General features: G+C 40.2%; 1 protein-coding gene across 1 annotated transcript; it reads right to left on the bottom strand.

Annotated features, from left to right (window-relative positions):
* Nucleotides 1–48,754: 48,754 nt before the first annotated feature.
* On the bottom strand, nucleotides 48,755–55,745 carry Nkx6-1 (NK6 homeobox 1). Its single transcript, XM_047567086.1, has 3 exons — nucleotides 54,373–55,745; nucleotides 52,456–52,628; nucleotides 48,755–50,281 (listed from the first exon to the last, which is right to left on the bottom strand). The coding sequence occupies exons 1-3, from the start codon at nucleotides 55,040–55,042 to the stop codon at nucleotides 50,024–50,026; spliced, it is 1,101 nt and encodes a 366-aa protein (XP_047423042.1). The 5' UTR covers nucleotides 55,043–55,745; the 3' UTR covers nucleotides 48,755–50,023.
* Nucleotides 55,746–72,089: the final 16,344 nt, after the last annotated feature.

Below are 72,089 nucleotides of genomic sequence, written 5' to 3'. Positions count from 1 at the left end.
GTTTACTTTATTGTTACTCTCACCTGCCTAGTATTTCTTTCCTTTGATAAAAATACTTATGTAATACACTTATAAAAATACATATTTGCAAGATACATATGCAAGGTGCGATTAAAAAGTTTTTGCACATTAATTTGAAAATCATCACTATAACAAATCCAAATCCTCAAAGACATTACCAATTGATTATGAATGAAGCCATCACATGAGTTTTTGTTTCATCTTAGACTGGAAGGTAGTGGTTTTGTTTTTGTTTACCTGTGGCCTTTAACCCCAAACTAAAAACAAGATTAAAGGAGAAATATAGAAAAAGGTTTTGTGCAATGGAAGTGTGATTGAAATGAGTGACTTTTTTATACATTAGACAAATATTCATTACATTCCTACTGCAGGCCACACACTATGATAAGTCCTGTTACACAATGACACCAATCATGTTGCCAAAGTTCTTATGGGCTAAAATGAATGAAATGTTATTTTTTATGTTAGTATTCAGGCATTATTATGTATATCTAGCTATTAACACATACATAAGAAGTCATAAAGGTGAAAGTCAAAATAAATTTCAGCTTTTCTCTCAACAAATAACTAAATGAATGGGTGAGGCTTTGGGAGGGAGGGACAAAGGCAAAAAGTGTCTGTAGCATTGGTCAATACTCAGTCAAAATGCCACAGATTTTTTTTTAGCTCTCTGAATTCCTTAGGAAAAAAAATACACCTTGCAAGAATCCATTCAACTGCTTGACCACAACATAACTGATAAAAAAACAACATATATTTCTAGTTATAAAGCATTTTCTCATTACCTCACTGTCTTCACAATAACTCTGAAACATATAGGGTTGCGTATTTGTCCTTATTTTTTTCTTGATAAATAATCTGAAATTTGGAGAGGTTAAACATAGTTAGCAAGTGACTCTTTTGAGAGTAGTCAGGAATATAGAAACAATAAAAAAAAATAGAGCATTTAAAAAGCACATTTTCCTGAAATTTAGATTGTCACTAAATCTTTTTTTAAAATTCCAACAAAGGTATATTTTGTTTCTGCCATTCAGTGGCTAAGAACTGTTGTTTACCTGGGATGATCACATCAGCCAAACCATACTACAGTTCGTATTCTTATGATCTTAGATACAAGTAGAGTAGTAAGCAGGTTAACTTCGTGGTAAGACTAGCATTTCCACAACAGCAAAATAAAGATTAACTTTGCTTCCATCTGAGTTTTCCTGCCACCAAAGTAAATTAAGACCAAGATATTTGCTGTTGAGCAAAAAGGAATGTTTGAGTGCTTGCTTCATGCAGAGGGACTGAAAGTCACATAGGAATAAACATGCTGTTGGTGATATGTCAAACCTCCATTTACTCTGCCTGTGTACATCATCCCTAAATGTACAGTAGAATATAATTGATACAATGATTAAGTACAATGAATTAGAATAATGAAAATGATTCATTTACCTCTGACTTTTCTTGGTTTCTGTCATCTGTCAGAATAAAGGCAGCTCACTATCTCTCTAGGAAGACCTGACTGCATTATGCATTTAACATACAGAAATGGAATGAACATAGATATTCAAAGAGTGTGGTTTACAGTACAAAATGTAGGGCATTGAAAAGAGAATGAGACTTACAGCCACGTCCTGGACTCTAGTTCTCCTTCCACCGTTTGCCATATGACCTTGATCAAATCACCTCCCCAGCCTTAGTTTCCCCATGGGGGAAAATAAAATGTGAATAATGAGAACATCCTGCTATCTCCTGGTCATAACAAAAGTGAAAGCACTTTGTAAACTATGCAAAGAAATGTACACATGTAAGGTATCACTTTTAAGGTATTATTATTTTTTTAAGAACCAGAGGGGATTTTTCTTATTATTACTCTAGATGTAGGTTTGTTAAATGCCTGAGAAAATGGGGCAGTCATAGAACCATGACTTTAAACAAACTTTATTTGGGCGCATGACTGACTGGCAATTGTGTGCAATCATTTTAGCTGTCACAGGCCCAGAGAAATGTGGAGAGCTCTTCCATGAAATGTTTATATTTCATAAACAAAATGATGTGCTTAACAGTCAGAGCGTGGGAGGGTTCCGGCTAATGCATTTTTCCAATGTGTGAGGCAGATTATTAATGCGCTCCAGTAGCTGTTAATTTCAGTTTGCCGGAATGATTTATGGGGAGGTAAAGGAGAGAGACATAATCTAATTGAGATCAGAATCAGTGTTCGAGCAGCGAAGCACCAGCATAGACCCTAGGCACAGCAGAATGATTAATATCTAATAAGCAAATAAGCCGTTAAATTATTATAAACATTACTTTTGACAACTCTTTTGTTGGCAAATGAAAGGGGAAAAAGAAACAAAAGATATACAAATCTCCACTTTCTCTAATGATAGAATAAAGGTAGATTTTTGTCAGAGCAAAGGTGATGGATCTTATGATGGACTTGAGTGTTATGATCAATTTTAAGACACTAGGGAGGTACTTTTAGTAAAATATGAATGACAATTGCATGCCTACAGCAAGATCACTGTCAGACACAAAACTAAGCAACACCAGTTCTCAGAGTATGGCTCCACTGCCTGGCCCTTATCATCTCCCCTCTAGTAAGTTGACCACCCCTTGCCACTCTAAGGTCATTAGATTTAGAGTCTACTAGAGAATTGTAAATGGCTTCTCTCCCACTCATTCCTTTTAGCTTCTTTTTTTTTATATTTTAACATTTTATTATGGTAAAATGCCTGGAACATTAAATTGGTCATCTTATCCATTTTTTAGTGACATTAAGTACATTCACATTATTGGGTAACCATCAGCACCATCCATCTCCAGAACTTTTTCATCCTCCCCAACTAAAACTTTGTACAATTAAACAACTCCCCATTCCCTGGTCTCCAACCCCTAGCAACCACCATTCTAGTTTCTGTCCCTATGAGTTGAACTACTCTATGAGTATAAATGGAATTATACAGTGTTTATTCTTTTGCACTGACTTATTTTACTTAACACAATGCCTTCAAGGTTCATTCATTATTCCAGGTGTTAGAACCTCCTTTTTTGTAAGACTGAATAAATATTCTATCATATACCCTGCCTTCTTATCCATTTATCTGTCAATGGACAACCGAGCTGCTTCTGTCTTTTGGTTACTGTGAATAATGCTGCTATGAAGATAGGTATATACAAATATCTATCTAAATCCCACTTTTAATTATTTTGGATGTTCTCTAAAAGTGGAATGGTCATATAGCCACCTAAATGGATGTGAGGTAGTGTTTTCTTAATTAAATTAGGTTGTATAATCTGATATCTCTAAAGGACCCAATAAAAGTTCATTTAGCCTTGGGTCTGCTCAGGAACTTTTGTCTGTAAATTCAAAATGCATTACTGTCTACATTATGATGTCTCAGATGGGAATGCACCTACTAACTAAAACATACTGGAATGAGTAAAGAACAGGTAAAGAGGCCTCTAGATGGCTCAGAAGGTATATGTGCATTTGAGTGGTACATGAAAGTAGAGTCTCTTTTACTGCAACTCAGAAATTCCAAAGCTATTTATTACGTGAGAACTCATGCAACCCTGCAAGCCTGACTTCATATTCCTCTACTTCTTCTTTAAACAGTTCTCTATGGACCTCCTGTCTCCAAGATTAATCATAACTGTTGAAACCATAACATTGCCCTATCTCCTGCCCTTCACTCTTCCCTTTGCTGTGTGTCCTTCTTAAATCTGTTCTGTTACTATCATCATCATCATTATCATCATCATCATCATCATCACACATTCCCTTTGAGAATTTTTTCCCATGCTGGGTTATTTTTTCCCTCTTACTGAATACAGAACACAAATTGAAGTCAATATTCTACCATACTGAAACAATTGATTCTTCATGCATGAGGGTAAAACATCTGAATTCTAACCAAAGTGACTCTGCCACCCAAGGCTCTGGTAGCCCTAACTTTTGGTCCCCCAACCCTGTTATTGACATTCTCTAGCACATGAACAAAGTCATAGTTGTCCTCTTTGCCTTGGTTTCTACTTCTACAAAGTGAAAGACACAGAATTAAGTCATTAATTATGTGAAGATCTAATATGGAGACTGTAGCCTACTTTAAGACTTTAAGATACCTTTAATACTACAGTTAGTATTAAAACTGTTAGTTATCTAATAATTTATTAGCTCAGGAGAAGTATTAGTAGACATAGGATAATGGAAGATCTGAAATCTGCTTTTATATATTATACCAAGCCCTTCCCAATCATCATAAAATTACTACAGATGTCTAGTTAGGTAATACTACAACCAGGATATTTGGAATTATTTACCATCAGTTTGGTTTGCCTTTAAAGAGTTTACTAATTCTTGCAATACTGAAATCCCAAATATTGCTAAAATCTTTCTCTGATATACCCACAAGAAATAGTCTCAGGATACTATGATAGTAGATTTCAGCTTCTTGGAACTCATCATATAAGATATGACTCTTCTGAGAATGCCAGAAGAACGAGTATCTTCTTTGCACTCAAATTCCACATTGCACAAATAAAAACTGGTGCATAAATTCCTGAGACTCCAGAGGCTGAGGCAGGAGGATTGCAAGTTCAAAGCAAGTCAGCAACTTAGTGAGGCCCTAAGCAATTTATCAAGACTCCGTCTCAAAATAAAATTTTTTTAAAAGGATGGGGATGTAACTCCATGGTAAAGCACCCCTGGGTTCAATCCTAGTATCAGGCCCCCACTGCAAAGAAAGTTTAAATTCTTTCAAAGTGTTTTAAGAAAAGTGTTCAAAATCCTCTAGGTATGAAGCCAAGCAATCCCTCCATTCCCCACTTAGAATGTATAACTCCTAGGCAGGAAACACAGCAAAAATGCTTGCTTCATATGCCGGCGATCCCAGCTACTCCAGAAGCTGAGGCAGGAGAATCACAAATTAGAGGCCCTTGGGAAGACATACCTGGTGTCAGATGCTCCTAAACTTTTACAAAACAGATGCCCTTAGAATTTTATGGCAGCCAGGCCATAAACTTTGGTATGAGGTGCTCTTTTTCAAGAATAAACCAGTATAATATTAAGGATAGTACTGGGGATTTCTGGATTTACTTCCAACTTCAATCCTTTTGTGATTCTAAGAGATGTCTCCTGACTACTTAAGCAATGGGAGTCATACATTCTTTCTCTCTTTTCTATCTATCACCATCTATCTTCTCCTACCCCTACCAGGGTTTAAGCCCAGGATGCTTACTATTGAGCTATTTCCCCAGTCTTTTTATTTAATTTTTGAATGTTGAGATAAGCTCTTGTTAATTGACCAGATCGGTCTCTAATTTGTATCAGAGCTTGAAACACATCTCAGGAACTATTTAGCAGATGCAAGAAGTAGAGCCCTGAGAGGTCACAAAGCTTATTAGTGCACAAGAATTAAGATAAAACAATATCTCTTGAGTCTTTCCCCTCCTCCCACTGCTTCCTCAGCAATTCTAGCTATCTCTTGTCAGTGCTTTTACCTTCCCACAAATTTCACGGTGAAATAGAACATATTTTAACTCATTCATCCACTAAACACTTATTATGTGCCATGGACTTTGATAAACATTAGTTTCTGCTCTCATGAGTTTACACTCTGATGGGGGGGGAAGAAAGGAATTAATCAAGTAATTAAAACTTTTAAATACGTTTACAAATCACAATAAGTAAGTGCTATGAAGGAAAGAAGGTGATGAGATATTCACTAGAGTAAGCTAAGTACATTGGGTAGTCAGACAAAAACCTTTCTGAGTAGTTGTCATTTTTGCTGAAAGTGAAGTATGAGGACGAGCTAACACAAAAAGACCAGGGGATCAGCAGGCAGAAAGGTCTCATGACACAAGAGGACTTGGTGGGTCCGAGGATCAGAGAAGATGCCAGTGTGTCTGGGGTGCAATGAGAAAGCAGAAAGAGATACGTAATGAGGCTGCAGAGCAAGCCTGGAGCCAGATCATCTGGGACCTTGAGATCGTTTTGTAGGGTTTTGGTTTTATTCAGAGAGTATGAGAAACCATTGAAGGTTTTAAGCAGCAGGATGATGTGATCTACCCTATGTTTTTAAAAGATCATTGGCAACATCAGCTGGGTACAGATGGGGTGGACATGGACTCTGGATGATAAAACAGCAAGCTATAGCAATATCTGGGTGAGAAATGATGAAGTTTTGGACCAGGGTGATGGCAGTAGAATGGAAAAATGTAGATGGATTCAGATATATTTTGAAAGTAGAGGATGCTAAGTGACATAAGTCAATCTCAGAAAAATCAAAGATTGATGTTCTCTCTGATATTTGAATGCTTACACATAATAAGGGTGGGAGGAAAGAATATAAGTTTATTGGATTAGACAAAGGGCAATGAAGGGAATGGATGGGGGGATGGGAATAGGAAAGATGGTAGAATGAATTGGACCTAACTTTCCTGTGTTCACATATGAATATACCACTAGTGAAACTCTACATCATGTACAACCACAAGAATGAATACTAATTAGATTAAGTTATACTCCATATGTGTATAATATGTCAAAACACACTCTACTGTCATCTACATATTAAAAGAACAAATAAAAAATAAAGTTGTAACGCATAATATAAATGTGTAGGAAATGGAATCAGGAAGAGGGTGACTCTTGGTTACCGCCATGAAATAATTGCAGTGGTGGCCAGCTAGATGAAGAATTTTGCTATCACTTTGTTCTGTCAGCTCATAGTAAGGCATACAAGGAAATATTGCTTTGTAAAGCCAAGGACATAACTAAAAAATAGAAATATCTATGATATCTCCAAGAGAACCAACTAAAGAGGTTCATCCATCTCTCCATGTGCTAAGCATGATCCCCCATCAATACTAAAAAGAATGGGGAAACATGTCCCTGCATTAATTACGAAGTATTGATTACAATCAGCTTACCTTGGTGATTCCACATCCTTTCACTCCAGAGCTTTCTATACGCCCGCAAAATAGCTGGCGATTCATTTGCTAAGAACTTCAGGGATCCTACAATCTTATACAGAAGCTCTATAAAAAATAAGTGGGAGAGAGAATCATGGACAGACTGGGCACTTTTGAACATCACAATATAATAACTATCACTCTTTAACATTTTGAATAAAATGTTTATACTTTACTTTATGCATGTTTATTTCACATGCATAACGAAGTGACAATTTGCTTTTTCTTCCATATACTTCAAATACGCCTAGCCTCCAAAAGTATTCTATGGTACGTTTGAGAACAACATAGACTTGAAACACATGAAACATTGCAAAGTTCACATTTTGTGAAAAATTAGGAGAAATAAAAACTATGGAATCTATAACCAAAGAAGAGAGAGAAAGTGTTGGCAAAGTGGATTTTTATGACACTCCCCAAATACCAGCAAAGCCAGAGAAAACAGGAAGAAAAGTAAAATACTTGTCTTTGTTCAGGCAAGCTAGGGCTATAGTCTATGGTCAGGTCTCAGATTCTTCACAATCTCAATACAGATGGAATGAAAATCATAATTAATAACTACTCCTTAATAGAAGTTTTGCTGAGTAATATCATAAGTTCTAAAATCAGTTTGCTGGAAGAATATCAATAGCCAGCCCTTATGAGGAAACTGAGTAGACTGTTTTTTTCTCTTAGGACACACCAATATGCCTAAATTACTGAAAGTAATTTCCAAAGAGGGAAAAAGTCTATGATCCACCTTAGAAATTAGTTAATCACCCAGATAAAGGACAAACATTGATTAGTCAGACTTCAGTTTTTTGTTCATATTTATTTATATAATTGTTTTACATGAATGCATATCCAAAAAATAAGCAACGAACTTTGAAAGTAAAAATGACGTCCCTAGTTTCAAACTAGTAATGTATCATCACTATTTACACAACTGTTAAGGAACTGTTAGAAGGAGTCTTTGGCACTGTGATTAGGAAATCATAAGACCCCTGAAACTATGTATACAGTCTTTGATCTGTGAAGTGTGATGATAAGGTTCCTCCTCCCCAAATTACCAACAGTCTGTCCCATTTTCTGTTCTCCTAAAGTCTACATTTTACATTACATAAAATTTTTCTTGCAGAAATTTTGAGAAACAATTTTCCTAAAACTTTCATTTTTCCATGAAGTCCATTTTCCAAAAACTAATTTAATTTGTTTTTCTACTAAACTTGGTCATGCATTACTTGACAGCTAGACCTGGAGATATAGAGGAAAACAAAAGAAACAGAGTCTTTCCCTCCTGGCATCTGGATACAGATTGAGTCAGCTATTGAAATGTAAAAAGTAAAGTCATAAAAATACTAGAAGAAAATATGAACAAACTTTTTTGATAATCTCAGGAAGAGGAAAGCCTTTTTTATATATTTCATGAAAGCTAAAAATAAATTACTGATAAACTCATCATAAAAGTGATAAAAGACTGAGTTAATAATTTATTTTAATATTTAAATAATATGTGACTTGTGACATTAATATATTAATAATATGTGATATATTGACAATGATTATCTCTGTGAAAATTTCAAATTATGGAGGTTGGTTACTTTTCAAATCTTTCTAAGTTGTCCAAATTATTTATAGTATACATGTTTTTACCTTTGCACCTAGACAAATAATAAAGGTAAAAACCTCAGGACTTAATAATTATTTATCAGGAATCTATTTTGTATCTTTATTAAAGTCCTGATGATACGTTGCCAATATAAGTTAGTCTATACACACACACACAGACATACACACACACACACACAAATGCAGACAAATGTAGAGCAGATCTGTTATTTGTGTCTCCAAATGAAAGGGGAAATGGCTAGGATGGAATTTTCCAGAACAATAGTTGTCTCTCACTGCAGTAGACTGAAGAGGAATATAAAACACAAAGGACAATCTAAATACATTCATGAGATTTATTACTAGCTAGAGGTTTGGCCCAGAGCCTTTTGGCCTCCTTCTTTGATGAACTAGAAGAAACCATGCCAAAACCTAAAGGATTCATTCTACTAGTTTAGCTTAACACCTAGGCTAGAAGAACAAAGACCTTCTGTCCCTATTTCAACCATACCATGTAGCTGATCTTGGTCATACACAGGTAACGTTGCGAGAAAATAAGTAAGCAAAACAGAACACCAACACTTCTTCCCAATGCCAAGTGTAGAGAAGGCCTAAAGCTTCTTCTCAGTGTTCTCTCCTCTCTCTGAGCTGACCTGAGCTCCTCCTCTCTCAGCCTGACTGAGCTCAGCCTTCCAAAAATGGAGGCTTCCTCCAAGTGAAAGATACCCAGAAGCTCTACCTTAAGCCACAAGTTTCACTGATCTGGGTGAAAGAGAGTTCCAGGAAAACACACATCCTAAATCTACTTTATTTGTGATACATTTATCTTTCCAAATAAAAATTGCATCTAATGGTGAATTTCTTTTGACTTGAGTGTGTGTGTGTGTGTGTGTATGAGAGAGAGAGAGAGAGAGAGAGAGAGAGAGAGAGAGAGAGAGAGAGAGAGAGAACAAAGGGAAGGTGGAGCTCCTCCTAGTGGTTAGAGTTTATGGCCGTTATATTCAAAACAAGTCTCAATATTTTTACTTGTTTCACTGTTGATCTATAAATATTTGAAAGGCAATGAATTTAAGGGACTAAGAATGTGATATCAAAAAGGAAATGAGAGGACAAGAGATGCAGCTTGGTGGTGCAGCATTTGCCTAGCATGAGTAAAACCCTGGGTTCAATACCCAGCACTGCCAAAAAAGACGAAAAAAAAAAAAAAAATGAAAGAGAAAAAGGGAAAAGGAAAGAGAAGATAATGGTTGCTCTCTATTTTTTTCAGGAAGAACTGGCAATATCAGTCAGGCCAGTGGAAACAAAAAAACATTAAGTAGGTCAGTCCCTATAGTCATGAAATTTTATTTGAAGCCACAAAGCTAAGAACAATAGTCAGTACGTACCCTCAAAATCAAAAGACAGGAACTAATCACATCAAGACCAGCCTTACTAAAATCTCTTCCAGTCCTATCAACCCCTATCACTACAATGACCTGCTTCTACTCCAGGGAGATATTTAAAAGGTTACAAAATATTTGAGCCCTTTGCTACCAGAGGACCATGGGGAAACTCAGTGAGAAAGTTTTGAAGATAAATCAGCCTGTCTCCCAGAGTTTGGGAAATTATAAATTTAGAGATTGGTATCTACTTCTTGCCCAGTGAACTCAGAAGACAGAAAGCTGGCTATATTTGCCAACTATGTCAAGGAAAGAAAATAAAAACAGCAAATGGACTCCCAGGATTTATATGGCAAAGATGATAAGTGCCCCTTGAGCTAAGTAGATGCCATGAAAGGAAAGCCCAGAAGTAGACCCCAGAAAGCAGACCTCAGAAATCAGAGGCTGCAGAAGTTGAGCTGTTGAGCTGGGAGCAGTAGTTGAAGGGAAGATCATATGAAGCATGCCTGAAAGTGTTTCCCACCAGAGAGGCTCTGAAGATCCCATAAACGTACCCCTAGAAAGATCCAGCATGAGGGTACCTGCAACTCAAAAGGCACAGAGCAGAATTATACCACCAGATCTTTGTCCACACAGAATTCCTTTCATCTTCCCTTCCCCTACCCATGCCCAACACTAAAGCAGCAGCAGCAGCAACACAGAGATTAGAGATGGAGGAGGGAAAAGGCCAAGAGGATTACTGAATCACACACCAGCCTCTCTTCCCATGCTGGTTCATACTGCTACAAGTCATGGCTGAACTGGAAGAAATAGACAACACTCCAGTTAAAAGTGAGATGGGAGGCTGGGCGTGGTGGCCCATGCCAGTAATCCCAGCAGCTCAGGAGGCTGAGACAAGAGGATCACGAGTTCAAAGTCAGCCTCAGCAAAAGCAAGGTGCTAAGCAACTCAGTGAGACCCTGTCTCTAAATCAAATACGAAATAGGGCTGGGGATGTGGCTCAGTGGTCAAGTGCCCCTGAGTTCAATCCCCGCACCCACCCCCCCAGAAAAAAGTAAGATGAGAGTTGAGCACAGTCGCACACCTGTAGTCCTAGCAACTTGGGAGGCTAAGGCAGGAGGATCACATCCAGGCCAGTTTCAGTAACCTAACTAGACCCTCCAAAACTTAGTGAAACCCTGTCTCAAAAAATTTTTTTAAATAAAAATCAGAAGGACTTGGTATTTAGTTCAGTGGGAAAGCACCCCTCAGATCAATTCCCAGTGCCAAAAAGTGGAAATAAAAATGAAAAATGGAAATTTTAGTGTTTACCAGTTGTGAGATGTTAATAACTGAACAGTATCCTGATTACAAAAAAAGAATGTGTTCTTAAAATTGGAGCTCTTAAGAAAAAAAAAAATAGCTCTAGAATCTTCCCAGGGCAGAGAAGGAAAAGCACATTGAAGAGCAAGAGGTGGGAGGTAGAGAAAAAGAAAACTCACTCCATAAACGCATTACTGGTGCACAGCACTTTACTAGATAAAGCAGGAAAAACAAGATGAACATGAGGAATAGATCCAGCCTTCAAAACTCTTAGTCATTACGAAGAGGAGAGACATTCATGAACAACTCCGATACAGAAAAGATATATGCCAGCAGGAAGGTAAAAATAAAGTGTCATTGCACTGCTGACTCTCTCTCCAGATGAGTTTGATCACAACCCTCATGTCTTCTACCAAAACTCTAAAGAAAGAATCCTATCCTAGGTTGAGAAAAAGAACTTAGGTGAAATGCAAGCAAAATAATTGTATATTTATTTGCTATAAAAGATATTGGCAGAAAAACTTAAAATATTAAGATAAAATAAGATTCATAATTTTAACTTTGTTTCATTTAGCCATATAAATTCTATCCCTTGTCACCACAAATAATTGAGTTGTTTGTTAAAGAGAAATAAATGACATAACTATTTGCAAATGAGGACAGAATAAGCCAGATTAGTGCCATTCATAAGTAATGATAGTGTGAACATGTACAAAACCTAAGAAAATTAACCAAGAAAAGGTGCATCAGTATGAGAGTTCAGTCAAGTAGCTAGATATGAACACACACACACACACACACACAAATTAGTATTGCCTATATGCTAACAACAAATAGCTGGAAAACATAATGGAAAAGAGATACACAGTCAACCTGAAGCATAAAATATCTAGGAGTTAACATTAACAAAAAATGCTGAGCCTCTATTTTTTTAAACTATATATTTTATTGAGACAATATTTAGAAAGTATCAAGCTATTTTACTGGTGGCAATTTTGTGTGCCATTTAATCTGAAACCAACAGACCGTCAGAACAAGATGCGTGACATATGCTAAGTCATGATCCAATCAATGGGGATGCATAAAACATGCTACTTCAGACACAGAGGTACCTGCTGTTTGTAGTTCTGCTACAGCTGTGTCTGCATATCACAGGAATTCTGAGAAATACAATTTTGCACAGTTTCCATTTTCAAAAAAGATTATGGTGAGTTTATAGTTGTAAGACTGTATTGTTGAATATATTTCTGACAAGAAAGAACTTTCACTTTGATTAGGCATTATTGAAAAACCAATTCCCCACTTAGAATTTTTACATATCTGAAGATTGGAGGAATTTTCCATAGACCAGCTTATAGTTCTATACATTTCAATCATTCTTTCTCCTCCACATATATCCAGAGGCAGGAACTATAGGATGTGTTCATACTGAGGCAAGATGTCTGGCTTTGCCCCTTTAAATCACAAAGGATATTACTGCAATAGGCTGTAGGCCTATATATCCCTTGAAGACTTTCCTACAAACCAGCACAATGGCCCACACCTATAATCCCAGGAACTCAGGAGACTGAGGCAGGAAGATGGGAAATTCCAGGCTGACATAGGCAACTTAGTGAGACACCGTCTCAAAATAAAGAGTAAAAAAGGACTGGGATGTGACTAGGTCTTAGAGCCCAGCTGGTTCAATCCCCAGTACCAAAAAAGAAAGAAAGAAAAAAAAAAAGGAAAGACTTTTTTATATCAGTACCACTAGGAATAATGACAACTATACTATACATGGGGGTTATTCTGAATCTCAACATATATCTTACTGAAATGATTCCGCAAGTCAATGTCCCTTAGTCAAGTATCAAAAATGTCTAAGAGGAACTATAATCACACAGAAGTCAAAGTGAAATGAGAAAGGGAACCTGAAATTTAAAACTGATCAAAGTTAAAAATACCTTGCTGATTTCATAACCATATATGATGATGAGTCAGAATTATCCTTCTTACACATATCTGTTTTTTTTTTTTTCACCAATTCCTTTTGTCCTTGGAAGAGGAGTGAAGGGAATAGTGGCATTCGTCTTGGCCCCTTCTGTTCTTGCTGAGCCAGGTTGTGGCTGTGCTCTTGGTGTCAGCCATTTTTACACCCGAGTGTGGATGGCTCCATTTTCTTATGTGATTTTTCCACCCACTAAAAATAAGTGTGTCTCTTTAAAATGTCATAAAATAAAAAAAAAAAACTCTGAGTTTTTTACACCTTATCTTGATACCTTCCAATCTGAAAACAAGAAACAGAATTCCATCCCAGTTGTCCTCACAGTGACTACTGCTTTTCTGTACCCAAATTTTGAGTAGAGGCACAACTCCAGTTTGGGAAACTGGACCTTCAGCTCCTGACCAGTGTCTTGCAAAAATAATCCTCGAAGTCTAATACAGAGAAAAGGACAGATGGAACCACAAATGTGCCTAGCTAGAAGTTATGTAAGGCAATAAGATCCCCAATTTTATCTTTCTACAGACTCTCTTTTTATAGACTGGGAGCTGGGGGGTAGGGAATGGCAAATTATTTGGAAGAAGCCCCTCAATTTGCCTTTGTCTGTCATTTCCTCACAATTAGATTAAGGTCATGTGTTTTGGACAGTATTGACAGAAGTGGTGTTTTCGCCCCTCAGTGCATCATGTTAAGTGTATGTGCCAGTTCGGTGGCGCACGCCTCTAATCCCAGCCCCTCAGGAGGCTGAGGCAGGAGGAACACAAATTTGAGACCAGCCTTGGCAATATAATGATATCCTTTCTAGAAACAAAACATAAAAAGGACTGGGATGGAGCTCAATATAGAGCACCTCTGGGTCAGTCCCCAGTTCCACAAGAAAAAAGAAGGAGGAAAAGAAGAAAAGAAACATGATATTGGTCTGTACCAATCAATGTGAAACTAATCACTTTCTCCATCATAAAGTTTCTATTTTGCCCTTGTAATTAATAAGTATTTTGTAGAAAGATATTCTGAAACTATGAAAATACACTGTTCTTCATAAACTTTTACCGATAAATTTCAGCATTTATCAATGATTCTTAAGGTAATCAATTTTACCATGATGTGTGCCAAAAAAATGATTTCTAACATCATTATTCTTTTTATATGTATTAGTTGGCATTCTACCCTAAAGAAGAGTTTTTCCTTCTTCCCCATTTATCCATATCAGATCAGCCTCATGAATGCCTGTTTTCTTCAATGGGTGAAAAGCCATTACAATCACTTTGATGTTTAAATTGTCCCAATAGGAGTCATATTGTACTTTTTTTATACAATAATGGACCTAAAAATAGTATAATGAATGAGCCCTCATTAAATGTCCTATCTAATCCTAGCTTTGGAAAAATTTAATGTGGAACGGTACCTCTGATGTTCTTTCTTGTGTTTTCAATAATAAATCATGATCTAAATTCACTAAGAATTCACTATGTGCTAGGCATTTTATATGCATTACCTCATCTTAAATTTTAAAAAAACCTACAAGACAGACATTACTATTATAATACTCATTATATAATTGAGGAAACCAAGCCTTAAGGCTTAGAGATTAAATAATAAGAAGAAATTGGAATACTGGAGTTTGATTCCAGGTCATCTGACCCCAGAGATTTTATCGTCTGAGTTATACTTAGATTTTAAGATGTCTGAAAGGCAGAGAAAGACCTTATTTGGTAAACACTCCAATGCCTACTTCCTTAAACACAGGGTTCTGCTTTCAGGATCATGCTAGAGAAGCACTTCAAGGCTGCCTGGATTCCAACTCATGTTCTTCCATCCATGAACGATCTGACCTTGCCTTCCATGAGCTTCAGTTTATTCTTATCAAGAGCAAAGGTGGTAATAAGAAAACTTCACAGAATTGTCTTAAGAATTGAAAGGTTCATGCAGGTAGAGCATTTGGCATGGTGGTAGGGAACATAGTAGACATACAGTATATTTTTTAAGTGCCAACATGACCACAGAAAAACCTCTGCTTATGATTTTTAAGTTTAGCTCACCTTTGCTATGATCATCTCTTTGATGTAGCTTTAAATATTTCTTCCAAGAAGCAAAATATATATATATATATATATTTATTTATTGCTTTTAAAATATTTAATTTTTTTAAAAATATGACTGCCAAGTGAATGCTATCTTCTGACTTCTGACTCTCTTAGTGTCTGAAACTTCTCCAACAGTGTCTTAAGATATTTTGCATCCACTCCAAATTCAGCTTTCATTAGCCATTAAAATCAATTTCTTCTCTTTAAATCAGAGAAGAAAAGAGACTTTTTTCTAAGTTTAGCCTCATATTAGCATGTGAGAGATTCTGCATCAGCAAAAATCCTTTTTTAAGTGAAACTAAAACTCTGACTAAATTAATAAGAGTTGAGTTTGACCTTTAAAATGCTAAAAAATACAGTTCCCAGTATAATTCTTGTTCATCCCTGGACCAAACCATTCTCATAGTAAATTATGGTACTAACAGCTGGCTGCCAATGAAGTCAACTATTAATTGTATGTTCACTGCACTGCCTGATATAAATCAATATGAGTAATGAGCAATTGTCCTCAGTCTATAGATACAAAGATCTTACATTGCAAAATAATTTAAGGTTGGCTGTCAGCCTTCTCAGACTACATGTCATTTGGTCTCTGCTGAAGATGCAGCAAAAAAGAACACACATTGAAGACCACCTGATCTCCTGTCTCTGCAGTCAACTTCTAGTCATTTCTATGAACATGACAGCTATCATAAACCAGAAATGGCTTTTGATTGTATATTCAAACAAACAACATCTACATTTTTACAAATTCCAATGAAATCTGAAGATTCAGGAAGTCACCAATTTATGATCACAAACCCTTGGAATTCACTCCCTGTTCCCCTCCTTTTACCTTTCATATTCTCTCCTTTCTAACAAACTTGCTCTCCATCTTCATAAGGGTCATCAGCCTCCCTATTTTCCTACATTGCTATTCTAGCTGCTCTCATCTCTCCACTCAGTTTCAATTCTATGGACACTAAAGGCTAGGGTCTCTCTTATTTTACAGCTGACCATTCCCTGGAGACTGAACCCAGGGGTGCTTTACCACTGAGCTACATCCCCAGTCGTTTTTTTTTTTCCAGACAGGGTCTTACTAACTTTTCCAGGCTGGCCTCAAAATTGCAACCCTCTTGCCTCAGCCTCTCAAGTAGCTAGGATTACAGGTATGTGCCACCACACCCTGCCAGAAAACACCTTTTTCCAGAACATCTGTAACACTAGTATACTGTGAAGTATGTTGGAGTAATACTGCATTATTAATTTCTAACACAGCTGTTCTGAACCACATCTATCCTAAAAATCCTGGACCTGTTCTTGCTTTCTTCACTGTAGCAAATGATGTAACTCTATGTGGAAACAGTAAACCTTTCCACATGAACTCTTTTGCTTCCCTCCTCTTCTTGGTCCATTTCTTTCCTTCTTCCCCACTGAGCTTAGTAGTGGCAGAAGTACACTGACCACCTCCCTTACTTCATATCACATAAACTCCTCCTGGAACCCTCCAACAGAAACCTCCTCCTCAGACACTCACTTCCTTACATTTGAAATTCCTCTTCTCTTGGTTTCTTTCCCAAATCTATAAACATATTAGCACTTTTCTGGCATAAAAACTTCTCTCCCAGCTATCCAACTGCATGTGACCTCTCACTGACCCTCTTTGTATGTACTCTGGCCACTACAAACTGTTCCCTGAGTATACCAGGCCCTTGTTCATATTATTAAGCCCAGCTGTGATTATCACAACCCATCATGGTTTAGATATGAGGTGTCCCCCAAAAGCTCATGTGTGAGACAAGGAAAGGAAGTTCAGGGATGAACTGATTGGGCTGAGAGCCTTAACCTAATCAGTACATTAATTCACTTGAACAGATTAACTGGAAGGTAAGTGTAAGCAGGTAGGGTGTGGCTAGAGGAGGTAGGTCAATGGGGGCATGCCTTTGGATATATATTTTGTACCTGGTGAGATGAGCTTAGCCTGTCTCTGCTTTCTGATTGTCATGTCCTGGTGCTTTCCTCTGCCACCCACTTCTGCTATGAAAATCTGCCTGCACTCGGGCACAAAGCAATGGAGTCAGTCATCTATACACTGAGACCTCTGAAACCATGAATCCCAAATAAACTTTTCTTCCTCTAAATTTGTTCTTGTTGACTCTTTTGGTCACCGTGGAGAAAAAGCTGACTAAAACACCACCTTCCCTGTCTCATGTGCAAATTCACCACAAAGCAATTCCAACAGCCAGCCAAACAAATAAAAAGAAATTCTGCCTCTATTCCTTTAGTAACTGCTATGTTTTATTTTATTTTTTGGAAGTTCTAGATAGCATATAAATTGATCTTGGCTTGTTTTTCCAACTGGATAATCCCTGCCTATTTACATTTAAGTTATTTATCCATACAGTTGGATTTAAGGCAACCATCTTGCCATCCTTATTCTATTTATGCCATTTTTCTTTGCTCTGTCTTCACTTTTTCTTGTTGTGTTTCAGATTATTTCTTAGGATTTCATCTTATATCCACTATTAGTTTATTTGATTTATGTCGTTATCATTTTACTTGTTTCTCTATGACTTACAATATGCCTCTTTAACTTATCATGGTCTCCTTTCAAATAGTGTTATACTTCATATGATGAGTTAATTAGCTGAGTACAGTGGCACATACCTGTGAACCCAACAACTTTGGAGACTGAGGCAAGACCAGCCTTGGCAAGTTCAAGATCAACCTGGGCAACTTAGTGAGAGCTGCCTCAACAAAAAAGGAAAAAGTACTGGGGATATAGCTCAGTGGTAGAACCTCTAGGTTCCATCCCCAGTACCACAAGAAAAGCAAGCAAGGAAGAAAAGGAAAGAATTTTATTTTTCCACTATCCCATCCTTTCTTCTACCGCTGTGACTTTAACTTCATGTTATAAATTCCACAAAACATGATTATTATTTTTGCCTGAGGCAGACAATTATTGATTTCCACTTCTGGTAAAAATAGTGGTACTAACAGAACAACCCTTCATAAGTAATGCCTATAAATTATAGAAAAATATTTTTTAAAACAACTACCCAAAGGCACTGGAAAGTGAATAAAAACAGACAAACAGAAAGGAAACTGGTTAGAAAAGAGGAATGGCACTGGAAGTTCCCCTTTTTTATTGATGTTATTGTTGTTTTCATCTTGAAGTCAAGCCCAATATTAACTATGCAGAACTCCTAAAATTCTTACTGAAAGTTCCAGTCATGATGAATAGTGGCCCTGAAAAAACAAAACGAAAGAATCAGGATAAATACAGCTGCTGGAAATTGATGAAGGAAATCCCAGAGAGCTGAAAATCAATAATAGGGACCTCAAATCCTAAATTCTAGAATGAGCACTGCCAAATTCCTGGCTGATACCCGAACCATACTTATGTGAGGCAGATTCCAAGTAGCCTGGTTACAACTAAGACAATTGAATGGAAATTTAAGTAGCCACCCACCACAGGGAAAACAGAAATCAATGTCTGAGTTCAACAACGTAAACTGCCCTGAGAGAAATTAAATACTCTCCAGAAGAACATAACAGAACCCAAAGTTTCTGCAACCCATCATTCATAATGTTCATACCAAACCAAAAAAAACAAAAAAGAATCAAGAAAATATGATGTATTTTTAAGAGAAAAGACAAAAGAAAACAATCATAAGATGTTCCATATGGTAGAATTAGCAGATAAAGATTTTAAAGCAATTATATAACTATGCTTTAAGACATAAAAGAAAATATGCTTAAAAGATAGAATCTCCCCATCTTTTTTTTTTTTTTTTTTTGGGTACTGGGAAATTGAACCCAGGAGCATTCCACCACCATGCCAAATCCACAACCCTTCTTAATTTTTTACTTTGAAACAGGGTCTATGGCACCTGACAAAAGATAAAATATCAGAAAAACAGAAATTTTTAAAAAACAAATTCTTTAATTGAAAAAAATATAACAAATAAAAAGGAAATCCACTGGTGCTTGTGTATAAAAAGAAGATGGTTAAGGAAATAATCAGTACATTTGAAAATAGATTCATGGGACATATAGGCTGAATTAGAAAACAAAGACTGAAAAAGTGTTAACAGCATCTCAAGGGTCTATGGTACACAAGAAGTCTATTATATATTAGTTTGGAGTCCCCAAAAGTGAGAAGAAAAATAGTGGAATGGAAAAATATAAGAACAAATAATTCCTGAAATAGTTTATTGAAACCTAAGTAGTATTAATACCAAATAGTCCTACTTTTCCTCTTAATAACTTTATAATATATGATTGTTCAAAGCAAAAATTTCAACATTTTGTCATAGGTTTTATAATAGAATATGTGAATACAAAGATGAAAAACAGGCATGTGGACCTATTCTGTTTTAAAAAAAATATATTCTATATTGCCAGGTATGGTGGTATAGTCCTGTAATCCCAGAGGCTCAGGAGGTTGAGGCAGGAGGATTACAAGTTTGAGGTCCGCCTCAGTAACTTTGTAAAACCCTCAGCAACTTAGTGGGACCCTGTCTCAAAATTTAAAAAATTAAAAGGGCTGGGGATGTAGTTCAGTGGTAAAGCATCCCTGGGTTCAATCCCAGGTCAAAAAAAAAGCTTCCATATCTTATAATAACTAACACAATAATAATTTAAAATTGTTTGAAAGTTAAGAATATCCACTAAAAACAAATTAGAAGCCATGTAGTTAAACAGTCAATAGGTAATTCTCAATGAATTCTAAAAAATAGTGTTAGTTCAAAAGAAGACTGAAAAGATGAAACAAAAGACTACAAAAGAGTCAAAGAATAAAATGGTGGACATCTAATTATATCAATAATGCCATGCCATTAAAAGGAAATGTCCTGCCAGCTGCAGAGGCACATGCCTGTAATCTCAGCAACTCAGGAGGCTGAGGCAAGAGGATTACAAATTGAGACTGGCCTCAGCAATTTAGTGAGACCCTAAGCAACTTAGCAAGAACCTGTCTCAAAATAAAAGATAAAAAGGACAGGGGATATGCCTCAGTGGTTAAGTGCCCCTGGGTTCAATCACCAGTCTCCCTCCCCCGCCCCCACAAAAAAAGTGAATATACTAAATATTCTAATTAAAAAGCAAATCTTGGCTTTTTCTAAAAAAACAAAGTTAAACTTGGTGTGGTGGTACATCCCTCTATCCCCAGCTACTCAAAGTTTCTGAGGCAGGAGGATTACAAGTTCCAGACCATCCCGGACAACTTAATTAGATCCTATCTCAAAATAAAAAGGGCTGGGGATATAGCTCAGTGATAGAGCAGCACCCCTAGGTTCATTACCAGAAAGGAAAAAAATAAAAGTAAATTATTGATAACTAAGAAACAAGTTAAGTTAAATACAAAGATACAAATAGATTGAAAGCTGAGAGAAGGAAAAATACATACCAAGTAAAGAGGAAGCATATGAAGATGAGGCAACTGGAATGTTGAGGAGCTAAGAAATGTATTCTAAATGATTAAGCCTATAAATGCAGAACCAAATTTTTTTAAATGAAGACCAGAGGTGCAATATTAATGTTAATTAAAGTAGACTTCAAAACAAAAAGCATCAAAAGATATACAAAGGATCATTTAATAACTATATAATGGTTAGTGCATTCGAAAACAAATTGTCCGTGCTCAGAAAATGTATCTGTCATTGTGGACCTTTCCCAGGGTGCTGCTGCAGTCAAGAGTATAAAAATATTAAACATCAATTCAAAGGGCATAGTAAATAAAATTAAGAAGCAATATGTTACTTTAATACCAAATCATAAATTATAATCGCCACAGCACAAAAAAAATTTTAAAGCAAAGCCCTGGAGAAAGACAAATTCAGTAATAAGGAAGGGATGGTTGATGCTATAGTCTTTGTGTAGTCTTCGAGGTTAAACTTTTTTAAAGTGAGACTGCTTAGTTTCAGTGACAAAGGGTAAAGAGGACACAATCAAAGTTATTATCATTTTAAATGGAGTGGACAGCTTGATATGGACTCATTAATCAAACTCAAGAACACCAGAGTACCAATTGAAATTGGAAAGAGTTTTTACTGAGCAAAGGAAGGAAGATAGGTAACATGGAAATCCTTACTTTCAAACACTCGTTAAAATGCTCCCTATAACTAGTAACAGCTCCCTAGGGCTAAGAATTATAAAATAAAGAGGAAAGATTTTCAGGTTTCCCCTTAGTGCACAGGTGAGCTTTGTGGAATAACTTAATCTTTAGGATAGAAGCATTTGTTTGCATACCTGTAAAAAAAAGAGAATAATAATAATCTGTGTCTCATAATGAAAATTTCAGTGGAAAATAGAACAATAACATATACACAGACAAGTTTTTATCATTCATAAAATGCTAGTACTTACTTAGTTATTATTGATGCTAAGCACTTACTTAGTTATAACCACTTACTGATTATTATTATGTTTAACAAGTCCTTTGTCTCCCTTTAAAGAGATTTGACTGCCTAGTTTCTCTCTGCTATGTTTGAAGCACTTAGATGTATTCTAATCACTTAGAACAGTGATTGGTTATAGTAGTGCCCAATAAATATGGTGGAGTGAATGAATAAATATTAAATTTTTATAATTCTGAAGTTCATTTTATTTGGCCTTTTATATCTGTGAAGTATAAATGAGAAATCTGAAGGTATGAACATCATCATCACCTATACTGTATTAGTATTCTATGCCTGTTTAGCAAAATTACCACAAACTTAGTGGCTTATGACAATACCTATTATTCATTAATGCATAGTTTTGTAGGTGAGAAGTCTGGCATGGTGTAGTTGAGTCCTCCCCTTAGGATCTGGCAGAATGGTTTAGATATGAGGTGTCCCCCAAAAGCTCATGTGTGAGATAATGCAAAAATGTTCAGAGGTGAAATGATTAGGTTATGAAAGGTGTAATCAATGGATTAATACACTCATGTGGATTAATTGGGCAATAACTGTAGGCAAGTAGCGTGTGGTTAGAGGAAGTAGGTCACTGGACTCCTGACTTTGGGGGGATTTATATTTTGTCTCTGGTGAAGAGAGCTCTCTCTCTCTCTCTCTCTCTCTCTCTCTCTCTCTCTCTCTCTCTCTCCCTCTCTCTTTCTCTCTCTCTCTCTCTCTCCTTCATTGTTGCTATTTTCTGAGCTGCTTTCCTCTACCACGCCCTTCTGCCATAATGTTCTGCCTCAGCTTGGACACAGAACTGTGGAGTCAGCCAACCAGAGATTGAACCTCTGAAACTATGAGCCAAAATAAACTTTTCTAAGTTTTTCTTATCAAGTATTTTGGTCACAATGAGGATAAGCTGACTAAGACACAGGGTGAAATCAAGGTGCCCACTGGACAACATTCTTCTCTGGAGGATCTACTTCAAGTTCCTTCAGGTCATTGGTAGATTTCACTTCTCAAGGACTGTAGGACTAAGGTCCCCTGTCCTGCCTGTCTGTCCACTGTACTACTCTCAAGTCCCATGCAATGTCCATTTATCTTCTCATAAGACCCCTTCATAAGCAATTCATAGTGGGGAGGCAGCAGCTCTCCTTCTCAGTGATCCCCTTTGTGCTTTGAATCTGATACACTCTGTTCATCAGGTAGAGTTAAGCTCTCTTCTTTTAAAGGACAATCAAATAATCTCCTTTTCCTACATGTATCATCAAAGGAGTGATAACTCTTCAAACACAGAGGTTCTATGTACATTTAAAGGGGAAGGGATGTTATGAGAGCAAGGGTCACTGAAGGTGGTTCCTAGAATTCTATGCACACACCAAATTGTTTCAACAAAAAGATGTCATAATATACTGGTGTTTTGTTGATGTTTCATGGTGCTAGAGATGAACCTTGGGCCTGGTACAAGCTAAGCAAATACTCTACCACTGAGCTACACCCCCCCCAACCCAGTAATCTTTTTTTTCCCTGGTACTGGGGAATGAACCCAGGTCCTCATGCATGCAAGGCAAATGCTCTACCACTAACTTACATTCCAATTCCAACCCAGTAAATATTTTTTTTGGGGGGTGCTGGGGATCGAACCCAGGGCCTTGTGCTTACAAAGCAAGTACTCTACCAACTGAGCTATCTCCACAGCCCCCCAGTAAATATTTTTAAAGCTGGTAATAGAACATGTGCCCAAGATGATGTTTTTTAAATTTTTTTTAATTTGTTCTAATTTGTCATACATGGCTAATTTTTAAATTATGTGTTTAAATATACAAGAAAAGAACATGATAGGCTATAAGCTAACCAATTCACAGAGATTATACCTGGGGAGTAAAACTAAGTCTCTTGTGGTAAGTATACACAATACTTAAAAAGTTTAAATAATAAAAAGAAGAAAAAGACATTGACCCTTTCACTTTACATTTTTCATCATTTTAAAAATGCAAATTCTAAACACATATTTCTCCTCCAATTTAATTCAGCTCACATAAAATTTGATAAAGTCAAGTATAATATACTCTTCTAAGATATCTTTCTCCAAGAGTTTACAGATACCTTCTTATTAATTATCCTGAGTTCTCACACAACACTCCCATAGATTCTTTCCTTAGCATTGAGAAGGCACTGGTTGCTGATCCTAAAGGCAGCATGAATTTTTCAGCTCTGAAAACACCATTCTTCTGTGCTATGGACTCAAAACCATTATTTTTATCAAGTAAGAAAGGTCTTTTCTGTCCAAGGAAGGAAAATAAAATCTTAGCAAATTCTCCTGCTTGAAGAAAACCACTGTAGCCCAGCATAGCTGCACAAACCATATTTGTGACAGTAGATTTGATTAGCTGTATATTGTACAGTAAATGAGTCAGAAATCCAAGCAGTAGGTGTGCTGATATTTTGTTGTAAAATTCATGTGTCAAGGAATCTTTGACAAGCTGTATTTCCATACTTAAATTGAGCAATGGATTGAAACCTGAAAGAAAGCAAAGGGAATGTATTATGCAGTTGTCTCTTAAATCGTGTTACCTACTGATAGTTTTCATCCATGGAAAAAGCAATCCTTCCAATATAAAGAGATTGCAAGCCAAGAAAACAACTCTAATTAAATCAGTTATGTTCCATTATAACATGTGAACAATGCATTTCTATGGTGATCTTTTTATGGAAATATTAAATGAACCATATTAATAATTCAAATGTGTATGAACATGGGCTATTCCATACTGACCTGTCAGCTGACCAAGACAGTTCAGAATTCTAAATATAGTGGTGTTTTGACTGGAGTGGGTGGTGCCAAAGATACTTTATAATATATTTAAACTGCATCCTGATTTCTACTTAGTAAGTCTCTCAAATAAGGTAGAAAAAGTACACAGTTACCTCTCTCTGGTACTTTAGTGTCAACCCTTATACCAACTATCAACTATTGTGGTTTCAATAATTTTCACAGAGAGCAGTGGCTCATGCCTGTAATCCCAGTCACTTGAGAGGCTGAGGCAGGAAGATCACAAGTTCAAAGTCAGCCTCAGTAATTTAGCAAAGCCCTAAGCAACTCAGTGAGACCCTCTCTCAAAATTTTAAAAAGAGGAGATGGGTTTGCAGGAGATGTGGCTCAGTGTTTAAGCACCCCTGGGTTCAGTCCCTGGTACCAAATAATAATAATAATAATTTTCTCATTCTACCTCAGTTTTTCTTGTCTAGTCCCCCACACAAAGCCTGATGGTTTCACATATTTTGAAAGTAACATAACAATATAACATATAAATCAAAAGCAGTATTAGCAAAGATGTGGTCATCTTGAGTAACTTTCCTTAACTGACTACTAGGGTTAGGAATCTCTTGGATTTTTCAATGGGCTGACATTGTGAGTTTTTGTTTTGTTTTGTTTACATTTTTCAGTTTAAAATGCAAGTCTCATCTTCAGAAAAGTCTTATCTAAAATCTTTCAAAGCACTGAGCAAACATCCATTAGATTGCACATTATGATGTAGAAGTACTTGAGAAGACGAAAGTGCTATATAACCTGTAAAAATTATCCACCTTCCCAGTGTTGAACTTCTGATATATTTTGGTTGCTAAGTTAAGTTGACATTTTTAGTTTTCTAGCTAACTAAAAGGTGGGTTCCAGTGTTCCACCTAGTATTACTGGCTTGGACAAGTTCACAGATATTTCCTAAATGCTTAATTTACTGTAAGAAATTAAGGAACTGGGTGTATTTAATTATGTAATGTCCTTTTAATGGCATATGCTGTACTGCTAGTACAAGAACAAATCCTACTATTAGGTATGATTATAACATGTTAGTAAAAATAATTTTTTCAATTCACACTGAGCAGAAATAAGTTGAAAAAAATAGGGGCACTACAAAGTCAAAAGACAGAACCATAGCAAAAGAAATCATATGGGTTGTTTGATTGGTTTGCAGTACTAGGGATAGCACCCAGGGTGCTCTACTACTGAGCTACACCCCCAACCCTTTTTACTTTTATTTTTTTTAAATTTATTTTTATTGTAAACAAATGGGATACATCTTGTTTCTCTGTTTGTACATGAAGTAGAGGCATACCATTTGTGTAATCTTACATTTACCTAGGGTAATAGTTTTTGATTCTTTTTACTTTTATTTTGACACAGGGTCTCAAATGCCAGCAGCTGAAGCTGGCACTGAAATTGCATTCCTCCGGCCTCAGCCTCCCACATCTCGGTGATGACAGACCTGCACCACTGTGCTCAGTGGAACCATATGTATTAAACCTCAAAGTTCCACTTCTTATGTCAAATAAAATTTAAATAGTAGCTATCAAGTTTATTAACAGTATAAAACCTGAACAATAAACATACCAAAGAGTAATGAAGATAACACTAATTGCTTTGACAGATAAATTCTGAAATCTCTGTGGATTAGCACAAAGGATGCTTATTTCACATTTAATGTTGAGGGTGGGCCAGGCACGCTGGTGCATGCCTATAATCCCTGTGACTCAGGAAACTGAAGCAGAAGGATTGCAAGTTCGAGACTAGCCTCAGCAACTTAGCAAGGCCCTAAACAACTTAGCGAGATCTTATCTCAAAAAATAAAAGGAGCTGGTGATGTGGCTGAATGGTTAAGTACCCCTGGGTTCAATCTTCAGTACCAAAAGTAAATAAATAAAGTTGAGGGCAGAGTAGAGAGCAGGAACTCCACACAATGCTTGGGGACCCAGGCTAATAAAGACCATCATCTTCAATTGCTAATTACCAAAGATAGCAAAGGTCAATCTTCAGCCAGCAGTTGGAGTATGTGGGAGTGTTACATCAGAAAGCGTTCATGGGGCAGGTCTAGAAATGATGTCCATCACCCCATCCACCCTGCCTTGGTTTCAATGGAGTAATATAGTCACATCCAAATGCAAGGGAGGAAATGTGGTCTAGCTATGCACCAAAGCCAAAAGTAACCTGGCTTAGTGAAATGCAAGCCAGTTTCAGCCAAACACAAAAGCACTCTTAATCCCCATTCAAGAGAGAAAGAAAGAAAAAGAAACATCATCAACAACAAAATGTTCTCTTCTAGCAGGGCCAGTTTGTCTGATTTTTCCCAAAACTTCCACTTTTTCAAGTCATTCATGCTTTCATTCTTACTCTTAAATTGGATGGTATATTTGTTCACACAGCATTTAATAAAAGAGTCATAAAATATGTAAATAAAAGGCAGAGCAGAAAACTTGAGCAATTTAGTGCTCAGAAGTTTGTGGGCCAACTTGATTTGCTAATCCACAGTCTGTGCTTCTGGAGAGAAGAAGAAGGGGGAGTTCACAATCCACAAACCAATTTGTGTTGTTTCTGCAACACTGCAAAAGTGCGACTCATGAATATGCTAATGAAATTGCAATGAGAGTTTTGGCACTATTTCATCACCTCAACTAGATTAGAGAGTAATAACACTATGGGTTTACATGTCTTCAGAAACTGCTGCGGTAGTAGAAAAAAATTGGATCTGTGATATTTATAATGCAACAAAAATTACAACCATGCTACAATAAAATAATGATAATTATTTTATATGTAAGTAATAGTTTGCAGCACTCACACATACAACAGTTCACTATTAAGGTCTTTCAGTACTTTCCATGTTTCTGTTTTCCACTATTAATGTGAATTTGTGAATGGGCTTACATCTCTGAGCATACGTCCAAAGACAGAAAACAAATTAAAAATGGAAATGGAAATACTGGAGTGAAAAAAATTTTAGAGGCATACAGAAATCTCCTTTTGAAGCATCTAGCACAGTTTTCTTTAAACATTAAGACATACCTTAGGGTTCACAGAACAGAATGACAGAAAAATCTGTTCGCCCATTTACTAGTTTAGCAATCAAGTTATGTCCCAATATTCTGGGCTCATCCCATAGATTCAAGGCAACTTAAATGATCGTGAATGTATTGTTTTAAGGGAGTAACATCCTCAACAGGTAGAGAATCCTACCTAGGTTTTTTGAATACTGACTGAAAGGTCTTCTTCAATGGTTTCATTAACTACACCCAAGTCAAAGAGGAAACTGATCATTCTCTCCAAATAAGGTCCAGAGTGCATAATTCAATGCTTCATATGGGTTAATTCCTTGAACTACCCCCAATATCAGAAACTGCACTCTGCCTTCATTTTTCAAATGGAAGTTTTCATTAGAAGTTGTATGAGGTAGCTGGGCATAAGGGCACATGCTTGTAATCCCAGCAACTGGAGAGACTGAGGCAAAGGACCTCAAGTTTGAAGCCAGCTTCAGCAACTTAGCAACCTGTCTCAAAACAAAATAAACAAAAAAGCTGTGGGTATAGTTGAAGGGTACAGTACCCCTGGATTCAATCCCCAGTTCCCGCTCCCCCAAAAAAGCAAATGAAGAGAAGAACGAGGAGGAGGAAGGGAACAAAAAGAAGAAGTTACGAACAAAAAGAAGAAGTTACAAGAGGCAAAGAAACACGTGGGAAACTCTGGTTCCCAGGGGATGAGAATGATACTGGTTCCAAAAACTTAAAAGATGCTCCTGATTTCCTCATTGTGTCATAGATATATTATAAAATACCAGGGTTTCTTTTAAAGCTTCTTGATCAAAAGAGAATAAATAACTTCCAGATTAGTGGAAACATAACCTTATATTTGTTAGGAGATATTGACAGTAAGTACTTTCATATTATTTATCTCAAAAAATACCTTCCATTCATTACCATGAAGCTTATTTAAGATGTTAAATATCAAAAAATGATGAAATTATTAGATAGATATCCTCCAACTTTCTAATGTGTCCATGTGTCTAATGTGTTTATAATCTTCAACACAACAAAAAGTGGAAATTTCTGACCCAGAATGCCTTCATTTTGAGGGTGATTAAAATTATTAAATTAAGAAGATTTTGCATTGAATGTGGTGGCGTACACCTGTAATCCCAGCACTCATGAGGCTGAGGCAGGAGAATCACAAATTCGAGGTCAGCCTCAGCAACTTAGTGAGACCCTGACCCAAAATAAAAAATAAAAAAGAGCTAGGGATATAGCTCAGTGGTAGATTACTCCTGGATTGCATTACCAGTACAACAACATGAACAACAACAGATTTTGCTTATAAAAAGAAAACAATTGCTGGTACCTAAGAAAAGGAAATCATTCATTCTAGTCATATAGAAAGGTCTATATACTTACATTTGTGAATGCACATGTATATGTATGTGTGTGGATGGATAGATAAATATGAAGAAAAGAAAGAAGGAAGAACGGGAGAGAAAAGAAATACCCAAAGTAGAAGCTTTGAGCTGGAATGCATTGAGTTCTGTGCTTACTGTGATCGTAAACACACCCAATGGCCTCGGGGAACATGGTGTCATAAATAAGCTCTAGGTTGGGCTTAGGATATTTGAGTTCTAGGTCAGTCTCTCCACCCTCAAACTTCTTTTTTTCAATTTGGTAAATGGCAAAGGCCCCTTCCAGCTCTCCTAAGGTGAACAGCCTCCATGACCATGAACACAGTTCCACATTTCCTTGGCTTCATTTTGCATTGCTGTGACACTGTCTTGCCCATACTCTGTTTACCTCATAGGAGTAATCTGGAGATGTCAGCATTTCTGCTGCATCTGTCAATCTGAAATGTTTGAGTTGTTATAATAAGATTAACTCAGAGTCTATAATGTAGATTAAAATATTAGAAGGGGGTAATAACATCAAAAAGAGTTATTTTTACATAAATTCATTTCCCTTCATGCCTTCATAGTCTCTTTCCAGACTCATTTCATTTGACCAATTCTTTCAGTGACTTGTTATCAAAAATGACTTCCAGAAATAAAGACTGACAGTTAAAACTATAAAAACTGTTGATGGTAAAAGTCTGATCTGGGGAGAGAAAGAATACATAAAAAATCAGGTAAATAAAAGAATAAAACTTTAAAAATGGGTATACTTATGAATAAAATAATAAAAAAATATTTAAAAGTCAAGAACTTTTAGTTCTACCCAGATCATAAAATAAGTAGTAATCTTTTTTCCTAATGAATTAACACCTTCTAAAAAGCAAAAAGCTAAATGTTACTTAATACAGTATAACCATCTAGACTGTTTATAAGTACTATACTACGGTTCTTAGACTTTTCTTTAGGGAACCCCTTTGAGAATCTAATGAAAGCTATATACTCCAGCTCTAAAAAAATATACATGCATGCAGTTTTCCACATAAATTCAGGATCCTACTGGGCTGTGGACCACAGGTTAATAACTCCTGATTTATAATGTTACCACCCTGTTTATAAAGTACCAGGGCTCTTGGATCAGAAGAGTCTGAATTAGTAGGGTTATTTACATAAATTTGCATATTCTATTCAATCTGCTCTACCTCTATGTTTATAAGATAAATTATTTAGTTTAACAGTACAATAGTATTTAAATTCAATATCAGTGACATGATATACATAAAAACCTTTCACAGGTTTTTAAGCCAATCAGTTTAATCACATCTCCCAAGAAGGCATAGCTAGGAATACCCTGGCCAAAATGAAGATTGCTGTCCCCTGGGTTTTAATAGAGTGAAGCCAGGCATACTGGCTTGGCCTTACCACAAAAATGCCACAGCCCTTTCCTGACGTTCCCTGTACCCCATGCAGCCCCAGAATGTGATGAAACTGCCCTTGGTAGTTTATTTACTAACCATCAAAGCTATTCTTTCATTACCTTCAGAATGTAATGGTTATTTTATGAAGGTTCATTAAATTTAATGAGATACAGCCATGTTTATTGCCAACCTATAAAAGGAATGTAGGGGGAGACCCATCTTCAAACTGCCTCTTGCTTCTGTAGAGTACCAAAAATAAAATGTCAGCCATTCCACTGTACCCACAGCAAGGCACTTCAGAATTTGGAAGTCATTCCCAAGAGTTGAAATTGATTAAGCTCATCTTTACCACTGTTATTATTACACCATGACATTATTAACAATAAGGGCAATATTCATAGTAATCATATCAGCAACAACAATAACTAGCAGCAGCCAATTAGTGTGCAATTACTGCATGCCAGGAATATACTATAGACATATTATATATTAACTCATTTAATTTACTTATGCCATAAGAACCAGAAGATGTTCTATTTCATGTTACCAGGAGTCTTACTACAGCCTAAAGATTGTAAGGTGGGATATGATCGCTTGAAAGAGCCCCATAAGAAAGGCAAAGGAGAAAGCCTAGGCGCCAAAGCCCCCAAGCAGAACCGGGAGAAAACCTAAGAAGGGAATCCAGATCCCCTCTTGGCAAGTTCTATCTTAAAATTTTATTGTCATATCTCACTGCTGAAGCATCTAGTCTTAGAACTCATCTGTGCTGGGGCCAACCAGTCTGCTAAAAGTGACCAAGAACTGTAAAGTAACTGGCCCAGAACCACTTTAAATAGAATCCAAACACATGGGACTTAGGAAAAGGATGTTGCCTCTGGTCAGTCAGGTTGGAGTTGAAATCTACAACCTTCAGCAGCAATTGGAATGTTACCCATTTCCTCTGGTAGCCCACAGAGTAAATTTTAGGCTTTGCTATATTTAATAAATGAGAATTAAATTCTGTTGGAATCTACAATAATTCCAGAATATGAAAGATGGGTATATTCATTAAATTAATTTCACCATCAAAAAAGAAAATTCAAAAATGCTAGACCTTAACATTGTTATTCATTAAGTTACTTCATTTGTCTTCTCTTAAATGTTCTTTTTAACCATGCCCCAAGGGGTGTCCAGTTTCACAGGAGTGAAAGAAGGACAAAGCTGTTTGAAGGCAAAACATACAGCTTCCATTGCCCCCTGAGCCCAGATTCATTCCAGTGAAAAATCTTCCACAAAAATTAATGAATTTTAGTGTCTTGAAAGAAGAAATAGACTAAGAAGTTTGTTCTAGAAATATGAGGCCTGCAAGTATACCAGAAAGTTTTATTTTAGGGGACAACCAGAAAAATATACTAAATAAAGAAGGACTAGCACAGAATGTGTATTTTTCCCTTCAAAGATTTACTCTAGTCGGGCATAGTGGTGCATGCCTATAATGCCTGCAACTCAGGAGGCTGAGTCAGGAGGATTAAAAGTTCAAGGCAAGCCTCGGCAATTTAGCAAGACCCTCAGAAAATTATCAAGATGCTTTTTCAAACCAGGCTCAGTGGTGCACGCCTATAATCCTAATGTCTTGGGAGGCTGGGGCAGGAGGATCCTGAGTTCAATGCCAACCTCAGCAAAAGTGAGGCTCTAAGCAACTCAGTGAGATCCTGTCTCTAAAATAAAATACAAAATAGGGCTGGGGATGTGGCTCAGTGGTTGAGTGCCACTGAGTTCAATCCACAGTACCAAAGGAAAAAAAAAAAAAGATACTTTTTTAAAATAAAAATTTTAAATGGACTGGGAATGTAGCTCAAGGGTAGAGCACTCCTGAGTTCAATCCCCAGTAGTAAAAGAAAAAAAAAAATAGTCTAGCCAATAACTAAATGAAACAAATAGAAAAGAGTAAGGTGCTGAGGTGTGGAATCTGTGTAACAAATTCTCTCAGTCACCAGGAAAAAATAACTCTAAACCACAATGCTTATCTGAAATTTTCTAACAATTTCAAAATCACATGGGGAGTTACCTTATCAGGGTTTTGTCTTGCAGGCATGAGCTATGAGCTAATAGGATGTCATTAACAGTCTATCAGTCAACTTACTAGGAAAGAAGTTTCTCAGTGGGAATGAAAAGCCCATAAAAAACCCATTCCTTGGAGAGTTCAAATTGTTTTGTTCAGAAGCCATAAGAAATTGTTTAGTAAATTACTTTTCCCAAATACTAACAGACATCCTGTGATCTGTTCTTACATCCCATTTAGTTGCCAAAAAGAACTTTCTAATTTAGTTCCGGAGATCAGGCAGGCAACTTACATTCAGTTTTGTACACTGTCATACATAATTATGGGACAGCTTTAATTAAACACTGATTTATCACCATACCTAATGCCTGTTTATTATAGTCTCACAGGAGAGAAGTATAAAACTTCATTGTTCTTAAAACTAAAGGAGTTACATTCATTTCTTAGGCCATCTCTGCTTCTATCATATTAAGCTCTATGAAAGTTAACAGTTGCAAATTAAGATGAAAGAGAGTTTGTGTTTTTTTTAAATGATGATGAGTAATGTATTTCATGGAGGCAGCAGGGGGCAACAGTTTAGAGTCTGAGACTGCAACTAAATCAATGTATCTGTTAATCTTAGTCACCCTCTTGGAGACTCAGTAGCCTCATCAATAAAAAGGGACCATAACAATGCCTACTTCATGGGGTTATTGAAAAGTTGTACAAGATGATGTCAAGTATGTCACATAGTGCCTGGTGCATAGTGTGCTCCCAATAAATTACAAATATGAATAAAATTGACAAAGGAAAATGCAAAAATCATATTTACAAGAAGTTAATTTTACCATTCTAAGAAATTAGCTAGAATCTCTAAGGAAACTTTGAAAGGTAAGGTAAGCTTGTCTATGCTCATTTAGATGAAGTCGAGTAAAAGTCTATTCCTGTTTTAATGCAGTGGTCTAATTAACCTTTTGCCAGTATTAAAATGACCTTGAATTGCTCTTGTGACCTCAAATGCTTAATGTTGTTGACTTTAAACAGGCTTTTTGGGATGGTCAGAAATAGCATCTGGTGAAATGGGCAAAAGGTCAAATTCATTTACTTTGTAATAAATAGAAAATACATTTTGCATTAGCTTCTTAGAAATAGGAAGAAATACATAAAACTGATTTGTCAAAGCAAGAAGGTAAGATATTACATAAGGAATTTGAAATAAATCAAAAAAACTCCAAAAAGGATCTAGTATTGATTTTCGTTCTCACACCACTTATTTTATAAGGAAGAGATTAAATTATTCATTTTTATAAACTAAAGAAATACATTTCCAACTAACATTAAAATGAAGTAAAGATGAATCTAATTAAACAACACTGATTTATCATCATAAACATTCCTGTCTCAGGCAGAGAAATCACTGAGCTATAGTGAAATGGAAAAGATAAATGTAGATTAAGGAAATGTCAGAACTGAGGGACTGTATGATTTCTAAAACTCTTTCTCATTTTACATGTTTATGCTTCAAAAATTCAAATTCTAGTGACATCTTTCATGTTAGCCCCAAACTTTAGGGCAAATGATTCAGCCTATTCTATGTACCCACATTTCTATATACCTATATTTGAAGATTAGTTCCAGAACAAAATCCCAAATAATATTACATTGTCAACCATGTCAATAAATAGAACCCAGCTGATTTTTGTACCTCTCTGATATCTTAGTGCACTTTTTTTCAGGTTATTAGTATATCAGTTTTCTTTCTAGTCTCATAACTGTAAACTGAGTTTCATTGGTATTTAAGAATACTAATTATTTCTGATACAGAAGTAGACATATCTTTTTATTAACAAATTCCATTCATCAACTTACACGTCCATTTCTGTTTGAAAGGAACAACAAAATCAGGACATGAATGCACTCAAATACACTGTTAATATGTGTGCAGTCTGGAGTCTTTACTTAAAATGAAATCAAGTTCAAATGCCTGCCTGTCTAGCATTGTTAAGAAAGATTTATAAGTCACCTCCTTATTGAAAACATATCCAACATCTCCCTCTTCTCTGTAATAATTGTTAAGCTATTTAGTCAATATTTGGCTTCTGTGCATAGTTACCCACATTATGCAGAGCCACTTTATGCCGCCAGCAATCATGAGCCATCACTCCACCTTATAGTCCTCTAAGTTCAAATGTTTGCCTCTGCAATAAGTTCATTTGGTTATCATTTATATCAGTTATTGGTTACAAGCTGATCATTCCAATCATTCCATTATTAATTTTTTATTGGCCCAGATCATGCCCCATTCTTCAAGTGGTGTTTCAGAGCCTAAACCATTTCTTCCTGCAAAAAAACTCAAGCCATAGATGCCAATTATTTGTAGAGCATTATCATTTTGCAATGTCCTAATTGTTTTACATAATCAATAACATCAAGTCCTTTTTCTTGGGGACTTTCTGTTTATTTACATTTTATTCCACACACGTCAGTTTCCATCAAGAGCAAAACCGATTTTCTTGTCCTGCATCTGCTCTCAAGACAACCTTAATTCGCCATAAATCTATTTGTGTTCACTATGTAGTTAGACCCAGTTGGTTATGTTGATATAATCCTGGGGCCAAGCAAGTCTTGCTCTGCAAAACAAGACTTAAATATAACTTGGAACACTACCCAGATGGTGACTATGGAGGTAGTGTTTGATTTCATTGTTGTTATTTTTGCAGAGGTCTCTGTTTATGATGTGATGCATTTGGGCCTAAGCACATTAGTTGCATTATTCATTGGGTACATTTGTCAGAACATGCATGTGTATAAAGAACTAATGATCCATATTAAATTAATGGCGCTATAAAAAAGAAAAATACTCCATACAAGCAGCTATGTCAGAAACTACAGACTTTGATAAACCATAGAAAGGACCTAATCAGATGAAGCATTGGACTGTTCTGTCTCCAAAATTACATTTCCAGAAATGTACTTGTACACAATGTTGGTTTTATTAAAACAAATTAATTCAGTCATTAAGGAATCATAAGGCAAGTGTCTCATAAGTCAGGACCTCCAGTGTAACAAATTGATTAAATGACTGTGTAATAGTCTCTTTAAACAAATCTAGTGTAACAAGTTAATAGATCTGCTCAATTACCATGCTGGGGTGATGAGGATGTGGACGACTCTCTCATTAAATCTGGAAGATTGTTCTTAGGAGTTTTTTCCACTTTTCTCTCCATTTTTCCGTGTAGGCTCTGCTGTGTTTTGAATTTGAGGTTTATTTTTAGGTCTCTGAAAATTGATTTTTCTAGTGGCAATTAAAAATTTAAAAAACTGAATTTGATATTACTGACTTCTCTAATAAATTTGTCAGCTCTTTCTCTCTCTCTCTCTCTCTCTCTCCCCACACACACTCCTCGTCTGTTCCCACCCCCCCCCGTTCCTCCTCCCCTTTGCCTCCACCTATCCTAGATCAACTTGGATCAACTTGGGCGTTGGCCAAAAAGGACGCAGGGTATCACCCTTCTTCACTACGAGGTGCTCAGTATGTGAAATAGCCAGTACCTTTGAGACTGGGCTAGAGTTTTCTCTAGATTAGCAAAATTTGAGAGATGCGTTCTAACCAGGGATCCTTGGGCAGCTCGGAGGGCAAAGTGAAGGAGGTAGGTCAAAGGTACCAAGCTTCCTGAGTCGGGAACTAAAAGAGGTCCTTATTTTTCAGCCACGGATTTATTCCACTGGAAAGTATCCAGACCACCCGACCCTAGGCTTGTAAACGTGAAAGGAAATTTTGCCTGCAAGACGCGGGGCCTTCCTGGGCCTCATTCTCTAATTCCCAACCAACCCCTAGAGGCAGGGAATGGAGGGCAATTCCAAAAAATACCGCAGGTGGAGCGGGACTCTGGATGAGGTTAGTTGGGAGTAACATTTGCGGATGAAGACATCCCGGGACAGCCCCGGAGAAGAAAGGAGAGAGGGGACAAACTTCCGAGGATAAACCCTATTCTGAAATCTCTCAAGCTATTTTTTCTTTAAGAAAATCAGAACTCTCTTCTCTGGTGAATGTTGAAATCCTCCAGCGGGTGGAAACCGATTACCGCGGGACTGTGGACACTTCCCCTTACCTAGCTCCTAGGATGCAGATCCAGGGTTGTTCTGGACTGGGAACGGAAAAAAATAACTTCCAGACTGCCTTTTCGGAGGCGTTGATGCCCTCGCTTGCGGGTATTCCGTCTCGCCAAAGACCCTGAAGAAAAAAAAAATCTATTACCCCATTGCCATTTTGTTAAGTGTTTGCTCCTGCGATGTGACCCTGCCACTTTATCTGTTGGTTTTTATTTTCTGAGTGCATGTTGCCCATATGTTACTCTAATAGTTGCTATAATTCTTGAGCAATGGGGCTCGTATTTTACGGAGCTGAATTAAAAAGAATGCACTTTAATAAAAACCTGAGCAATACACTAATGGCCTGACATTGATGTATTTGCATAGAGATGAATTATACGAGCCTACTTGACACGACTTTTAATAAATGATTGAGGAGGTTATTATAGGGATGCACTTTGGTGTGTGTTAACAGGTTATTTTAGTACATACGTAGCCAAAACTGGGAGCAATACAGTCCCGAGAACAGTCGCAGGGTACTTTTTTGTCTTATATCTTGTGACATTTATTGGGACCGCTCCGTCCCGGTATTACGATCGCAAACTACATTTTATTAACCATCAGAAACGTTAACTGTGAGTGGAATCGAGAATTGAAAAGAAAAATGAGCCCCCGTCCATATACCCTCACCCACATTAGATATCAAGGTAGTCAATAATGAGCGTTTGATACCAGGAGCCCTCCCTTCGAAGTCACAGCGCGCTGGCTGCGCAGGACTAGAACTGGGCAGGAAAGGCCGCCGCTCTTCCCGGAAACCGCACGACGAACTGCACAACAGCTAGGAGGAGAAAAGGACTAATTTAGAAATCGTCAGCGTACGTGGAAGACTCTGGAAACCCGTCAGCGTGGGTCTGTGGGTACCCAGACCCACGAGCGTCTCTCTGCACTCAAGAGCTCGGATACAACTAAGATAAAGCACCCAGGGATATATTCAGATACCCGCTTGCATGTGCATCCTTTGGGCCCGTTTTATTTTCACCATGTATGTGTATTGCTGAGAAATGAATACAGAATTTATTCGTAACTGCAGGCGGCCCTGCCTCTTCCCAACCCGCTCTACCTTTAGGAAACTGTTCAGACGCCCTCGCTTGCAAGTTTTCCAAGGCGGGGACACAGACATTGCGCCACCAACGCTGCTCCTTTCCACCCGCTCCGGGTGGGAGCGTTCGGAGGCAGTGGCGCAGATCCAAATCATTACCTCTGGGGTAAAAGGAGCGAAGGGAAGACCTAGTCCTGAGCCTAGAGGAGTGCAGGAGAGAACAAAGGTCTGAGGTGGGCGGTACAGGGCGTGGCGGACCGCGCAACATCCTCGCAGCGCGCATTTCGGGTGGCCTTGCAGTGCCCTTGGGAGACAGATATCTGGGATCTCGAAATTATTTGTGACCGATGGGGGTCTCTCCCTTGGCCCCGCATGGGTACGTCCTTGCAGCGCTACACCCACCGTTTGACGTCCCAGCCTCTAACAGATGTTTGTGTCCCTGGCGGAGATTTGTAACTGTTGTTTGAGACAGCTGGTGGACGGCGCTAGCAACCTGTATCTGTTCTAGAACATACCTGGAGGGAGCGCGGGGAAAGGGGAGAGAATATGCAGGGGACAAATTAAAGTGCGTTGAATACGTGTACACACATGTGTACACATGTCTCAAAATATATTACGTAGAGCATTAAAAGTGGTCAGATCTAGCATGGTTATGGTGTTCTTTACAGTTTCAATGTAATAACCAGGCTGTAAGCCGAGGACGCGAGCGCAAAGTATCCTGATGCCTGCGTGTTGGAGGAGCTCAGGGAAGAGGGCCCCGTGTCACTGCGAATTGTCAAAACCTGGTCCGTCAGAGTGATGATGGGGCATCCGGGCATCCCTTGTCCTTTGGCGCCTTTGCTCAACGACCCCAGGAGGCAGCGGAGCAACCAGACCCTTCTACCCCGGCAGGAGAAGGCATAAATAACTAGCCAGTTCAGAGATGCAAAGTAGGGAAGAATGGTGATGGCGCGGGATGCTCCTACCAGGGCACGCAAGTCGACGTAGGAGGCCCGGCTCGACCTACCAAGACCCAGCCTCAGGGGCTTAGATACTTCCGATGCGAAATATCTGAACCGCCAGCCCCACCTGCAGGGGGCACACCCGGAATCCGGGGCTAAGGCTGTGTCCTTCCTAGCTGAGGTTCAAGCTAGGAAGGTTGGGGGAAGAATGCGGGAGAGTACTGTGCTCAGCTCTACCCTGGTTGCACCGGGTCACTTCACTGCAAAGTCTAGTTGTTAGGTGCCTTCGGGTGGGCTCTGGAGACAAGATTTCCAGGAAAGAGAACCCAGGAGCTCATGGAGCTTCTCTAGGAGATTTCTTGAGCCGTCTCATTGCCCCGAGAAGGAAGCCCAGCTGGACGCGCACTGGCGGCATTGGCTGATGAAACTCGGGCCCCAGACCTGCGTATGCCCAGCGTCCCAGGCTGAGGTTTCCACAGTATCCGCCAAAATCCCAGGATCTGGGGATGGAGACAGTCTTGGGCACAAGGGAACTCGGCCCAGGTGTGGCGACTAATGTCCTGAAACCCAGACGTCATTCAACTATTCTCAATAGAGAATGTGCCAAAAGGCAGAACCCGAATCGGAAAGGGAGAGACAGTGCCTGCCACTTCCAAACTCTCTCGAATTTCGTGGACGTTCACACGGAAAATGATATCAAGAGTCTGTTGATATGCAGAGACAAATCCTCTGAGAACCGTCAAGACCTGCCATTCAGTGCCTAGATTTTAGCTTAGTCCAAACTGGATAGTCGCAAAGGAGAGAATACGCCCAAAGGGTTCTATAAAATTAGGGACCAAGGAACAACGGAAGGGAGCGGCTGCAGCTGTCCTTTCTAGCCCTGGGCGGATCATCTGAAAAGATCCGGGACCTGCAACAGTAGTTCCTCTACGTGTAGGTGCGGTTGCTTCACAGGTAGCCTGTGCGATGAAGGTGCGATGTGGCGACCTCTGGGCTTAAAACCATCCGTAAGCCAACTAGAAAAGAAAATCCGTCCTGAACTCGCCCTCAGTCCCAGGAACACCCACTCAGTGAAACCCGCCACTAGTCCACCCTACTAACAAGCTCGCGCCCTCCCTTCCCATGGTCATGGTGGTGGGATTGAAGTCAACTTCCTGTTGATTAAGATTGCAATGAAGCAATTTAAGTTCACTCTTTAATTTCCCCCAGAAATACAAGGTGTTTAGGAGTCGCTGGGCCCAAAAAGGTACGCATTCTTTCTACCTGTAACAGTTTCCTCATTTGATTCTGTTTCTTTGTTACTTTTTTTGTATGGCTAACTTACAGCAACAGCCATAGGTGGTTGAGGGCAGCCTAGATAAAGCCCAGGGTGTAGTGACTGACTCCCTCTAATCTCTTCTTTTGCCCCTGTAACTGAATAGGAAATTGTGTGGTGATCAGTGGTGCTCAGTAACAAAGCTGGAATCTAGGTTGCCTTATTTAACCTGGTCTACTCAACTGGACAGAAAACTCTCTTCCCTTTCAAGAGGCAGTTTCCTGGACACCACCTCTCTCACCTGATACTACCACAAAAGAAGTTCTCTTTAAGGAACAGGTCTGGTGTAAGAGCAAAGAATGAGAGAAATCTGCTTCCCCTGGATGAAAAGGGCCATATCTGACACAGAAAGCCTTCCTGGGCTTTCTTGAGATGACTGTACCTAAGGGGAAAGTTCAGAGCAGTGCTCTGCTGTCCCAGGGACAGGCAGGGCCTGACATAATTTCTTCAAAGCCCAGAGAAGCTGTACTCTACCTGGGCTTCCCAGGACTTTCTAGCCACATGGGCAGAGACACAATGCCCTGCTGTATCTGCAGGTTGCAGCTCCAAGAGGCTCTTCCAGTTTCTGTAGGCCCTGGAGCCTGCCCAGTGGCACATTCTGTAATCCCAGCTACCTGGGAGGCTGAGACAAAAGGATCCCCAGTTCAAGACCAGTTCAAACCAGCCCAAGCTACTGAGACCCTATCTCAGAATAAACATTAAAAGAAGCTGGGGGTGGAGCTCAGTGGTAAAGCACTCCTGGGTTCAACCTTCAGTGGGTGCATGTGGGGGGAGCCCTGGAATGAAAAGGTGGGGAGTTTGGTAGATGGTAGTCCCTTTGAACCACAGATAAGTCAGAATGAGGCAAATGAGAATCTACAATAAACAAGAAGAGAAATTGGGGGGATGCTTTTTTGTCCCATCATTCTCACCTATTCTGAAAGATGACCCCCCTCCCCACCGCCGCCACCGGCACACAAACCAGAATCCCTGAGGCATGATAAGCAGTGTCCCCCTCTTGTCTCTGATTAGTACATTCTGGGTCTGTGTAAGGTCTGCAGGCCTCCGAGAATTAGTTCACCACAAAGGATCTCTGAAGTTGGGTCTCCACACTACTTCCAGACTTTTCAGGCACTGAGAATAATTTGACTCAGACATGGAGGGTTGCCCAAAGAAATGCTCCCAAGTCTGTCTTAGAGAAAAAGAATCCTGTAGGAATAGTTAAAACATGAAGTTAGTTGTATTGGTTTATATTATCCCAAATTTTTTTTTCCCAAAGAGATTACTGCTGGAAATCTAAGTTTGGTATTACAGATCTGGGATGGAATCAGTGAAGGAGACATGAATCCCCATTACAGTGGATATTTTAAATGACTAGTAAGTCCTCCTCTTTCTAATTCATTGCTCTATGCACAGCTATAACCCAGGTCTTGAGAGTATCATACATTACACAATGATTTTCCTGAAAATTTTAATTTAAGTAACTCCATTGTGAACTGACAAATGAGTGTATTAAAATACCTTTACATGCACTTCCATTTTACCCAAAGAAAATCTTGATATTGAACTCATTGGTGACGTAGGCTATTTTATTACATGCTTTTTTTTATAGCAATTTGTCAAATGTTTACATGTAGAAGAGTCTCTTGATAACCTGAAAATCAGCTCTTTCTCTCCACACTGGGAAGAGGGAGATGGTTGCATCTGTCATTTTCTTTAAAATTTTCAAGAGAATGCAATGTTCCCTATGACTTCTTTGAAAGAAACATTCCTTAAATATTTTCTATGCCAGATACTGTGCAATGTCCTGGGATACAATAGTCAACAGACAGACTATGGTCCTATGCCTTCACAGGTTGATCATTCCAGGTTTCAGTTTTCCAAGCCATAGTATTGGTCTTTCAAATCCATTTGAGGTACATTCTTCTGCTGGTTGAAATAACTCAGTATTATTCTCTTTAAAAAACAAACAAACAAACAAAAAAAGACTGTCCACCTGGAAACCATCATGATTCTTTCAGGTAGTGCATGATCCCTGGCTGACACAGGGACTGAATGCAGGGGCCCTTGAAGACATCCAGTTCTGCCTTTCATCTGTCTAATGGAGGTTAATGATTCCTATTTCCAGACCCTTTTCTCTTTGTAATGTGTTTCTCAGAATACATAGGCAAGCTCTGGAATTGCTTATTATCTAAGAAGTAATCAAACCCAAGTCTTTAACTGTGTTTATTTTTATTGTTTCCTTTGCCCCAACATCTCTGCTTCAGTATGGTGGGAGTGATGTGCAAAAATAGAGTAGATGGGCAAATAGGAAGAGCCTTCTTCTCACCAGCTTCGATTGGCAAGCAATGCCTGTGCTCATGCTCAAGAGAAGGGGCAAGGTCTACAACAGCTTTCCTTCCTAAGAGCCAACTCTCCTGACTTCTAGGAATCTTCCTTTGTTCTTTTAGGAGTCCACTGCCTCTCTCCCTTCCTTCATCAAAGGGCCCACAGCAGCTTCAGGACCTATACCCACTCCCCTTCTCTTCTGCCTTCTTGTCAGACAGACTCTCTTAGAAAGAGTCATATCCCTGGTTCTCAAAGAAAGATGAAGGAGGAGAAGAAATTCCAAAATACTAGATCCTAACTTTACACTCAGGGCCCCCTTTCTTCATTGTACTTTTTAAAAAGGATTTTCCAGCATCTAACCAGGCACAATATAGTTGAAATTGTGTATCTGGCCTTGTCCTGTGGAAAGAAAATTAATACTGACTCATGAGGCTAGATTGGCTTCTTTCCATGGCAGAGATTTCTTCATGTGAAATATCTGACTAAATGGCACACCTATGCTAGCGGGATACAATAATATAACACTTATATCTGTGTGTCACTTTATGTTTTTATAAAGCCCCTTTGTGTTCAAGTTTCACATATGTTGTGAGGCAGTTCTTATTATTAAGATAATTGCAGCTGGGAGCTGTGGCACATGCCTCTAATTCCAGTTACTCAGGAGACTGAGGCAGGAGGATCACAAGTTCCAGGTCAACCCAGGCACCTTAGAGAGACCCTGTCTTGGAATAAAAACTAAAAAGTCTTGGGATATAGTTCCATGGTAGAACATACTTGGGTTAAATCCCTAGTACTTAAAAAAATTATATGGAAGAAATGGAAGTGTATTAAAGTTAAGTGACTTGCCGGGGGTCAAGTTACTGGGAAGAAATAGAAACCAGCACTACAGCTTAAATCTTCTTGCTCTGTTGAAGTTAGAGCTTCCTTTCACTTCATAGTTTCATTCTGGTGGCATTTTCCAATGACTTTAATCTTTTTGGGGAGTGGGTACTGGGGATTGAACTCAGGGGCACTTGGCCACTGAGCCACATCCCCAGCCTTGTTTTGTATTTCCTTTAGAAACAGGGTCTCACTGAGTTGCTTAGCACCTCGATTTTGCTGAGGCTGGCTTTGAACTCAAGATCCTTCTGCCTCAGCCTCCTGAGCCACTGGGATTACAGGTGTGCACCCCAGTGCCCAGCAATGACTTTAATCTTGAAAAATGTTTTCCTCAATCGTCTTTACCTTCAATACACCACTTTTTATCCAGAGACAAAGATAAATCTGTATGATACTTAGTTATCTAGCTATATAACAAATTACCCCAAAAGTTAATGGCTTAAAACAATAAACATTTATTATCTGTGGGTCAGGTATCCAGGAGAGCTCAGCTGGATGGTTCTGCTGCAGGGCCTCCCATAAGGTTGCTATCCTGTCAAGATGGCCTATAAAGGCCTGCCTGGGGCTGGAGGACCAGCTACCAGATCTCTCATACATTTCTTGGCAATTAGGACTGATCGTTGGCAGAGGCTTCAGTTCCTGGCTAAATGGACCTCTCTGTAGGGCTGAAGGAGTAAGACAACATGCAGCAAGTCATCTAGGAGAAAGAACAGGCCTGGCAAGGTGGCACACACCTATAATCCCAGCAGCTCTGAAGGCTGAGGCAGGAGGATCACAAGTTCAAAGCCAGACTCAGCAAAAGTGAGGCGCTAAGCAACTCAGTGGGACACTGTTTCTAAATCAAATACAAAATAGGACTGGGGATGTGGCTCAGTGGTCAAGTGCCCCTGGGTTCAATCCCCGGTACCCAAGAGAAAAACTTTAAAAAGAACAGGAAAGAAAGCAGCACTCTTCATTAGAGGCAAGGCACTAAGAAACAGGCCATGCTCCAGAGAAAAGAGATTAGACTCCATCTTTTAAAGGAAGAACTATCCTAGAATTTCTGAAAATACTTTAAAACCACTTCAACTAGTTAGGCTTTAAGTTTCTCATTAAAGAAAACATCTCTTGTTCTTTTTCTGTTTTCACTTTGCATGATCTTGCTTTGGTCGAGTAACTATCCTGCACAAGACAGTAGACCCAGAGCTAAGAGCAACCTAAGACAGGACTCTTCTTGATGCCACTGTTGCTGATGCTAATGATGGTTAAGAATCCCACAGCTTTCTATGTGCCAAGCACTGTTCTAAAACTTCACATACATCTATTTCATTCTCCCAATAACTTAATGAGGTAGGTATAGTTATCATTCCTATTATACAGATGAGAATACTGAGACACAGAAAAGTAGTCATTAAATCAAGATCACACAGACAGGGATAGAGCTATGATTCACACCAGAAAATCTGGCTCCAGAGCCCTGATCTCAAATGCTATATGATCTCCTGATTGTGACAAAGATAAAAATTTTCTCAGATCTTCCCATTCACTTGAGACCATTTGGTTTGGGGAGAAAGTATGTCAAGTCCTTATAGACCAAGTAAATAACACAAGGAGAGAAGAAAAATCCTGGAGGAAAAGGGCTTTTCAAGAGCTGAACCATAGAGTCAAGTGCAAAGGCCAAAGTTGCAATTGATTAGATAAATTATTACAAACTATGGACCCATATACAAGACTCAAGTGAGTGTCATGAAAACTTACAAAATGTTGTTGTTTAAAGATGATTACACCATACAATTATAACTACACTAATGGGTTTCAGGAACCTTCACTTTCTGTGGTTAGTTAATACAAGTAGATTTGTCCTAAACAGCTCATTGATAATTAATAGTTTATTGATAATTATATAGTTTTTTCATAATTTATTCAACCCTAAAAAAACAAAACTTCATATTCTAGAGGTGAAAGGAATTTGTGTACTGGTTTCCTTCCTGAATGTGAAATATCTGCCAAATACATAAGGTAATTATGCCTCAATTTCTTTTGGCTATCCCAAGGTAGAAAAAAGCAATAACATTAGAGAGGTAATAGGGATCCTCTATAAAAATAATGTGCACCTATTTAAATTGCATAGTAAAGACACTCTCCTTACAATAGGAAGGGATCCAGCTTTGAATGTGTGTCATCCAAACTAGCCCTTATTATTCAAAGTATACAGAAATAGAAGCCCTGGAAGAGGCTTCAACTTCAGAATTCTGGCTGGACACCAGTAGATACTGAACACCAGGGAGACATTAGGCTCTACTTTGTTGTGTTTTTGAGTGTAGAATTCAATAGAAATGTCTGCTTCAGGGCAGCAGGACGAAGTATGCACATCTAGACATTTTATCTTTGGTGAATGATGTTGGCTGGAAGGGGAAGAGGGGAGAGCAAACCCAGGCTACTAGGTAAACTTTCCCATTGGTGGAACAACTCCAGGCCCATCTATGGGATGCCAAAGGCTAAACTTCAGGAACACACCCTGTCCCTCTGTCATTCTACTCGCAGGGTCACTACTCTCCAGTCCAACTTTCCATTAATAAATGAGGGATTTGTAATGCTGTGTTTTCTACAGATCTTAAGAAGGGCTACATTAGGGAGAATGTGTTTTTCTCTGAAACTTGTAGTATAAATGCTGCAGAACAAAATACACACTTTTCTGTCAAAAAAGGAAACCAACTTTCAAAAAAAGTCACACCAAGGAGGGGGGAGGAACGCTTTGCATGTATCTATGTGTGTGGTGAGAAGGAGGAAATTTAGTGTAGAGAAAGCTGTTCAGATTAGCCTAAAATAGAGTTTGTAGATGAAATCTACCATTTACCTCTGTTGTTATTACACAGTCCTATTGTCAATGAATAACAAAGGGGCCACTGTCTCTTTAAGCTATTCAGTGCCAGGAGTTCCCAAGTGGAATTTCATCTCATCTGTGTGTGTGTCCGTGTGTGTGTGTGTGTGTGTGTGTGTGTGTGTCCAATCATCAGCTTAAGGACAGAGCAGTGTGGCTCTCCCCAAAGTTGATGCTGGTTTAATAACATACTCATCAACATGATATTAGACTCCAACAGGTTTCAAATGCCCCCTCAGTCTGTTATCTTGAACAGTATTTCCAAGAAGAACTGTTACCAAAACAGACTGCCTGTTCTCTGAGCAATGAAGGAATTCTAGAGAATGATTTCCCCTTACCTCTCTTCCTACTGTCTCTCCAGTAGGGACAAGAAAGTGGATTAAAGTGCTCCCAAGCTTGGAAAGATGCTCAATGCACCACAGCTTCTGGAAAAAGAGGGTGTAGAGCTTTGAGTTACAGAATCCTGAGTGTGAACCAAAAAGGAAATTAATCACAAACTAGGAGAATTGATCTTGGACTTAAGCAAAGCGAGTAGAAGTGAATACTGTTGAGACATCTGAGAGACCTGAGATGACTGAATCCAGGGCCCTTTCCTTCCATTCCATATCCCTCAGGCTGCCTCGTTGACTTTTCCTTTTTAGGAAAAGAAACACACAAGAAAATCAAAAGGCAGTTTCACTCTCCCTTTCACCACATACATTCCATACTTGTTTTTCTCTTTTTGTCTTTCATTTGTTGCTGATGAGCATTTTAAAAAAAACAGTGGTATTTCAAGTCACTTGCTGTGACTTTTTGTTGTTGTTGTTTTGTTTTTAAAACATGGCCCCTTTAACTGTACCGGTTGGTTGGCAGTCTTAATCAGACACTTAACAGTTGTTAATGCCATAAAATTTTTGAGCCAAAATAAAAATTTAATCTTACCCTCTGTTGCTTGAGCTGAAGAGTTTCCTCAGCTCCCCACCATGCTAGCTCTCATGAAAAGCTGTTCTTATTGCACATACATGGGACTCAACCAAACCAACCAAGATAAAGGGAATTAGGTGAGATGCCCTGCTTCCTCTTTTCCCTCACTCCCAGTTTTATGGAGCCAGTTGTAACTGGTGGCCAGCTGGAGTTCTGGATGGAAGTAAATTAACTGGAAACCTCAAGTCAAGCTGCAGTCAACTGGAAAAAAGGAGAGGGTGCCAGTGCAACGTGGCCCCAGAGTCGGACTCTGGTGGCTGCCCACTTAGCTCCCAGCACATCAGCACTCGGTGTAGCAAGCATGCAGACCCTCTGACCTCCACACATTTGCCTGTGGGGTGGAGTCCAGGTCACAGGCTTTCACACTTCTCAGATGCTGAATGTAAAGGTGAAGAGCTCAGATGGAATGCTTCCTAAAGGGCTTGAGAGAAGTGCCTTTCCGCACTTCTAACTTGGAATGAATACCATCAACCAATTTACTTCTTAGTAAAGAAGCTTCAATCTTAGCTCCATGTTTTCTATGGACAAATAATACTAGGCCCTCCCCCTTTTATCATCATCATCATCATCATCATCATCATCATCCTCATTCTAGCTCAGGAATAACATTTCTATTTATATTATAATTTGTTCCTTAGGAAGAAAGAATAAATAAAAAGTTACTGGACCTTTTAAGACTGAAGAAGGTTTAAAGGTTTAAAAAATAATATAGAAGTTTTTATTTGTTGCAATAAAGTACAATGGCAGGATAATAGGCTTGCCCCTTTCTCAGTTCTTTCATAAAAAGAGAAAGGGAGTGTAAGAGGGAAGGAAGGAGGGAATGCAGAAAAGGGAGGGGAAGAAAAGGGAAGAAGGTAGGGAGGGAGGGAGGGAGAGAAGAAAAAGGAGGGGTCTTAATTAATTAGTTCTAGGGTTTAAATTACATCACCCAGTATAGCAAAATCTTCTTTGAAATAGTTGCCTCTTTATAGAACACGTATCTTAGTTTTGCTAAGACAAAATACAGAAGAGTTTGAAACTTCCTGGGAAGTTCTCAAACTAGAGAGGGGAAAAAAGACAGAGCAGGTTTTCATCCCTTTTTTCTTTTAAACCATGCCACTGGATATATATTCTACAATAATTTCCTTTAGGCAATTTCATTTTATTGAATTTGTGAAAATTCAGTTTTCATCTTTTTTTTTTCTAGGAAACAAACCCACACTTTCTTGGCCTACATTGCCTGAAGAATCTGCTGAATTCTATTGATTTTTCTCTCTTTGAACACAAGCTCATTAACCTGCACCACTAAGGGGATAACAATATTTCACTGGGCCTATAACTGAGAGTCTGAAAACAAAAAGACCTCTCCTTGGGATTTTCCCCATGCACACACTTTTTCCCCCCTTTGCCATGTCAACTGAAGAAGCTATGGCTTTGCTTCCTTTACCCTTAAGACTTTTTCATCTGTTAAAGGAAGCTTTCTTCAAATTCATACTTCTTCATCGTGATGTTTAGCAAAATCAGGGCTCCATGTCTTTCCACAATTCTCCGCAGCGCTACTGGGGTGGGGGTAGCATCAAACAGTAGTACTGCAGCACCAGCAAGCTCCGGAGCCTACTCTAAGCTAATCGAACCAGGAGCTGAGGAGCGATCTCGGATATATGAAAATGAGGTCCTCCGAGCTCCCCAGGGATTTCCTCGCCAGGAAAGAGCGATCAGGAAAATATTAGACAACACAGACATTTAGACGCAGCCTCCTAGACAAGACTATGCAAGAAACGCTATGAACAGGACTGCTTTTTTAAAATCTTCCCAAAGCAGGAGAATAAGAGATGTGACTCCCACTCTTTCAAAGAGGAAAAAAAGTAACAACTATTTCACCCAAGAAACCGATATACCATTTTTTTATCCTGTGGTCTTGACTTTTATTATTTGAGATCTCCAATGAGATCATATGATCTGTACCCTTTCATTCAAGGCAACAGACGTCTTCAAACTGTTTTTTAATTTGATTTATCCTTTGAAACAGAAAGTGCATTACATTTAACTGGTCTTGCAAAGGGGGGTTTTCTTCTCTTTACAAACCGAATTCCTTATATAAATTAATAAAGGTTAAAGATGCTAATATATCACCGTTATTAGCTTAAAAAAGAAAACAATTTACATATTCTATAGTATTCTTATGATACAAAACACTTCAAATTCAATTACAGCAACTAAATGGACTTTTATGTTCTTACTCAGAGCGGATGTAACAATTCCCACCATCTACTTTAACACGCATTTTTATCAGAATGGAGTTAAATTAAATACAAGCTATTGTAGCCCCTCCCTCCCCAATACTTTCTTTAAATCACTAATAAATAGCAACAAACGACTGTGCAATTTCAGGGGAATCGGAGAGGCAGGTGTGAGGCCCGCCCCAGTTCCCACGTCTTCTGCTTTCAGTCCTGGGGCGAGGCCCGGGAGCAGAACCAGGGGGTGGGCAGGGCAACTCAAGAAGGGATTGGGGGGCAAGTAAGGTTCAACGAAACCAAACCCGGAAGAGGAGTGAGGGCGGGGTGTCGTGGGAGGATGACGACATTGTTTTCTTGAATTCCCAAATTAAGTTTAAAATAAAAAGGGGATGTGTGGTGTGAATAGCTCTTTAAAGGGGAAGGGAGGAAAGGAGGGGGGTCCATCATTTTATAACAAATTCAAAAAAGCATTTAACATTTTAAATATTCACAATAAAGTAACTTCTAGTCAGTGTGACTCACGATTTATTTACACAGAGCCTTCAACAGGTTACTTTAGTCGGCACAGCAGTGTATGGGGGAGAAACGTCCCTCTTCCCGTCTGTGGCTGCAGCCCGCCCGCGAGGCTCCGGGGTCCCCCGCGCGGTGAGTGTCGACCCTTCAAAAGCACCTCTGGCGCCCCCGACCCAACGCCCGCGGAGGGAGGCAAAAGCAGGGGAATTGGTGGAGACCCGGCGTGCGACCAAGGGGACGGGTCTGGGGGACCCGAGTGGGGTGGGCCGTCGCTCGGCTGCGGGTTTCAGTCTCGTTATTTCTGCAGTGCATTTTTGTTCTTGCTTGCTTTCTTATCCACCCCCGAGTCTCTCTCCTCTGCTCCCACCCCGCCACAACTTCTAGGTTAAAAAAATAGATATGTACATCTCAGAAAATAGTAAAGGGCCCTGCGGGCCGGGCCGGTCCTCCGGGCCGAGGCACAGGCAGGCGGGCAGGCGCGGTCCCAGCGGCCGAGCTGCAGCCGGCAGCGCGGGCCGGCGACCGCGCTCAGGACGAGCCCTCGTTCTCGGACGCGTGCAGCAGGAGGCCGCCGCCGCCGCTGCTGGACTTGTGCTTCTTCAGCAGCTGCGTGATTTTCTCGTCGTCCGAGTTGGGATCCAGAGGCTTGTTGTAGTCGTCGTCTTCTTCCTCATTCTCCGAGGCCCCCTTGAGCCGCTCGGTCTCCGAGTCCTGCTTCTTCTTGGCTGTAGCCATCTCGGCCGCATGCTTCTTCCTCCACTTGGTCCGGCGGTTCTGGAACCAGACCTGAGGGCCGAGAAAGGGAAGCAGAGGGGAGACGGGGGCGGGAGGAACTTAACCAGAGCCGACACCCGCGGCGCTATCGCTCCCACATCTCGAGGTCCCTCCAGTGGGCCCCTGCGGCCTTCGCACTCCCTCGGAAACCTCCCCTGTCTGGACCGTCAAAGTCAGTCTCCATCGCCCCAAGTTTCCCCGAGTAACAAGCACCGACAAACTGACTGCCGTTGCCATAGCGATAGTAACACAAGAGTATTGAGGTTGTCGGGGAGCGATTTCTCAGAAGAGTAAAAGCAAAACTTGGAAACTTAACGTAAGTTTCCCTAAAAATGGGTTCTCCCTCTTACTTTCTAACTTGGAAGTAGAAAACTTTTTATCCTTTCCTAGGTTTCCCCAGAGGCTGTCATTTTATTCCTTATTTACCTTCTCAGATTAAGGAACTCCAAACAACCTAAAGTATACTTGCTTTCAGTGTGATCTGTGGGAAAAGGCACAGCATTTACCCCAATTACCTCTGTTCTCCTTTTTGCATTTGGACATTTTAATTGTCTCACTTATTTTAGACCTGAATGTACAACAAACATTGCAGATAAATTCCCTCCCCTCCCCATTACTCTTATGATGTAAAATGGAAAGTTTTCTGCTAAAATACAAACCTCAAATCACTTATAATAACTAATATAAATGCATGAAAATATGTAACGACTCCGTCAAATCATCATAGTAGTTTGGTACTCACTCTCTCTCTCTTCCCCATCCTTAATATTTTTCATAAAACCAAAGTAAAGTGAAAGTTAGAACAGTCATCTGTCATTTTTTAAACGTGAAATTTTGCCAATTGCATTGTTTTCTATTATCCTATTCTTTCAAATATTGTTTTAATATTGCTCCTACCCAATACATTTATTTCATATACAAATATTTTTAAGCCTACTCATATTTGATATGCGTTTGGTACACACATTTTAACCTAAAGCATAAGCAATAAGCAACGGATCTTCCAAAGATACCAAATTATCCTCTTTATTCTTCCCATCTTTCATGTATTTTATCCAGAAAATCAGAATTGTTTTTAAAAAGTAATTTTGATTTCCTTTATACAGCAATAATTCACTTCTAGCCATGCAGACATTTGCAGTGAAAAACGAAGACCTCCAAATTAGCATGCAGGTCTGAACTATCCCACAGGCAAAAATAATTATAAATGTGATGGTATTGTAATGGCCACATGCAAAATCACTCCTGAAATGTATGTTATGCTGCTTGTCCAGGGGGAAATATGTTCTAACCAGCAAGCATTATTAACGCTATTCCTACTAAATTTAAAAAGAAACAATATAATGAAAACAGACATACATCCCAAAGCAACAAATATAAGAAACTGAAAGGAACAAAATACTGAAAATACAAAAAAGTTCTCCAGATTGAATTTACACAACTGGCTCAATTCCTTTATTTTTCAGGAAAAGATTTCTAAAATTTGATTACCTAGGAATACACTGTATAACTCAAGGATAAGCCATGTGACATTTTAATTACAAATTGTTGCCATAAACTGCAATATCTTGAATATGTTGATAAACTTGTTTTAAACAGAATTCAATCCTATAATATGGTAATAATCTTGTCAATTCATTTGGAAATTTACTGTTCAAAAGTGATGCCTTTAAGCTAAAAGCAGGTTAATCTGAAGTTAAGTGGTAGATCCTGTGGATTTATTTTTTTTAATTTGCAAGTTAATATAGGAGTACTGTAATGCTGGTCTACATTAGAAAATTATATAACTACTGGAGCCTGAATTGACAAACAAAAGCTTGAATGTTTTTACAAAAGGAATAAGTAGAAGCTATCTAACTGGCCTGATCTATTCTCTGGATTGATATTTCGGTAATACTTTTATTTTCTAATAACGACGAGTTCCTCTAGCACATGCTGCTGTCTAGATTAACCTAATTTCAAAGGCTGGGACTAAATTACTTTTGTTCATCCACAGTTTACTCTCTGGCAAGACCCTTCCATCCCCCCTTCAACTTTTCCCTAGGCTACTTAGACCGGTACCCTACCCTACCCCCTACCCCCGCCGGCTATTTAGGGTGTGTGTGTGTGTGTGTGTGTGTGTCCGCGCAAACGCGCGCGACCCAAGGCACAGGGCCTATTCGTGGAGGTCTACAAGGTCCGCTTACCTTGACCTGACTCTCGGTCATCCCCAACGAATAGGCCAAGCGAGCTCTCTCCGGCCCAGCCAAGTATTTCGTTTGTTCGAAAGTCTTCTCCAAAGCGAAGATCTGCTGGCCAGAGAACGTGGGTCTCGTGTGTTTTCTCTTCCCGTCTTTGTCCAACAAAATGGATCCTTGATCTGCAAGAACCGATAAACAACGAGGGGAGGGAGGAAACAATGGATTACAAGCGGCTCCACTGGGGAATTAAAAAAAAAAAAAAAGAATTCGAAAAACAATATTTTAGTGGGAAAAGAAAACGTGCACCAGACGTGTCGTGGAGTTTCCAGTCCTACAGAGATTCTCCGTTCGCCTTTTACACCCACCTGTTTTTTAAAAGCCGGGCATGTTTGGAGCAGTAGTAAATACCTTCTGCTCAACACCAACGTCAAACAGCTTAGGAAGCCTATTGCTAAAGTTTGTCGGGGCCAAATCGCGCGAAGCCTGTTCAAATCAAGGAGGTGTGCGAGTATTCCGCCATTCTGGTTGCCTCCTGGTCCAGTTGGTACGCATCAAACTGGAGCCTTTGCAGGGGTATAACTAGTTTTGCCCATTTTTATTTTTCTTTCTCTCTCTTCCTTTAACGCTTCCCTAACCTGTGTCCCAGCAACAAAGGGCTCCTTGCTTTTGCACACAAGAGAGCTAAATCGCCCCCAAGTCTAATGCCGCAGCGGTTGGAGGGGAGAGAGGAGGGGGCACCGCCTTTGTTGGCGGCCCCTACACGGCCATCAAAACCGATACAATAGCCTCTCCCTGACACCCCCACCAGCCTCCGCCGCTCTCTGTCCCAGGACTTCCCAAGGGAGCCTCCGCTTGGCTCCCGCAACTTCCTGCAGTTACTGCAGTTCATCCTCACGAAAAGAGGTTCAGAGACTTAAAGAAACTTCAGGAACTGGGCCAAAGCAAAGAACAGAGTGAGATAAGGCCCAAACCTGAGTCCTGAACTTCACCTGGAAGGCTGAGAGCCTTCGCCGTACGGTGGCCCACTAACCCGATAACTATCGAAATCTTGGGGCAACTCAGTAGCATCAGGCAAGGTCTTTGCTGGTTGTTACATTGCCCCTGTGCCTCTTCACCTCATTCGTCCCTGCCTCTTCTTCTGTCAGGTTGTTGAGCGCCACCATGCCCCTCAGCAGCCCAAACTCGTGTTGCAGACCCTGGGGTCCAGGTGGGTGGGAAAGCGCGAGGATGGCTGTTAAGAGCGGCCGAAGAGCCTCGGCGCCTGTCCCCCTCTGGGGGCCGCTGGCCTGTCTTCAATAGGCTCACCGTGGCTCAGTGTACGGGCCGGGGGCGGGGGGGCCAAAGGCGAAAAGGTAAGATGGGGACGTCCAGGGCGGAGACAGGCATGCAAATACACGCACTTCGCTCGGGTGGTGGAGAGCTCACCGCTGCCTGTCCTCTTGGTTTTGCACAGGCAGCGGGTCAGGTTGGCAATGGTGAAGTGGGGGCCTGGTTGGCAGGCAGTGGCCCGCAAAGCTGCAGTGGTGGATAGAGGCAGAGTGGTCTTTCCCCCTTCCCCATCTCTAACCCAGGCTGGGCCCGCGGTCCCAGCTAGGTAGTTTAAGGAGCAGCCACGGCCTCAGACTAGACACACGTCCCTCAACGCGTTGTGCTCATCACAGACACATGCACACCGGCTCAGCCCAGGCGTGCCCAAGACTTGGGAAGAGTAAGACACTTGAATACCAGACACGCGAGCTCAGGAAAGGGAGAATGCCTTGTCAAACGCCCTAGTCCACCCTAAATCGTGCAATTCCAGCACTGCTAACTTACTGGGGCCGGCAAGAGGGTGGACCGACTGGTGTGCACACCAAGGGCCATGACCTGAAAATGGACAGAACAAGTACAATGCACATTCACCAGGGCCCAAGCGATCATACTCACGAGGGGTACAGGCCAGGCGTGCGTCCCTCCAGGGCGGGCTCTGCATCACTCCCGGCCAGAAGATGGGCGTCCGGCCGGGCAGCTCGGCCAGTGGCTTGGGGTACCGGCCCACCGCGGCCACGGCTGCCGCACTAGGGCTGAAGTAGAGCCCAGGAGGCGGCGGTGGCGGGCTCAAGCTGCTGAAGCGGGGCAGGCCGGCTAGCAGCCCAGCCGGGGATGAGGCAGCCGCCGCGGCCGCAGCAGCAGCGGCAGCCGCCGCAGAGGCTGAGGAAGCAGAAGCGGACGAGGAAGATGAGGAGGAGGAACCAGAGGGCGAGGCAGAGGGCAGGGCGGCTCCAGACGCCACGGGCATGGAAGGCCGGCTCAGGATGTCGTTGATGCCGTGTGGGGTGGCGGCCGAGAGCTGCTGCGGGGGACTGCCCAGGGACGAGAGCCCCCCTGCGGCTGGGGGCTTCAGGCCGCTTGGGTTGTGGGCGCCCAAAGGCGGGGAGGGCGACGAGGACGAAGAAGACGAGGACGAGGAGGAAGGGGGGCCAGTGGGCAGCGGGGGGTAGGCGGCGGGGTACAGCGGGGTCTTCATCTCGGCCATGCTGTGCAGGGCGGCCAGGGGCGGACTGCTGAGCAGGAACGCACTCTGCCGGGTGCCCTCCATCGCCCCCACTGCTAACATCCCACGGCCAGGCCGGAGCCGGTAGCGGCGCAGCTAGGGCGCCGGCCCGTGCCCCCGGCGGGGCTCAAGAGAGCCAGAAGCGCCGAGGGCGCTAGCAAAGAGTAGATCTGCGCACTCGGAGGCGACCTGCCAACTGGGCCGAGAACGCCCCCGCCGAGAGTTGCTCTCGGTGCTGCGCAGTAGAAATGTCCAAACCCGCCACGCGGGAGGCGGAGGGTCGCAGAGACTAGCCGGTGTCCGGATGGGACCGACTGTCTTTTCGCTCCAAGAATCCTGGATTCAATCCCCGGCTCTTCTCACTTCCTCGTCACTCAAAGTGCGCTACTTCTCATCTTCTCCCCCCGCCCCTCCGGGAAATAAGCAAAACAAAACCCAGGCTGGCCCCCGAGAGTTTGTAACAAAGTTAAGAGTCACCGAATCTCCACTTTGATGTTGGAGGGTGGGGGCTGGTTCGCTTTCTTTGGGGAGGTTCAAAGGACGCCGGGTGCCGCCAGTTGCGCTCCTCTAATTTCACTCGGATCCTCTGCTCTTTCGGCTGAGCTACTGATTCGCACTGGACGCTGGTTGCGCTTGGGAAGAGAGCGCATCCAGTCCGCAGGAGGATCTCGCCTCTGGGCGAGCTTCCTCCGCCGGCGCTGCCCCGGGCTGCTGCGCCAGAAGGGGCAGTGCCACCACTCCCCGCGGCACCGGGATTTGGTGCGCCGACCCGCCTTCCCCTCTGGGCCACGGGGCACTAGATTTGCGATATTGAAAAGAAAAGGGGGAAGGGGAAAACCCCAGAAAAACAAAGACTAAGTGTGAAAAGTCGAACGGTTCGGTTACGGCTCCGCTTGTCGGTCTACTTCTGCAAACGAGCCTGGAGACCCCCGCCCCACCCCCGCAACCTCCTGTTTTCTTCTCACTCTCCGCCTTTCACTCGACTCTCTCGCATTTTCTTCGCTGCTTTACAGGCTTCGTTCGTTCTTCTAAGTCCTGTCCTCTGGCCAAACTGACCCTCTCCACAGCTCTTTCACTCTCTCCTCTCTCCCTCCGGGCCTGACAGTTCGGATGAAGCTCTCAAAGGTAATAAAACATTTGCATCACTCCTACCGCTCTTTAGCTGGGGGACGAAAAGGAGGGGGACGTGGGGGCCAAAATGAGAACTTTGAGGGACGTCACTCCGAGGGGGCAGGAGGGGCGGGGCCAAGGAGTAGGGCGCAGGCCAGGGGCGTAACTACCGCCTCCAATAGCGCGCAGCCTGGAGCCTCGAGTTGCCCCCCCCTGGGCTACGCCCAGTCGGGAGCGCCACGTCCTCTGATTGGCTGAGACCAGGGAACCGTAGGGCCGCGCCTGCCTAGTCCCCTCCCGCTCCCACCTCTAGCGTCCTGTGGGCGGAGCCAGGAGGGGCGGGACCTGGCGAGTGGTGCGGTTACGCGGTGGGGCCAGTGGCGGTCTCAATTAATTGTGTTAAATAAAGTGGGAAAGGGGAGGGAGAAGTAGAGGCGAAGAGGGTATTACTTTTTAAAGAGAATAATAAAATCCCAGCCCTTTTATGGAAAAGCAGTTCATATTCTTCCCTTGCATCCCCCTCGCCCTGTCTCTCGTCATCTTACCCGCTTCCCCCACCGGCTCCCGGCGCCACACCTCGAACCGAGTCTGGACCCTTATAAAATGGAACTAATGGAGCAGGCAGCCGGCGCGGCCCTGGCCTGGCTCCTTCTTTTGAAAGGATTAATTAAAGGCCATCTGGGCTCTTCTAGAATTGGGTAAATTAATTTGTTGCTCCTTAAGCCTATAGATGTCCTTAATCCTCTCGTAGGCCGAGGGATAGTTCTCTTCCATCTTTCCACCTCCCGCCTTCCTTCTCTCTTTTCTGCATTTTTTTTTTTTCATCCCTGGGTGTCTCCCCGATAGTCATTATTTACGGGTTCGCTCAATTCTCTGGGAACGAAATCAGCTTAATGGGAATATCTCTCTTGTGATATTTAGACCTTAGAATAGTGGGCTTTTAAATTTAAAAAAAAACTTTTTCCCTTTGATTATTATTGTACTTGTTTTGGGTTTATATGGGGGAAGAATCACCATGATCCAAGCAGAGACTTTAGATACCGAAGTATCTGGGTACTAACTAGGAACTGTAAGCTTTTGAAAATCCTCTCCGAAAGTGGTCTCTGCTCTCAGTTCCAAGATTGTTGCAGAAGATGGCGATGCCCGACTTCTGGACTGCGATAAAGCGGTATCTATGATTTAGGCATTGAGCAGTAGTTTTTACTCCCTCTCAATTCTTCCATTTCTAGCCGGTTTTTAAGTTCCCAGCAGGATCAAACTGTGTATAGGATGACAATTTTGAGAATTCAGATTGTTAAAGCAATACAGTTGGACAGTGATCATGACAGCAGTTTGGATGAGCTCATTAAGTCCAAACTCATTGTGCAGAAAACAGAAATAAATGCAATATATGGTTCAAGAATGAAACTTGAGCAGCACCAGGAATGGATGGAGCTGACTGTGAGCACCAAAGCACTTTTATGGATCCAAGCAGGAAAAACACAGGGAGCTTACTTTCTTTCCGAAGAACTCCTAGTCATTTAAGGGTATTACTTTCAAGTTGAGTCTGAGGTTTGGCGAGAAGATTTGTGGGGAGGGGGAAAAGGGAGATTATTTATCTTTGTCACTTTTATTCATTTTTTAGATAGAAGTAATGTTATTTGAGTCTCATCTTCCTTCTCCACCCTTCTTTATTAAACTCATGACTTGATTAAATCCATCATTTCATAGACTTAAGAATCTGACCTGGGGGAAGGTGAAGATTTCATTAAAGTGAATTATGCTAAGGAGGCAGGCCAAGACTCTAGCCTCAGAAGATAGCTGATATGGGCACCATTTGCATTTCCCCACCCAGATCCTCTCCTGGAATCTAAATCCCAGCACCCTGTTAACTTGACTGGAAAGATACAGTAGGGAGGCAGGTGTAGCCTGGCCCTTGTCTAGGAGCTGGGGCCCCTGAGCAGCTCCCCTCCTTACAATGGAAACTTTGTGCCTCTGGACACACCATTCCCAGAGTGGCACAGAACCTCCTGTCTGAACCCTGTGTCTGGGCCTCCAGCGTCTTCCTCAGATCCTCCAGGACCTTCCTCAGATCCTCCAGGACAACTGCATTCTCAGGACTAGGTAGGAATTGAGAGGAAGAGAGGATAGTGATCACGGAATTTTCCAATTTCAAAAAGCAAACCTCCCCTCTTTATATTGAAACCGGAAAAGAGTTGATTATTTTCTATTGCGAATTTAGTATCTTATATTGGGGAGGAGGGTGTTACAGACAAAGAAAAACGAAAGGAGCGGGAAGCAGAAGGTAGGAGAGATTGAACTGAACCGGTTAACTGCCGTCAGTAATAGTTATAAAGTTGGTTGTTAAGTTTCCTTCATTTGCTTTTGTGTATCACTTACATTGAAGAATTAAAATAGTATTGTTCTTAATTACAACAATAAAAAAATTCTGGGGTCTGTGTACCTTGATCTCTGGGGGGTGAACCCCGGGTGCTTCAATCCCTCCGGGGTCAGCGAATATTCCCGACGCATATCGCAGGCCGCTGTTAGAAGGCGGGTGCTGTTTGTTATGGATCTGCTCGGTCGGTCTCTGGCCGGGAGCGAGGAGAATAAGGGGAAGTACCCAGAGGGTGTGTGCTGCCCGGATCACTTTCACTGAGAGATCACCCGGCCCTTGGCTCCAAGTGCCTGGTTAAAACCACCTTCGGAATCGAGTCCTGGACATACCGATGCTAATGTGGGAAGCCCGTTTCTACTGGGGGCAATCTTAACACACTGCTTTCAAATGCCCTTGGGAATCTGAACTTGTTCTCCCTTGAGGGCCACCTAAGACCTCCAGGTCCTTCTGCCCGCATGAAGTCCGACTTTTCCAAGCACCCTCTGTTCCCCTCCCCTCCGGGAGTGAACGTGTAACTCGTGGTAGCAACTGGTCCCCAGGCATATCTACAAAATGCATATACTACTAAGTTTATGTGTATGTGTGGGGGGGGACTGTTTTTGAAAGCGAGCGATTTGCATTTTAATTGAAAAATAAATGAAAGCTGTTGGGCAAATTCCGAGGTTGCAAAAGGGCTAAAAGGGTAGGGGGTGAGGAAAGCGATGCGCCCCCCTCACCGTTGAACCTCGAGACATCCTCGTCTATTTTCCAGTTACTGTTTTAACCTGCCCTTCAGTTAGGTAGCATGAGCGATTCATTTGACCTTCCCACCCTCGGTCTAACCCTTGACTTTATCATAAATGCACAGAATGCGTTTTTAGACTTCTGTTTTAAGTTAAAGGAACAGCCTTCAAATTCAGGGCAACTCCAGGAAGGAATGCAAATAAAACCTCAGCTAAATGTACTTACATTCAGCGGTGGGGAAAAAAATGATAACGGTTCTGCCCCAAATATATTAATGTCAAGTATCAGGATACTCAAGTGTGGCCTCAGAAAGTCATTTTCTAGACTCCCGAAAAGAATGAAGGAACTGTATGTGTGTTTGAGGCCAAAAACCTCACAAAAATGTATTTGCTTGAGTTGTCCAGAAGACTTTAATACCTGCATCTCACCTTCTGAGTGGGGCCTGTTTGGGTTGCACGGAGGACAGTCGGATTTAAATGAGTGTTAATAAAAAGTGGTCAAGCTGGTGGCTACACAGAAATACAGGAAGAAAGAAGAATGTCCCCAAGATTGTACCAATCCACTATCAGGAAAAGGGCAGGAGAAAAGGAAGAGCACTTGGGGCTCTCTCTTAGCTTGCTCTAGACGCTGTGAGGTGGGAACTGGACCTCCACCATACCAATGCTGACTGAAAATTCAGGAGACAATTTGGGAAAGTTGAGTTAGAGAGGGTTCAACAAATGCCCGGTGGCGAAGAGCACAGGAGGATTCTAGGATGGCTGCCTCCCAAGGTCCACACCCAAGAAGTGGGGAAGCATAGATGCCTCATCGGTTCTTCTACGGAAAAGATCTGCAACGTCACTCCAGGACTTCTCTCAGGAATCTTCTGAGTGACAGTCAGCCTTGTACCCCGGCCCTACAGTCCGAGAATGCGTGAGGGACCTCTCCTGGGGGTTACGTGCACTCAGGAGGGAAAATTCTGAAAAGTCCAAGAAGATGGGAAATACTAAAGTTCAGAAATATTTGCAATACCACAACACGAGTTCCAGAATGCGAGTAAATTCGAGAAAATGCCAGTGAATCTGAGTGCAAATGCAAACATTTTCTCATTTGAAAATGAAAGCCCCTTCCCTAGCACTTTTTTTTAAAAAACAGAGACCTATTTACTTCCAGAGAATCCACTTACTTCCGAATACATTACAGAATAGGGAATCAGCGTAGAAGCAAGTGTTTGAAGGAATGTTTTGTTGGTTTCCAGAATTAATTTACAGGATAAAGTCCTAGTCCAGTCTGATGCACCAGATTTAAAAGTATCTGAGATGAACAGTCACAAAAACCTCGTATTTGTGTAAGTAACAATTTTTAAAGCAACTCTGTAAACCAGTCCCTCTTTATATCCTGCTAATAGTTATCGCTCTGGGAGGAGTGTGCTTGAGTTGGCTTTTTGGTCAGCCTCGGGTGTGCAGCCCATTCTCTGGTGATGGGGGAAAAAAATTTACTAGCAGGGCAGCGCAGCTTCATAGCCTCCTTTAAAGAAACCCTGAACAGTTATCGCCCTCTTGTGGCAAAAAACTTTTTAGCGTGTTAGTTGAGCTAGCGAAGAGGAGGTTGCTATATTCTGTTGAGTATTTTCTCAGTGAGGCAGCTGCCTTTGTGTAACCGCTATGTTCTTTGATAAACTTTTGCTTGCTTTTTATCTAAACCGCCAAATTCATAAAGCGAAGTATGGTTCTGGCAGTTGTTGTTTTAATTCAGGTAACAAATCCCTTCAAAAATGAGGATTTTACATCTTTCTTATTCACCTACCCCAGTTTAGGGTTCATTTTTTGACTCTATCAGAATTAGGCAGATCAATTTTTACTAAAATTATTTTGACTTTCTTCATTTCTTTTATGATTATCAAACAAAATTTTACTCAATACAGAACATTTGGAAAGTACAGAAAAATTTCTTAAAAAATAATACCACCCACAATCCCACCTTCAGTGACAAATACAGTGTGCATATGTATATGTGTGTATACCATATATATAAACTTATACATATATATGAAGGTGACAAATATATATATATATATACAAGTTGTATATATATGTACATACACATATACCTTTTTTTCTTTTTCTTTTCTTTTTTCTTTTCTTTTTCTTTGGTACCGGGGATTAAATTCAGGGATACTCTACCAATGGCAAGGTTCCTACCCTGATTCTTCCACTTAACACTAATCCCTTGAGTCTTGGCCATTAGTCTTCAGAATTTTGTGACATGATAATAATAATGATAGCTAACACTGAGTAATAATGTGGTATCTTACAGTATTAATTCAACAGCTCCATGAATTTGATACTACAAATGTTCCCATTATAAGGAATGAAATTAAAGCACAGAGAAGTTAAGAGACTTGCTTGAGACCACACTGCTACTAACTCCCTTAGCAGTCTGGTTCCAGAGGCCATGCTTTTAATCACTATATTATTACTGCTACTCAGATAATGGGTTGGGGTGGAATACTACTTCTTGTTTTGTTTTTTCTTTTTGAGCAGGGGAGTGGGGAGGGAGGGTATCAGGGATTGAACTCAGTGGCGCTTGACCACTGAGTCACATTCCCAGCCCTGTTTTGTATTTTATTTAGAGACAGGGTCTCACTGAGTTACTTAGTGCCTCACTTTTGCTGAGGCTGGCTTTGAACTCCAGATCCTCCTATCTCAGCCCCACCACTGCCCACCCCCCCAACCCTGGCCCCCCACCCCACCCTACCCCACCCCTCACCTCTGATCTGCTGGGATTACAGGTATGCACCACCATGCCTGGCCCAATACCAGTTCTTAATGCTTGTGAAAACATGGGACTGAGGATGTAGGTTAGTGGTAGAGAACTCACCTAGCATGAGGCACAAGGTCCTGGGCTCAATCTCCATCACTGAAAAAAAAAGAGCACATGAAAGCAACCTGAGTATTGTAAATTGTTAAGTAAATATGGAACAATTCTTTGCATATTTTTTACCAAAAAATCAACATTTATCTGATTTTGGAGCATATTGAATTCTTTTTTAAATTATTCAAATAAGAACTTAATTTCCAAAAATAAATTTGGTCTTAGTTTGTACACAAGTCAAATATGTAATTTTAGTTACTTTAAGTTAATAGACATTTTTTTTTTTTGTACCAGGGATTGAACCCAGGGGTGCTTAATTCTTTATTTTGACAGAGTCTTACTAAGTTGCTTAGGACCTCGCTAAGTTGCTGAGGTTGGCTTTGAACTTGCCATCCTCCTGTCTCAGCCTCCTGAGCCTCTGGGATTATAGGCATATGCTATTGCACCTGGATAGACTTTTCTCTGAAGAGCAGTATTTTAAATCTTACTTTTCAAATTTTTTCTTTTACATTTTAACATACACACACCTCATCTTCCCTGTTTCATGAACCCAGTAGGATAATTGGTCATGTATTTGCTTCAGAGGTAGTTCAGACTCAAGCTCTGAAAAGTCATGCAAGAGCCAGGACCTCCAAAACAAATCAGTGAACCTAGTCCTTTTACCATGCAAACTGCCCAGCATGTTATCTCATTGGTCATTAAGAAAATCCTCCAATACTTGGATACTTCAGTATAATGGAGTCATGAACAGTGAATAGGAGTGATACTAAAGCCATCTCACAATCAATCATGGCACAGGCATCAAACAATCAGAACTGCAGCCCTATTGTAAGAATAGATGGATTGTCAGTCTGTTTCAGCAAATCTAACAGGTTCTGATTTATGCTGCACCCCTTCTAGTTGTTATCTTGGGTACGTTAATTATTCTTTATTTTAAACTGGTACTTTATCATTCTAGCAATTCAGCCTCTTGAAAGTTGTAGAATTTGACACATTACCATGGAGCTGTCTCGGAGAGATGATCTTGTAGCAGCTGAAGGCCCCTGTGTACATGAGAGAGTCATTTTCTCAAAGGAAGTAAGCCTTCCTGATGTTGATCATCAATTGAAAATCAGGTCCTAGGAAGAAGCAAGTGACTTGAAAGGCAGAACTCAGATCATTATAAAAGAGGAAGATGATGTGAATGGTGGAGGTTAAAGGTAAGAAGTATTATGTGGAAGCAAACTTGATCTAAAAAGGAGGAATTTCCCCAGGGAATCTCCAGCTGAAGATGAATATGTTGTATACACTAGGGTCATCATTTGTGACACTAATTTTTGTCATGGCTTTCCCCGTGTTATTAGTAAGACTGTCGAAATCTTCTAGTGTGGTCTAGAAGTTGTGCCTCGGCAGAAAGAATGCATTGCCCACATTTGGGCCAGAATATTAAAGGGAGATCCATGACTCTAGACCCACTAGATTGGCTGTAAGTTTCAACTACTCTGTCACCATGGCAGCACTAGTGTGTGTGTCTTTCACAACAGTGGCGGAATACTGACAGAGTTAAAGATTACAGCAGACCATGATCACAAGAACCATACTAGTTTAGAATGGTTGCTTTCAATCTCAGCAGAGTTAGTGTTACCATTGTATAACAAATATTTGGTAATGATCCTTTACTACCCTGAATTTAACATTCATAGGTAAATGATCTGTTTATTCATGTAATTAAAATAAAATCAATACAGGACTTTAACTATAATATAAAGAAGAAATGGCAAAAAAATATATTTTAATAATATATAATTCTGTATGTAAGTTCATAGGAGCTTCCTACATTGCAGATATGATGAAACCATCTGATATAGCTAGAAGTAGAATCACAATAAATGCAATAGCCACTCCTGGAGCTGATAATGGAGATTCAAGTATGAGTGACATTGGTATTTGATGAAGAAGGCTGGGGATGTAGCTCAGTGATATAGCACTTAGCACTTGTCTAGTATGTGTGAGTCCCTGGGTTCTATCCCCAGCAACACAGAGGAAGAAAAGAAAGAGAGAGAGAGAGAGAGAGAGAGAGAGAGAGAGAGAGAGAGAGAGAGAGAAAAGCTCTTAAATGAAACAAATTATATTCTTCCCTTAATTTACATAGAAGTAAATTAAGGGAAGAATAATTCCTGGATAATTCAGTGTTTATAGAAACTATATAAAATGCTTAATTTTAGTTTAAAACAGTAAGTTCTGAGCTCAATAATAAAGTTATATAAATGTTCATTGTTATCTATGTAAATGTCCATTGGAACATTTGAAATTTTTACTTTTTGTGGGAATGTCCCATGTATTGCAGAAAGTTTAGCCTCCCTAGAACTTTCCTGCTTATTAACCTCCAGTATTGTCCCTAACTAAGCTGATAAGGGAAAAACACCCTCAGATTTACTAAATGCCCCATTAAGAATCACTGTTTTAGAAAATAGAATTTTAAAAGTATTTTCATATATTAGAAAATAGAATTTTAAAAGTTTTTTCATGTATATTGTTTACAAAGTATTGTCACATCTAACATTTCATTTATGTTAGATATTATTTCCCCCAGATCCCTGAGAAGAACAATAATACTGTAATTTTATGGTTAAGAATCTGAAACCAGGTACAGTGGCACACACCTGTAATCCCAGTGACCCAGAAGGCTGAGGCAGGAGAATCACAAAGTTTGAGGCCAGCCTGGGCAACCTAGTGAGATCTTGTCTCAAAATAAAAATAAAAAATAAGAAACACTGAGGATGTAGCTCAGTAGTAGAGTATCCCTGGGTTCAATCCCCAGTAGCACCAAAAAAAAAAAAAAAAAAAAAAAAACCTGAAGTTCCCAAAACTAAAAGTCTTCACCACAGCACATCCCTTTGGTCTCCTGGGCCCATCAGTCTGGAGCATAGTGGAGCACAGGTAATAAAGGGAAAACAAATGGTGTAATTCTGCATATAACAGAAAACCTCATTGCTTCTGGTTTGGCTACCCAGGCCTAGGATGTGCCATATAGTAGCCAGTAGTCACATATGATTGAAGTTTAAGTTAATTAAAATTAAAAAACAGTTTCTCTGTCAAATAACACATTTCAAATGCTCAAATGGCTAATGGCTACAAATGGCTAATGGCTACCTCCTTGGACAACACGGATATAAAACCTCTCCATCATTGTGAAAGTTCGATCAGACAGTACTGGTAGACTATTTCAATTTGTTTTCTCTAAGCTGCTCTCAGTCTCTCTCTCTCTCTCTCTCTCTCTCTCTCTCTCTCACACACACACACACACACACACACACACACACACACACAAAGACACACACAGAACCCAGCTCCCTGACTGTATCTTTGACTGTTCTGTGCCTAGTAGGCCTACTTTTTCACTGTTGATCCTATTTGCTTACATATTGTCTCTCTTGTCAGACTCTAAGCTTCCTGAGAGCAGAACCATGACTTGCTCCTCTTTCCATCCCCAGTACCTAGCTCAGCACCTGGCAGTCAGTGCCTAACATCCACAATCAGCACTACCTCACAGATCATTTCTTTTTGGTCCTGATCATGCATGGATGACCTAGGTGGGAGTATGTATGATCCTACACAAAGCAGATGTGGCTATAATTTTGAACTCCAGATTACAAATCAAATTTCAATGAAAGGGGACTGGAGTTGTGGTTCAGTGGTAGAGCACCTGCCTAGCATGTGTGAGGTCCTGGCTTCTATACCCAGCACCACATATAAATAAAATAAAAGATCCATTGATAACTAAAAAATATATTTAAATTTTTTTTTTTAATTTCAATGAAGGGGTTAGGTACTTACTAACTCAACTCCATGTACCTGTCACTACAATGGAAGTAGATAGTATTATTGTTTGAATGTGAAGTTCCCCCAAAAGTTCATGTGTGAGATAATGCAAGAAAGTTCAGACAAGAAATGATGGAGTTGTGAGAGCCTTAATTCAATCAATGAATTAATATCCCCTGATGGGATTAACTGAGTGGTAACTGGAGGAGGTGGGGCATTGGGGGCATGGCTTTGGGGTATATATTTGTATCTGGTGAATGTAGTGGAGTCTCTGCTTTCTGATCACCATGTGAGCTTCCTCCCTCTGCCACACTCTTCTTCCATCATGTTCCACCTTATCCAGAGCCCTGAGGAATGGAGCTGATCTTCTATGGACTAAGACCTCTAAAACCGTGAGCCCTCAAATAAACTTTTCATCCTCTATAATTGTTCTAGTTGGGTCCTTAAGTCACAGCAGTGAAAAAGCTGACTAAAACAGAGAAAGCACAGCTCTTGACCATGTCCTTATTCCATTTTTCTTGGAGAAGCGAGGTGTAATATATGAAATGTCAGGATGTCTTTAGGAAATACTTTGTAGAGTTTGTGACTAAAAAGTATAAGCTAAATGTTACAGGAATTAAAATTTCCTTTCTACCTTGTTGAAGGGTGAGACTTGGAAGGGAAAAATTGGTGGAGAAAGGGGTCACTTACAGTGGGCCTTAAAGAAAAAGCAGCATTTGCATAGAGAGTGAAAAGGATTCTTGTTCTACAGAACAGCATTACAGAAGCTGGACATAGTGGCACAGGCCTGTAATCCCAGCAATTTCAGAGGCTAAGCCAGGAGGATTGCAAGTTTAAGGCCAGCCTCAACAACTTAGTGAGATCCTATCTCAAAATTTAAAAAAAAAAAAAGAAAGAAAGAAAGTTTGGACATGGAGCTCAGTGGTTAAATATTCCTGGGTTCAATCCCCAGTACCATTTAAAAAAAAAAAAAAAGCATTCAATCAAGGAATCAAAGGATAATTGATGTGATGTTGGTAAGAAGATGACAGGAAAACACATCTTAGCCTTTACTAAGTGCTTAATTTGTACTCTTAACAAAGATGGAGAGAGACTAGTAAAGGGAGGTGCTTCATGGGCGTGGAAACTTTTGAATTCTGCCTGAAAATATTAACATTCCTCAAATTTCTCTCTAATTGTGCAAGACTTTTGGGTTCTTGCCATAAGTGTTTGCTCACTATTCCCTGGATTCACTTTTTCTAATTACTTGACCGCCTACACCTTAATCTGGTGGGGAAAAAACCAAACAGAATGGAAGCAAGCGGAGCCAGATCAGGCCAAGGGAGGAACCGGAGCACTTTACCCACCCCTCAGGAGGGTTAACCTAAAACACATGGAAATAATGTACTGAAATCAGTGGTGGAAGACATTAACCCCACAGAGAGATTTGGAGTCACCCAAACCATACTGGGGAATCCCTCCTGGGAAGTCTAAGCCAAAGAAAACTGTTCAGACAACTTGGAGAACAAATGTCACAATAGTCAGCCCTGATTCTCAGAGTTTTGATCTCTCTTGAATTGGAATTAGAATGGATTAGGACTTAGGGAGTCCTGGAATTGTGTGAGCTTGGGCTAGCACGTTACTTAACCTTGGTAGACCTAATTTTGGCCTTCAAAATATTGATGAGTAAGGGAAAAATTGATTTAAGTCACTTCTCTGGTACCTTTCAATATTCCTATTCATTGGAACTAAGTGATCAACAACCTGATGCATATAAAAGGGCAACATCAAGGCAGAGATATGAGCGAGACTGTGGAGCCAGAACTAGGAAGTCAGTGGGGAAGCCCAGCACCCTCTGAGAAGGGTGCAAATGAAAATACCGCTGTTGGTTGCTGCCTTTTGACTTCTGGAGGACTGGCTTTCCTGGAGGTTGTTGCCCGAGGGCTGCACAGTTTCTGTACTTGGAGAAGTGCAGCACAAGTGTGATTACAGCTCATTTAGGCACTCGATTTTAATTTGACATAGTTTACATTATCTTGATTTATTACAGCCGAGTCGTTTGCACAACATTCATTTCCTCGGCATTCTAAGACCCATAACAAGGGTGGTTCATTCCATCAGAACTCTTAACATAGCTACTTCACAATTATTTATTACCCAAAAGGAGTGTATTACAGTCAACAGGTCACAGAGACTTACTAGGATGCCGTTGCTGCCTACCTGCCATTTGGGTTATGAAGAGATGCATAGGCAAATACAAAGATGTTTAAAATAACATGAGAAAAGAAATCAAAATTGTGTTCTAACATGTTGGCTGTAAACCAAGTCCAGAAACAGAAGTGGTGTGTGATATTGGAGTATTTATTTTGGTGCTGGGGGATCTAATCCAGGACCTCGTGCCTGCTAAGCACCTAGTCTACCACAGAGTTACATGAATCTTAAAAATAACTTGTATTTCTAAGATGTTTGGAATATGGTAAACTGAAAGAGTGCCTTATTAGGAGTCAGCAAGCCTAGATTCTAGCACTCAGCATCTGATTTTCCTCATCCTTAAAAAAAAAATAGATGAAAGCACAAATCTACTTTAAAACTTTTATACTCATATTCCTAGCATCATTATTCATAAGAGCCAAAAAGTGGAAGTAACCCAAGTGTTTGTCAATTTATATACGGATAAGTAAAATATGGTACCATAAAAGGGAATATTATTTGGTAATAAAAAATGAGTAAAGTGTTCACACATGCTTAAACATGAGTGAACCTTAAAAACATTGTGAAGAAGTCACAATGACCACATATTGTGTGATTCCATTTACGTGAAATGTCCACAGTAGGTAAATCCATAGAGACAGAAAATAAATTAGTGGCTAGTAGGGAATAAGGGATCTGTTGGGGTGGTGAGAGAGCAGGAATGTGGAGTAAGTATAATGGCTATCAGGGATTCTTTGTGGAATGCAGGAAACATTCTAAAATTAGATTAAGGTGACAGTTGCAAAACTCAAAATAGATTAAAAAGCTCTGAACTGGGGCTGAGGATATAGCTCAGTTGGTAGAGTGCTTGCCTCACAAGCACTAAGGCTCCTGGTTCAATTCCCAGCATCAAAAAAAAAAAAAAAAAAAAAAACTGAATTGTGCATTTTAAATGGGAGGATTTCGTGACATATGAGATATAGATCAAAAAAACTCTTTTAAAAATGGAGGTTGTGAAAAAGTACCAAGATCAGAGGTATAAGCACTCCATAAAGTGTGAAAATTTCTATATGGGTAGGGGGAGTCACCACCATCTTCACCTAAGGAAATCTGCTGGGATAAGTAGTAGCAAAACACCTCAGTGAAGGAATAGATAGAGTAGGAAAGAGCATGTGTACAACTGCCCTATAAAAGAAAGAATAAATTAAAAGGGCAATATGAAAAAAGGTACCACAGTTGGCCATAGTAGCACATGCCTATATTCCCAGCAACTTGGGAGGCTGACACAGGAGGATCAAAAGTTAGAGGCCAGCCTCAGCAACTTAGTGAGACCCTGTCTCCAAATAAAAAAATAAAAAGTATTAGGGATGTAGCTCAGTGGTAAAGTGCCCCTGGCTTCAATTCCCAGTACTAAAAAAAAAAAAGGTAAAGAAAAAATGGTACCATTTTAATTGTTTTCCTTCCAGATTTGCCCTACAGTTCATAGAAAGTAGATATAATGTTGTAAATCACTCCTCTGCTGTACTAGAAACAAAGAAAAGATGTGCAGAGGATTTGAGCCAGAAATGTTGGTGTCCTACTGGGTGTTAATCCTGCTTCTTTTTTTTTTTAAGATATTTTTTGGTTGTTGATGGACCTTTATTTTATATATTTATATGTGGTGTTGAGAATTGAACCCAGTGCCTCACACACACCAGGCAAGCGCTCCACCACTGAGCCACAACCCCAGCCCCTTAATCCTACTTCTTAATCATGATCTGATTACCAAAAAGGATGACAGAACATAAAAGTACTGTAAAGATTTAGAATTTTCACTCTTTTCCATAACTCACACTATAAATGTGCACATTATGACATTCACTAGAGGAAGAAAATTCAGGTGTTGTTATAAGATCCTGTATTACAGAATCTCTGCCAATTTTGATAAATAATCCAGGTTCATTTGCTTGCTCCATAAAGATTGGTAACATCAAGGTACTCCAATGCTACTTCTGTCCCTCAAAAGTACACTATATCTAAAGAACAGTAAAAGTTAATTAAAAATTCTTAATAGGTCAAACACATTTTTAGGCTTATATTTGTACAATGCAGACAGACACCAGTTTGCTGATGATGTAGTTGTAAGGCATTTATCTTGCACCAAGAAAGTGAATCAGCTTTTAATGGGTGATGGAAACAGAAAGTTTTCTTGTAATGTTATGAAAAAGCAAGCCAATAATACACTATAATAAAGTCAATCATTAAAATTCTTAGCAGGAATACTAGATCCTGTGTCCCTTTTCCTGAAGGATTGGGAGTTTTGCAAAAGAAATGTTGAATACCACATTCATTCTTTTATTAGATTAATATACCTCATGGGCTAGTCTCCATAGCAAATTGATGAATTTGCTCCATTTAATTATTTCTATACATTAAGGACATGGAGCAAGGAAGCAAGATCCTAAACAGTTTTGTCTATATCAAAATGTTAAATTCCTTACTGCAGAATATTAGGTAAGACAATTAAAACCCTTAACCATCAATAGCATTAGCTTCCCCCGTATATTCCACCATGGAGCTTTATAGATTATTTCTCTTTTAAAGTAGGACTTTGGTTGTGGTTGAAATTTAAAGTCCCTGGAAAGACTGGGCAATATGACTTTGCACTACACAAGTCAAGATATGATAAGTTTAGCAGCTGCCTACCTGAGAGCAGACTAATGAGGGCAGCAGCATGTGGGTCAGACCCAGGACTGTGTGACTGTAGTGACTATCTGAGACCAGGAGAGGGACCAGGCTGGAGCAAAAGGGGTCTGCAGAAAAGACAGTAAGAATAATGAAGCAGCTTTGATACCCTTTTAATTCAGAATAATAGAGGCAGAGCATATCATCACAGAGCTTCCAGGTGCCATGTCATCACTGGAAGTCAGGAATTATATGCAAGGAAAGGAAAATATTTGTAAAGATTCCCCCAAGTTAACAACACAAGCATGGTTGTTTATTGTTTCCCCTCAAAGCATCGCAGTTCTGTGTGCTTATATTTAGGGATCACAAAAAGGAGTGAGGCCGAGGAGACTCTCTGCCATCTGAGCAGGGTCTGAGTTTATGTCTAAACAGGGTATGTCACCTGGTGTGTGTGTGTGCCTGTGTGTCCCCGAGTTCCATTCTCAGAAGGAGGCAGCGGCACAGCATAGGAAGGCTATTTGGCCTACAGCTTTCACACACTAAAGGACTCAAATTTAAACTTTGGAAGTTGCCTTAGAAAGAAAACTGTAATTCCTCCTTATCCATGGTTTTACTCTCTGTGATTTCAGTTAACCACAGGAAATGGTAGTCCAAAAATATTAAATGGAAATTTCAGAAACAATTCACAAGTTTTCAACTACACGCCATTCCAAGTAGCATGATGAAGGCTCATGCCATCCTGCTCCATCCTGCTCAGGTCTTGAGTCCTCCCTTTGTCCAGCGTATCCATGACATATTCGCTACCTGGCCGTTGATCACTCAGGAGCCATCTTGGTTATCATGCCCACAGTTGCAGTATCGAGTGGCTTGTGTTCAAATAATTCTTACTGTGGTAACTTAAGTTATGTTACAATACCTACACCATCCACCTGGCTTCATCTTACCACATGGACATTGCCTCGTCTCACTGCATCATAATGAGGGTGAGTACAATCCAATGAGGTATTTGGAAAAAGAGACCAAATTCACATAACTTTTTCATAGTATATTGTCATGGTTGTTATATTTTATTATTATTTTTATTGCTCTCTTACTGTACCTAATTTATAAATTAAACTTTATCATCGTTATGTATGTATAGGAAAAAAAAATAGTAGATACAGGGTTCAGAATTATCCATGGTTTCAAGCATCCACTGGGGTCTTGGAATGTATCCCATAAGAATAAGGGAGAATGACTGTGTGCACATAATTGTGGAGAATGACATACATTGACCAATGGGAAGAACACAATCACCTTTCCATTTTTATCCTGTGTCTCATTATCCAACCACTTAGCCTTTATAGGATCTACATTAATATTTTTAATAAATCCTATAATTATCCTGTGAATAATAACAATGTATATGTTAAA

The sequence above is a fragment of the Sciurus carolinensis genome, chromosome 10, assembly GCF_902686445.1.
Source record: "Sciurus carolinensis chromosome 10, mSciCar1.2, whole genome shotgun sequence".
Taxonomy (NCBI): domain Eukaryota; kingdom Metazoa; phylum Chordata; class Mammalia; order Rodentia; family Sciuridae; genus Sciurus; species Sciurus carolinensis.
Note: the sequence above shows the minus strand (reverse complement) of the source record. Positions and strands in the feature narration are given on the sequence as shown.

What these genes read in the sequence shown, in the direction of transcription:
- Nkx6-1 (XM_047567086.1), bottom strand. Translation starts at nt 55,042, where the DNA reads ATGTTAGCAGTGGGGGCGATGGAGGGCACCCGGCAGAGTGCGTTCCTG. An exon ending in ACGCCTGGCCTGTACCCCTC is followed by an intron (nt 52,629 to 54,372) that starts GTGAGTATGATC and finishes CGGTTCTTGCAG; the next exon opens with ATCAAGGATCCATTTTGTTG. An exon ending in TGACCGAGAGTCAGGTCAAG is followed by an intron (nt 50,282 to 52,455) that starts GTAAGCGGACCT and finishes CTCGGCCCTCAG; the next exon opens with GTCTGGTTCCAGAACCGCCG.